The sequence below is a fragment of the Harpia harpyja genome, chromosome 1 (genome assembly GCF_026419915.1).
Source record: "Harpia harpyja isolate bHarHar1 chromosome 1, bHarHar1 primary haplotype, whole genome shotgun sequence".
Lineage (NCBI taxonomy): Eukaryota > Metazoa > Chordata > Aves > Accipitriformes > Accipitridae > Harpia > Harpia harpyja.
Window position 1 is genome coordinate 40,729,719 of NC_068940.1, and position 56,970 is coordinate 40,786,688.

The 56,970-nt window shown below is 57.3% G+C and overlaps 3 protein-coding genes across 11 annotated transcripts; 2 read left to right on the plus strand and 1 right to left on the minus strand.

The window, feature by feature from the left end:
* The first annotated feature begins 211 nt into the window (after positions 1-211).
* PIGT (phosphatidylinositol glycan anchor biosynthesis class T) lies at positions 212-5,653 on the plus strand. The gene is made up of 12 exons (XM_052789191.1): positions 212-400; positions 744-921; positions 1,776-1,903; positions 2,400-2,500; positions 2,658-2,744; positions 3,006-3,093; positions 3,182-3,279; positions 3,579-3,744; positions 3,849-4,049; positions 4,584-4,749; positions 4,886-4,969; positions 5,105-5,653. The coding sequence occupies exons 1-12, from the start codon at positions 232-234 to the stop codon at positions 5,355-5,357; spliced, it is 1,719 nt and encodes a 572-aa protein (XP_052645151.1). The 5' UTR covers positions 212-231; the 3' UTR covers positions 5,358-5,653.
* Positions 5,654-8,716: 3,063 nt separating this feature from the next.
* BLCAP (BLCAP apoptosis inducing factor) lies at positions 8,717-17,393 on the plus strand. 5 transcript variants are annotated; one of them, XM_052789240.1, is made up of 3 exons: positions 8,717-8,925; positions 11,168-11,260; positions 15,698-17,393. In XM_052789240.1, the coding sequence occupies exon 3, from the start codon at positions 15,786-15,788 to the stop codon at positions 16,047-16,049; it is 264 nt and encodes an 87-aa protein (XP_052645200.1). In that variant the 5' UTR covers positions 8,717-8,925; positions 11,168-11,260; positions 15,698-15,785; the 3' UTR covers positions 16,050-17,393. The 5 variants fall into 5 exon arrangements, with proteins under 5 accessions (XP_052645200.1, XP_052645190.1, XP_052645180.1 ...); XM_052789230.1 differs by lacking the exon at positions 11,168-11,260 and adding an exon at positions 13,184-13,311; XM_052789220.1 differs by lacking the exon at positions 11,168-11,260 and having other exon boundaries at positions 8,722-8,925.
* Positions 17,394-22,586: 5,193 nt separating this feature from the next.
* SRC (SRC proto-oncogene, non-receptor tyrosine kinase) lies at positions 22,587-53,836 on the minus strand. 5 transcript variants are annotated; one of them, XM_052789293.1, is made up of 14 exons: positions 53,707-53,836; positions 39,242-39,317; positions 35,257-35,506; positions 34,907-35,006; positions 34,421-34,438; positions 30,757-30,855; positions 29,904-30,007; positions 28,177-28,326; positions 27,743-27,898; positions 27,402-27,581; positions 27,245-27,321; positions 26,708-26,861; positions 26,360-26,491; positions 22,587-25,897 (listed from the first exon to the last, which is right to left on the minus strand). In XM_052789293.1, the coding sequence occupies exons 3-14, from the start codon at positions 35,495-35,497 to the stop codon at positions 25,689-25,691; spliced, it is 1,620 nt and encodes a 539-aa protein (XP_052645253.1). In that variant the 5' UTR covers positions 35,498-35,506; positions 39,242-39,317; positions 53,707-53,836; the 3' UTR covers positions 22,587-25,688. The 5 variants fall into 5 exon arrangements, with proteins under 5 accessions (XP_052645253.1, XP_052645235.1, XP_052645243.1 ...); XM_052789275.1 differs by lacking the exons at positions 39,242-39,317; positions 53,707-53,836 and adding an exon at positions 35,984-36,648; XM_052789283.1 differs by lacking the exons at positions 34,421-34,438; positions 39,242-39,317; positions 53,707-53,836 and adding an exon at positions 35,984-36,063.
* Between the last annotated feature and the right edge of the window lie 3,134 nt (positions 53,837-56,970).

Here is a 56,970-nt window from a genome sequence, read left to right on the forward strand (position 1 = left end):
CTGCTCCTCGCAGCCGCTCCTCAGCTCGCAGACCCCGCCAGAGGAAGACCCTCCGGCCGCGGGCCGGGCCGGGGCTGCGGCGCCGCGTCTCCATGGCGACCCCGGAAGCGGAAGCCGGCGGAGGGGCGGAAGCCGGCGGAGGGGCGGAAGCCGGCGGAGGGGCGGAAGCCGGCGGAGGGGCGGAAGCCGGCGGAGGGGCGGAAGCCGGCGGAGGGGCGGGCGGGCGCCGGGATGGCGGCGGCGGTGCTGCCGCTGCTGCTGCTGGCGGCGGCGGGGCCCGGGCGGGCGCGGCGGGACGCGCTGCGGGAGGAGCTGCTGCTGAGCCCGCTGCCCGCCGGCGACGTGGCCGCCACCTTCCAGTTCCGCACGCGATGGGACGCCGACCTGCCGCGGGGCGCGGGTAGGGCGGGGCGGGGCCGGGGGCAGGGCGGGCCGCTATTGGCTGGGGCGCGGCGCAGGGGGCGGAGCCGTTTCGCGGGGCGACGTGATGGCACGCGCTGGGGTGACGTCAGAGGCGGGGCGGGTCCGCCGCGTTGGGGGGCGCTGAGGTGAGGAGGAACCGGGTAGAGCGAGGCGACGGGGGGGGTGGGGGCAGGCTGGGGGTTGCGGTGACGTCAGCATGAGGGGGCTCGGCGCAGCGACGCGAGCAGGGGTAGCGCCGGGGGATGACGTCATGTTTGGCCGGGCCCTGGTGTGAGGTCAGGAGAAGGGGCCGGGAGGGCGGGGGCTAACGCCGCCTGCAGTCTCTCACTACAGGCTCTTCCCGAAGGCGCTGGGGCGGCTGGTGGCGGCGCTGGGCGTGCGGGAGCTCCACCTGGCCCTCACGCAGGGCTTCTGGCGTACCCGGGCCTGGGGGCAGCCGCCCCTCCAGGCACCCGCCGGCGCCGAGCTCTGGGTCTGGTTCCAGCCCACCGTCACCGAGTAGGTACCCCGGCCGTGGGTCCGTCCCGGGGCGTCCCCTCCGCGGCCACCGCTCCCGGGAGCCGTCACCCTTCTTGCGCGAGGCAGCCGTGGCGTGCGTGGGGGCCTCCTGGGTTGGAAAACGTCTGCTGGAATAACGGGCCCGCGACCCCAGGAGCAGCTCTAAGGAAAAGCAGAACGTAGCCCCGCTCAGTGAGCAGGGCAGGATGCGGTGCTGAGGGCAAACCCTTGTTCGCTAAAGGAGCAAGTAGTTCCCTTACGGGCTCTGTGATGACAAACCCCTCACTGCACTAATACTATGGGGCTGTACCTTGACCTCTCATCCCTGACTCGCTTCCCTTGACTCCTGTCTGATACCTGTCACCATCTCCCTTAGCACACAGCCGCCGGCTGAGCCACAGCAGCTCTGCATGGACTCGCAGAGCTCTCTCCTCCCTACAAATGGCTTGTTCCATGTCTGCCGGTTGGGTCAGCCTTCAGAGCTGCACCAAGGTGTTGCTTTAGGTCTCGCAGCCTCTTCCCCATGAACTACATGTCACCTCCCACATGCTCCCTGCTCTGCCAGCCCCTCTCCTTGCGTACCAGCTGCACCTATCACCAGATCCCCAGCTGTGTGAAGCGTTGCCACCCCGGGGGCTGCCCCTGCAGTGAATGTCCCCCAGATCTCACGCGTTAGAATAAAATACCAGGAGAGCTGAACAGTGCATGACCAGCAGCCTCTGCCTACACGCTCCTTGCAGCTTCTGAAAGCCAGCGTGGTCACCCCAGTGTATTTATTGAATGTTACTGACTTAATGCTTGTTGTTCTGAGGATTTGAGCTGCTGAGTAATCCCTGGTATCTGTTCTCACACAGTGTTGACAAAGCCTGGAAAGAACTGAGTAACATCCTCTCAGGAATTTTCTGTGCTTCTCTCAACTTCATTGACTCGACCAACACAGTCACTCCAACAGCATCCTTCAAACCCCTGGGCTTAGCCAACGGTGAGCCCTGCCTGCACTTGGCTGCCCAGCTCTGCCCTCTCACTCTTGCCTCTAGCTTTAGTTCTGCCCCATGCCACTACAGGGAGTCAGGGCGCAGGTCCTGGGTCTGGGTGTGTACAACAGGGTCTGTTAACCTCCTCCTGGAAGCACTTCCTCTCCCTACAAATGAGGCTTAGATTTGAACAGAGGAAACCCACAAGGAGTACATGGCACATGCTCCCAGGGCCTCGTCTGTCTCTCTGAAGAGTATTTTATGAAGCAGTGACGGCTAGAGCATTTAAGGCACTCATGAAAACAATCTGCTAGAATATACCCTTACTTACTCTTTCCAAATCACTCTGAACAGAGTGGGATCTATTCCTGATTGAGCTCGTGGCATTTCAGGCATATTGAGAGGGTGGTGGGCTGTGGGGTACACTGGGGGGTGGAACAGGTCTGCTTCTGTTCTCATGCCTGTAGCAGTACCAGCCTGTTGACCCTCTACCTCCCTGCCCAGGGACAGATCACCATCTCCTGCGATATGCTGTCCTGCCCCGGGAGGTTGTCTGCACAGAGAACCTCACTCCTTGGAAGAAGCTGCTGCCATGTGGCTCAAAGGTAATGGCAAGTCCTGTTGCCTTGTCGGTCCACTCCCGATAGAGCTGGGCTCCCAACAGCAATCCGGGAGCGTGCACTGGGAAGTCTTAGCAGGGCCTTTCTCTCAGTGGGAGCAGAGAACAGACCTGGGGCTGAGTTTCTCCTTTTCACCCTGCAGGCTGGGCTTGCTGTGCTGCTGAAGGCTGAGCGCTTGTTCCACAGCAGCTACCACTCGCAGGCAGTGCACATCCGCCCCATCTGCAGGGTAAGTGCGAGGCTCAGAGCTCCCTCCTTTAACACCCCCAAGAGAAAATCCAAAGCCTTCTTGTGACACTGCAAGGTGACACACTGGTTTGCCCAGCTCCCCTGCGGTGGGTTCACTGTGTCTAACAGCTGTCGTCCTGCTTCTCTGGTCTCACCTGCATCCCGATGGGATTCTTGCAGTCCCAGTGGAATTCCAGCTCCATCCTTGTGTCCTTCCCCTCCACAAGGTGTGATCAGAGCCACCTGTCTCTCTCTTGTCCAGGATGCCTCCTGCCTGGCTGTGTCCTGGGAGCTCAGACAGACCCTCACTGTGGTGTTTGACACCTTTTCCAGCGGCCAAGGAAAGAAAGGTAAGCTCGACAGCAGTGCACTGTGGTCCTCGAGTGCCCCCAGCCTGCAGCACTTCATTCCACCTGCCACTGACTTTGCTTCCCACAGACTGGTCTCTCTTTAAGATGTTCTCTCGCACACTTACTGATGCATGTCCTCTGGCATCACAGAGCAAAGTCTACGTTGACATCTCCCCTAAGAACAAGGTAATGCTCATGGACCAGAGAACACCCTGCTCCCTCAGTTCAGCCACTTCCTGTGACTCTGAAACATCCTCGCCTCCACCCTGTGCATGGCTGGGCCCCCCAGGAACCCTCCGCGGCTAACAAAGGGAGGTGGTTTCCTTCCCCTGAGCAGGACTGCAGGGATAAGTGTGGTGGTGTTAGTAAAAGTGCTGAGCTGGCTGTTGGGTGGGAAAGCTGCGGGCCAGCAAGAGGGGCTTTGCCCAGCACTGCCAGTTGCTTCAAGGCGCACTTTTCCTTTCACGGTTTATTTGCTTTCTCAGGAAAAGGAGTTACTGGAAGTGACTCCCCCTCCGGCATCTGTACACGAAGCTATTGTCCAGGGAGACAAGAGAACCTATGCTGTCTATGACCTGCTGAGCCCCTCGCTCTTCAATACATCTCGCAGCCTCAATGTGCAGCTGAAGTGGAAGCGGCCCCAAGACAGCTGTGAGTGACCAGAACTTCACTCCACCTGCACCACTGGTCAGTGCTCCAGGCCTAAAAATCACCTGGCATGACCCTCCATTCCTATGTCCTTTTCTCTTTCGCAGCGGAGCTGCCGACACCCATACTCCATGCTCAGCGCTATGTGAGTGGCTATGGTCTGCAGACTGGAGAGATCAGCACTCTCATCTACAACACTCACCCGTACCGGGCATTCCCCGTGATCCTGCTGGAGACTGTGCCGTGGTATCTGCGACTCTATGTGCACACTCTGACTATCATCACGAAGGGGAAGGAAAACAAGCCAAGTAAGTAAACTCTCCTGGGAGCACATGCCACACGATTCCCTTGGCTCAAGCAGCTCGTTCCAGAGATGGCTTGGTCCCTCCCTTGGGCCTCAGTGATCAGTGGGAAATTGGACTGGAAATAAAATGTCTTGGGATGTTTTCCTAGCCTTCAGTTCAGTGCTCACAGCAGATGAGACTTTATTAAGTCTCTTTTGTAATAGGCACATGGATGGTGTTTCATAATCCAACAAGGGTCTAAACCAAAGTGAATTGATTTTTGTAGTAAAGGAGGCTCAGTGTAAAACTGATGACTGGGTCTTATTTTGGATTTGTACCTTTCCTTATGAACACCCGAGTTTCACGGGTCATCAGCTCTAAAGACCAACCAGATTTAGCTTTAACACATGATCTTTGTTACCTGTGCATCTTCACTTGCCCAGAAAACCTCTCCCAGGACAGTGGAAGCAGGAGCACCCACCCCACGGGAGATGTCCAGGCAGCATGAGATTAGACATGGGTCGCCTCAGTGTCACTGACACATCTCTTTGGGGTTAGGTTATATCCACTACCAGCCAGCCCAGGACCGGAGACGGCCTCACCTCTTAGAAATGCTGATCCAGCTGCCAGCCAACTCTGTCACCAAGATCACAATCCAGTTTGAGAGGGCCTTATTGAAGTGGACAGAGTACACGCCTGACCCCAATCATGGCTTTTACGTCAGGTAACGACATACCTCAGCTCCTCATCCCTTCCTGGGCCTTGTGCAGGACTTGCTGCCCAGGTCTCTGGGGACAGGAAAAACTCTTGCCATCTCTTTGCTGGCAGGACTGACACTAGCGTGTCCTTTGTCTCCTTAGTTCATCTGTGCTTAGTGCCCTGGTGCCCAGCATCATTGCAATGAAGGACGTGGATGTGGAGCAGAGTCCTCTCTTCACCTCACTGTGAGTGTGCCTGTGCTGGGGAGCGGGGCTATACCGCAGTGCCAGCGGGCTGCCGGCCGCTGCTATCCTGTCTGGTGAGCACGAAGCGGTGGTCCTGTGCGGGCTGACACACTCTTCCCTGCTTCCACTCTCCAGGTTTCCTTCCTCTGATGGCTCCAGCTATTTTGTGCGCCTGTACACGGAGCCGCTGCTGGTGAACTTGCCGACGCCAGATTTCAGCATGCCTTATAATGTCATCTGCCTGACCTGCACCGTGGTGGCAGTGTGCTACGGCTCCTTCTACAACCTGCTGACCAGAACGTTTCACGTGGAAGAGCCGAGCCGGGGAGGGCTGGCCAAGCGGCTGGCCAACATCATCCGCAAATTCAGGGGGGTGCCTCCCCTCTGAGAGAAACCAGGGCAGCCAGTGCTGGCCGCAGGGCTCTGTGGGGAGACCCAGGGAGCAGAGCACTGCTGCCTCTTGTCTTTGCTGGAAGCAGCCTGCTCCGTTTTGCTGCCTACATCTCTCTTTGGGATCCAACAGGCTGAGGGGTTGCTTCCATCATTAAGATGGGAATCGGCTCTAAGCCCAATGACTACTGAACTCAGTGCTACGGGATTGGGAAAGGTGTAAGACTTCTGTTTGGGAGAGGGGTAACTTATGTGCTGGGAATGATGCTAGCAGTAAACTTGAGCTGTTTTGTACATTTGTGCTGCTCCTGGTTGGTTTTACTTTCTCAACCTCAGAGGCAGAGTTGACCCTGTAAGACTCTGTGAGCTGCTAAGTCTCTAGCACACTACCCGAGTCAGCTGGGAGGAGATGCAGGCATGGTAAGGGGAAGGGGTGTGATGTGCTGCGAAGAGATGGGTTCATCTGCTCTACCATCTTACCTTCCACAGCTCCCTCCTGCCACACTTCACCACATTTGAGCCAGTTTGCAAATTAATTGTTGGCCATAGTGTATGTTGGTCCCCTCAGCCATGGCAAGGGTTTATTTTCTTTCTCAGTAAAAAGCTTCTCTTGCTTCCAGCTTCTATTTGCAGCATTTTGAAACCCCTCCACCTGCTTACCCCTCTGCTGCAGGACAAGATTCTCCTCTGCCTCCTCAGTATCATTTCTGCACATCTGCCCGATGGCTCCCCTGCACCCACGGTGTCCCCAAAGCTTCAGGGAGCCTCTGGGCTCAGCAGACCGCAAGTGCTGAGCTGTGGCCACACGGGCTCTGCTGGTGGGCACCAGTCTTAGTTTTCCCTGGAGTGGGAATGCAGGAACACTGGCACCACTGCGCTCTTCAGTTATTTTCATAAAATACAAGGTACTGCCTCTGCTGTGATTCACAGAGAGCAGCGAGAGGACCCTGGTGGTGCTGCTCGGCCTCCGATGGTGCTGTTTTCAGGGGTACGTCCTTTGCATCTCAGATGTGGCTTTTGTGACAGGAATGGCGAACCGGCTACAGGCAGCTAAACAAAGCCCAAGGAAATCATTAGAAGAAGTCTTCCCCACAATCAAAGCAAAGCCCAGCCCGAGGTCCTTTAAAAGCTTCCACCTGAACAGGAAGACCATAAAAACCCCATTGCCTCCTGTCCTGCATAGAACAGTCTGTTCCCACTGGCCTCGGATTACCTTTCCTATGCCCTTCTCTCTGCAGTTCCTTATGGATCCACTCCACTGGATGGCTCCATGCAGCCTGCAGAACTGCTGAAATACATGAGTTTGGGACGATCCCTCTCTATCCCTGCTTGCTGAGAAGGATGCTTGCTGGGAGCTCATGCTGCTTCCAGCCACAGGACTGCTGCTGCAGCTCTGCTAGCCAGGCTTCAAGCGCAAAACAGAATTTCTTTATAGAAAGCTAGAACTACAACCAAACAAAATGCAAGCGAGCGCACAGCTCCCACAGCAGTGCAGGGGCAGGGGGACGTGGCCAGGAGTCAGGCACGAGGGTCCACATTGCAGTTTGCAAAAGGATCTGGAGACCTCAAGTTGTTTCAGGCTGGGTCCAGGATAAATTCTGCAGACTGCAACCATCAGCACGTGCCAGAGCAGCTCAGAGTGGCCAAGGTCCCCCCCAGCCTGGCTCCCCAGGCGAAGCCTGTGTGCCACGGGGGTTATGTGGGATCCAGCAAAGCCCCCCCGAGCGCCAAGGCCAGTGCCCACGGACACAGCTGGCACCGCAAGCCAAACCAGCCAAAAATAGTGCAAGAAACACGGCACTGCTGCAAACCCAGCCGTCACTTTTGCAGGAAAAAAGGTCCCCATGCTGAGGATGACGAGGGCAGCCTGTGCCAGGGCCAGCTGGGAGCTGCCACGGGCAAAGGGTGCCGGAGCTGGCATCAGCCAAAGGCTTTGGGGCCATTCCCATGCAGTGCCATAAACCGGGAATTTAAACAGCCCGTAAAGAGGTCAGCCCAGAATAATGGCAGAGCAGGAGGGAAACTGTGCCTGGCCGGATTCATGCCTGCTGGGCCATTGAGGTAGTCAAGTCTTATCACATCCACCAAAAGCATGGGTCAGCCAAGTGGAAAATCCTGTGGGGAAAAGCGGGCACCCCCTGCAACCACAGCTGGGTGGGTTTTAAATTGCTGGGAAAACCGCAAATCTTAAGTGTTTAGGGTTTTTTTTCCTAGACTATTTCCCTCTCTTCCCTGCATGGCCTCCTTGGGAAGCCAGCTGGAGCTGAGCATGGCTGAACTGTGCTTGGTAACCCGCTGCTGGGTGTCTGCAGAGAGAAGGGCTGGAGCTGGGCTGCTTGCAGCAGCCCAGGCTTTGCTGCCAGCCCAGTGATGCTTGGCCAGAGGGCTGCCAGCAAGTGACATCAAAAATAAAAGTGTTTAAGGGGAGAGGCCATGGAGCTGTCTCTGCTCTACGTTCGAGAGGTAGCACCAGGCAGGGACTGGGCAGTGGGTGGTGCACAGGGCTGCAGGTGCCCACCTACTGCAGCAAACTGGGGCCCCTTGGGGCTCGACAGGCCTAAGTCAGCAACAAAAGTGCACTGCCACGTATGAAAAGGAAGCAGCATGCAAGCAAGCCTAAAAATAGTATGCAATGGAACGCAAGAAAGCATGGACTCGGCGTGCCACACAGCGCAAACTCTGTGAGCACGTGAACGCGCGCAATGGCGTACAAGGACAAATGCCAACTGCACGAAAAGAAAACCCTGCAAACAGCACGCAACATGTAAGAAAGCATGCAAAAAGCCGGCCACCGTGCAGAGAATCGTGCAAGCTGCATGCAAAACTGCAGTGCCCTGCAACACGCTAGAAAGCAGGCAAACAGGACGCCACAAAGTGCGAAGCAGCACGCAAAAATCTGTGTGAAGAGCGTGCCACGGAACAAGGCAAGCCAGAAGGACGCTGCACCGCGCAGGCAGCCTGCAACGGCACGCACACACAGTGCAAAGCGTGCCAGCTGCACGCCCACGCAAGACAAACCTGCAAGAATCATGCCACGCGGTGCAAAGAAGCGTGCAAGCGGTACTTTACGTTAAAAAAAAAATACATATAGTTTTTAAAAGAGCAAGAAAGCGCTCAAGAAACACCACGGGAGGCGCGCGCCGGCGCCCTGCGCCGCCTGACCTCACCCCGCCCCGCGCAGGCGCACTACCCGCCGCCCCCCGCCGCGCAGGCGCACTGCCCGCCCTCCGGGGCTGCCCGCGCAGCCGCCTGACGGAGCGGCGCTCCCCCACTCGCCTCGCCCGCCCCCCCCCCCCCCCCCCCCCCCAGCGGCGGCGCGCGGGCCCGCGGCGGAGCTGCTCCGCGGAGGGGCCGGTCCGGTGCGGTCCGGTGCAGGCCCCGCGGACAGGCGGGCGGCAGGCAGCCACGGCGGGGCCCTGGTGGGACGGCGGCGCCGTGTCGGGGCGCGCAGGCGGGGGGCGTCCCCCGGGCGGCGCGGCCGGCTCCGCGGGCGGCCTCTCCCTTCCCTCCTCAGGGCGCGACGCGGGCGGGCCCGCGATGGCGGCGTGAGGCGGCGGCACCGCGCCGTGAGTACGGGCCGCGGGGGGGGGGGGGGGGCGGGAGGAGGGGAGCGGGCGGGCGGGCGGGCGGGGGGCCGCCGCCGGGGCCCAGCCTGCCTGCGGGCCGGCGGCGGGCGGGGAGAGGACACCCCCCCCCCCCCCCGAAGCCATCCGCGTCCCGCCCGGCCTCGGCGCGGCGTTCGCCCTGTCAGCGGGCAAGCGGGGGGTGACAATTGGCTAACTTCGGGGACCGGGAGGAAGGGCTCGGGGGTTTCCCAGTGCCGTGGCGGCGGGAGAGCCGCGCTCCCGTAGCCAAGCGTGCGCGGGTTATAAAAGAGCCGGTTTCAGCCGCCCGCGAGCATGCTCAGAGTATTGCCGACCTAACATGAAAACAACACCACCGTATGCTTCCCCCCCATCGCCAAGGCTCTCTTTCCACCCCGCTGTGCCTCTGTTCTCAGTCAGCAACGTCTCGCAGCTCGCTCTAGCACCTTCCAAAAGCAAACTCGGGCCCGTTTCTCCCCAGAGCATGGCAACTCCCTGACATCGTTTTGTCCAGCAGAGAACACAGCACTCCGCAGTGCTGCTGTGCCCGGCCAGGCACTCTCTCTGCGACCCCGTGGACCCTTTGAGCCAGTTGCAAAGCGAGTTTACAAGCCGTTCTGCTGTACAAACATTGGTCATTACATACCAAACGTGCAAGTGCAAGAGAAGATGAAAAACTAAGCTCTTAGATGCAGTCCACAACACACTGAACCCTTCTATACTTCATTACCCCTGTACTGAAATGTTACAATTGATGTTGCAAATGCTGTCATAGCAGAGTAACCTTTGCCTTCCCAACCTATATGTCATAACTCCCCAGAACCCCTTGCCAATACTGCATTTTTGCCTCTTTTTACCCGAGACACAGAAAACTGGCCTTTATCAAGCTGTATTCAGAATTCTGAAGCCTGTCGAAGGCACAAAAGGTAGAGAAGAGACCCAAATTAAAACTCAAAATAATTATGTTTTTCAGGGAACTTGGAATGGGCCTGGAATTCATGACCTTTGGCAATTAAACAAAGGCAGAGGGTGAGAATAAGGACCACTGAGAATTAATAAATTAGTACAAATGAAAGCATTGATACTTCAGATGCCAACTGTTGATGTTGACATCTCTTCCCACCACAGAACTGGCTGACTTAAGGTTCTGCTCCTGTGATTTACTGTTCAGAGAAACAAGGATCATACTGCTGCCTTCGTGCTCACAGGTGGAGGTTTATTCACCCTGGTGCTGTGAGTGCACTGCAGTCCAAATGGAGCGGGCACTGCTGTACCTCTGGACACAGGCTAATCAATCCCCCAATCGGTAACAAAGCTTGGAGAGCAGCTATGGAAGTGATGAAAAGAGTGCCTCAACAGAAAGCCTCCGCTTTTCATGAAATCAGTTGCTTTGGTTTGTCTCTAGCTTGAGAAATCAGAACACTTTGTAACCCGAGGCTTGGTTAGTCAAGGATTTGCTGCTCTTTTGGAAACTGTTTGCAATTATATTGCACCATTTCTGAGTCTACATCAAGTGTTCAAGGGATCAACTTATCAAAGACTGGGGTAAGGCCTTTGCAAAAATTGAAGGCTCACTTTTTCCAGCTGAGTCATACCAGCAGATAAAGCTTTAAAAAAATAGAAAAGACAGCAGCAAGGCCAAAAAAACCCCTGAAGAAGTTAAATCACTGATACTGCAAATAGGTCTTAAAAGTTTGAACAGCTAATGGTTCTAATGGTTCTTGGTTTGTTTTTTTTTTTTTTTTTTAAGAGGGAGGGTTGGCATCTAGAAAGCTGGTCTACTGTTGCTTTTCTTAGCTGAACTCCTCAAACTCATCACTTGGTAGCTCTTTTGCCTCTTTTTTTTTTCCCCAATGCTTTGGATACTGTGTATTTTTTAGCAGCCCTTTTGGGTGCTACCTGGTATTTGGGAGCTGGTTTTGAACACATGCTGGCAACGTGAAGCACTGCCCACACACATCAGTTCAAGTTACATGGCTGTGACAGGGTTTTTGATTTAAACAATTTTAAGCAAACTGTACTACAGGTGAGCCTTATCGGTGAGAAACTCAGTGCAAGTCCCTGAGGCTTACTCGTGAGTTTATGTGCACTGTGTAACTTGAGAGATTTTTATCTAGACAATGTGGCTTTTCATTCCCAAGCAGAAACTTTGGCTTCTGGAAAAGGGGGAGATTGGCACCACCACCACCACCCAATAAAAAGGGTACTTGGTCTTTTATTGCAGACTGTTCGGCTGCCAGCCTGGGTGACTGTTTCTGGAGCACCTGCTGGGGAAGTTCCTTGTGGACAGTACTGGCTTAATAGCTGCCTTAATAAGGTCTGAACAAGCTTACCTTTTAAGTGCTTAGTGAAAGCAGGCTGATTATTCTCCCCTGTTAGGGTAAATGGACTGTTAAGGAATTAAGACATTCTTGAGAAAGGTACAGGCTTGGTGTTGGCATACTTATGTATAGAACCTCTGGTGTAGGAACACGTCTTAGCTGCTCAGTTGCTGAATTAGCTTCTAGAATATCAAGGAAGAGCTTGCTGGCTCCTCAGATGGATTTATTCTAAAATATGACTGATCCATTGCAAAGCACTACAGACTTGCACTGTGCTACTCACTTTTGACTTGTCATAATTAAAGTTTTGTTTCTGGCTGGGAAAGGTGTGCCGCTGCCCTCACACTGAAATTTGAAAATCCTCCCTACAAACATATGCCAGTAGGACCTGCTGGTTTTGAATGGTCTTGGGAGGGAAGATGACAGAAGGAAGGGCTGTGAACACGATGGAAGCCAATTAATAAGCATGTGGAAAAGTATTGGTGTTTGCTTACTAATGAGGTGTGCGGGGAACCTCCCCAGGCTGCTCCTCTGCCTGCAGGAACTGGCAAGGAGGAGGCTCTAGTAGCACGTGGAGATCAGATGGAGCTGCCAAGAGCTGACTGCAGGGAGAGCAGCGGGAGCATGGCCTGCGCTATGCTAAGGAGGTGTCTGAAGCAAGTTCAAGTGGCTAAGAGCTGCAGAGGAGCGAGAGGAGGCAGTGGTGGTGCGATGAAAAGGAGCTGTCTGGTAAACATGAGTGGCTGCCAAGTCAGATGACTGGGGCAGGAGCATGAAAGCAGTCTTGAGGATAGCAAGACACCAGGCTGGCTAAGGAAAGAGATGAGTCAGGCAGGGGAGAACAAGAGCAACTGGTTGAGGAAAAGCAGGATGCAGTTGTGAAACAGGGAGCTGGTAGAAATACTGTTGGGTGACAGGTTCTTATTTGCTCTGGGACGTGGTAATCTTTAGCTTGGATCATGAGGAGGGGACAAAGACAACAAGGTAGGAATTTTTCATTTGCAAGTTTCACCTTGCTTGAGAATCTAGGCAAAATGGAATATTGCTATGGCTTCAAGAAGGGACTGCCTATCCTGGGCACCAAGGTGAGTGATAGTTCCCTGCTCGTTAGAGTTGATAGCAGGAGATGCTGTTTCTCTTTGATTGATAGCGTGGAAAGAGAGCTCGGTCTCATTGCCAGCTGTATAAAGGAATCTCCAGTGAAGAGCTAGGAAGAGTATGTATCTTACTAGTGGAAAGTCCCTTGAGGAAGATAGAGCTGCAGAAGTCTCAAGTAGTAGGGACTTCATCTAGGATCAGCTGTGGGATACAGCAGACAAAGGGTCTTTAAGCTTTAACTGGTGGATAGCAAATGGGCACGTGAAAATACAAGCAAACTGACTACAGATACAAGACTAACTGTTTGAACGTCTGCATTTGTTAGAAGTCCAAGAGGTTTGCAGATTGAAGAGCATTGACACTGAAACTTCATAGTAAAAATAACCACTATTAAATGGTTCTTTATTCTGCAGAGTGGTTGCATTGATTGCTACAAGCAAGTGGCTTTTGCAGGAAATACCAATATTTAAAAGTGGGTAACTTGTTCTGAGATGGATTTGTGTTTGTAGGAAGCATTTAGGTAATGCTTACACGCTTAGAATCAACTTACTGTTTAGAGCATTATCACTTACGTCTTTGCTGTGGTGAGGAGGCCAGACCATGGAGTGAAATGCAGCTACATCACAAATTATAATTATACTCTTAAACTGCAGTCAGTTGTAAAGTTTGGAGGCTAAAGGCTCAATAGTGACACGTGGCCTTATTAAAGCTGAGAGATTGATGACATTAGTCCTGGAAGATTCTAGAGCTTTGTTCCAGCCTTGTGCTCTTCTGACAGACACATCATCTGAGGTTGGTTTTTATTCATTTCTTTACTCTAGAGACAGAAAGCCCAAAGCTATTGTCTGTAGGCACTTCAAACTAAAGCTTCAAGAACAGGTGACCCAAAGACTGCCGCACACGTCCAGGTACAGAAGTCAAGCTGATGTGACTGCTGGATCTAGCAAAAGTATGACGTAATGCTTATGCAGTGATTTGTACTACTCAATGTTTGGAGCACTTGGGGAAGACTGTAGGAAAATTCAAGGAAGGAACATTTCAGGAGGATTAAGGTGGCTGCAGATCATTGATTTGGTACAACTTTGTTGTATTCAATGCAATCTGAACTAAATAGTTGGGTGGTGGGGTTGAATTACCTTTCTGTTCAAATATTTGTTGCTAAATCTTTTCTCTCCATTCTTCCCCTTGGAAAAAAGTTATCTAATACTTCTGCAGTACTTTTACTCCAGAAACATCTAAGCAATTCACAAAGGCTAGCAGACAGCATGTTTTGTTATGAAATAAGTAATCCTTATTTCCAGTTTATAGATGAGGGAAACAGGCTTGGGACTAGACTTGCCCTTACAGATACGAGTGAGTGACCTGCATAAAACAGGACTAACACTGGGAGTTTTATTCCTTTAACTTTACTTTATCCATATTGCAATGTAAAATAACTTCTTCCTTATTCTTTGCCTGCCTAACTGCAGCTTGTTTTACTAATTGAACCCCAGCTGCCCTCTCTGTGCTGGAGAACACTGTCTTGCAGGAGCACCAGCACAACATACTTTCCCCAAATATTCTTAATCTGTTTGCCCTGGTGGAGATTTTGGCCTGCATTCTCTCTCACTAACATTAAAATAGATCCTGCTGCTAAGAACACAGTGGATGGCAGCATGCTTCCTGCTTTTGACAACAGAGCTGGTTGGTACCTACGAGCTTGCAGAGCTGTAAGACAAGTCTGACCTCAGTGTTTTTTTGGAAGAGAACCATGTGTGGTTTTCTCTTGGCTTTTCTGTGCAATCCCTCATTCTCCCTCCCTTCGCCAGGAGATCCCTTCTCCTGCCAACAGGAGCCAGCGGAATGCGCTGTTTGTTTACCTTCTCACTCCTTCATCCTACTAACCTTCCAACCCCCCCAGTTGTAATCCTAACAGGCTCGGCTCAGCCCTTCATCCTTCTGACAGAGCACTACTCTGTTGAGTATTTTCAGATAAAAGGATTGCTGCAAGAAGCTGTTCTGATCAGGCTCTGCTTAGTGGGGGTGAGGCTGTGGCATTCTGCAAGGCTGGGGCTGTCCTCTCGCCTGTCTTTCTGTACCCTGGCTGGCAGCTGCTTTGTTCAGTGTTGCTGCATGTCATCATGATGTGCTGCAGGATAGCAGGGAAGAGCGTGCTTCCCAAGCTCTTCCCTTTTCCAGCATTCCCCTGCATGGTTTTGCCTTTTTGGGGTAATAAGCTAGGAGTACCTTCTTCTCATGGTTTCTTTACTGCATGAGCTGAAGGAAAACTTCCACTTATTCCCTCCCAACAGTACTAGTATCTTCTAGCCTGACCTGCTATTGCTATCCTAGGCTGCTAAACTCCACTATTCTGCCCCCGTTCAACAGTTCTGGCTCTGTAAAAACACCTGTGAGGAATTTATTATTTTTAAAGCCATGTGAAATTCTTGGATGAAGATGTTTGTACTGCTTAGAAAGGAAAAAAACCCTACACAGTACAGTTGATGTGGTTGCTAAAGGTAGAAGCATCTTTTCTGGACTTGTAGTGTGCTGCCATCCCTGGTTGGAGAAGCCCTTAAAGCTCACTGTTTCCACAGGGTTTTATAATAATCCAAGTGAGGAAATCCTGTGTTTACAGCACTTATGAAAATTGCCATTTTGAGACTGTCCCGTCTTTGATCTATTCACATACTTTGTCTTATCTGACTTTAGCTGATTGGCAAGGATTATAAATCCTTTAAGCAGGGACTGTCCTCACCTTTGTTTTGCAGCCTGGACACTGTTGGGGCTTTCTTGAGTAGCTACATGTATAGCTTGAATTTTATGTTGTCCTGCTGGAAGACTTTATAATGGGTCTGTGCCTGGGGAGGAAGCAGTTTGTGCGCTTAACACGTCCTAGACACTTCTTACACTAATGCTTCCTTAACACTTCTTTGTAGCACCTAATAGTTTACCTCTCAGTTGCATTTCTTTGTACCATCACTCAAGTCTTTGGACAGTCTTGGATAAATACATGTGTAGGGAAGGCTGTGGCAGCTTGTATTCCTTTCTGTTTCCCCCTGTCCCTTTCTGTTCCCGCACTATGCTAAAGAAAAGGGTCTCACAACTGTTAGCCTGGGTAAAAGCCTGAGAAACAGCACACAAGGGATACACTTCTACATCAGCAATAGATAATCATGTCCCCAGCTGAGTGGTTCAGAAGGCAGCAAACTTCCCACCAGCTCTGAGACACACCAGAATTTAGTACTGGGAAATCAAGCATCAGCATACGATGCTTGGGAGCAAATGAAGCTGTATGAGAAGAATGTTGATTTTTTGCTGTTTCTGACAGTCTGACATTTTACCCCTCCCCACAGAACAGCTTTCCTGCCAGAGGAGTTGCTGGAGACTGTTCCGGAGTACATCTGATTGCTGCTGCCACAAGGCCCCAGCCAGCCAGCCACAATGTACTGCCTTCAGTGGTTGCTACCTGTCCTGCTCATACCCAAGCCCCTCAACCCAGCGTTGTGGTTCAGTCACTCAATGTTCATGGGCTTCTACCTGCTCAGTTTCCTCCTGGAACGGAAACCTTGCACAATCTGTGCCTTGGTCTTCCTGGCAGCTCTATTCCTCATCTGCTACAGCTGCTGGGGGAACTGCTTCTTGTATCACTGCACAGGATCCCAGTTACCAGAATCAGCTCACAATCCCAGCATAGTGGGCACCTAGAAAACAATAATCTTCCAGTCTGCTGAGGGCTCTTGTTTTGCTTTTAAAAAGGGGGTGGGCTAGGGAGGAGGGAGGGTGTGTTAGGCATGTGACTGGAGTAAAAACAGCCTGTTTCCTGTAACTGTGTGTGGACTAGAGTGGTAAATTTCTCCCACTCTGCCTGTGAAATTTGACTTGTTTACTGTGTGAACTCCGGCAGCACCACCTGCTTTTTTAGAAGCAGAAATCTCTTTTCCTTCCCGTATCACTGGGAATGGACACCAGCCCTCCTAACTGAGAACTGGTGGAGGACTGAGCTGCTGGCCTCTGCCCAGCTGTTGCACAGTGGTGGAGTTGTATGTCACTCACTTGTCTGCATTAGGCCACGGTGGTCTAACTCAGGGCTCTTGGCCCACTGATTCTGCTCAAGTAGCTACAAGATTCTCTCCGTCTTTCTCTTTGTGGGGAGCCAGCCTTCCCACCTTGCTGATCAGGGGCAAGCTCAACAGCTCACAGATGCACTTGGCCAAAAGCTGCTGGAGCCAGAGGCAGTTGAGTCACCTCCACCTGCTCAGCCTGCCAAAGAGATGCGTGCACTGCCGAAGTGCTTTCTGAACTACTTGTGCTCCGAGATCATAGCCTGAAAGCCTCAGTTATGCTGCTGCTTTTATAAAGCCTCACAGGTAGTGGAGACTGTCTTTTCCCCTCCTCCTAGATTTCCAGGGCTTATGAAGGTATTGACTGTTGGGATAAAGAACCAGTATGCTGCAAGATGTGGGGTTTTGAAAGCCACTGTGAACCTCACCCTATAAAACTCATGCTAGCCCAAAAAGCCAGGTGTGGGCAGCGCAGGAGAGGATCCTGAGGTAGAGGCATGTCTTGAAGCAGTAAATGCTTCAGCCATTTTCAGTGATAGTGTTTTTGGGCCAGGGGTGACAGAAGGTGCTGGTGCTACTGACTGGAGAAGGGAGGAGGCTAGAGGAGTGCCTGGTGTCTCCACCTCCCCTGGCAGAAGGATGTCAAGAAGCCTAGGTGGTGGTGGGTCAGTCCTACAGCCACAGCTGTGCAGAGCTCCATGCTGCATACATTACTCTGTGCAGCCATGGCTCTTGAGGCCCCCAACCTGGGGCAGAGGTTGGTTTGTGAGAAGCCTTAGAGGTTAACGCAAAATACTGTCTCTAAACTTTAAAGGTTTCCCTTCCCTTTGCCATCAGATTGTCTTTACTTCAGTCTCATAGTGGAGAGCAGCAGAAGTGGCTGTTGCTGTCCCAAGGAAGTTCAAGCTATGAGGTTGTGAAACTTCCAGAGTATTGTTTGTTCATTGCACAGCTGTTCAAAATGTTTAATAAAGCTTTATAAACTTTGGTCTATGGCCTCCTGCCCAGCATGATGCATTGGCTGCTCATTGCAGATGCCTTAGCCCAGCAATCATGTGTCTCTGTATTGTTCTGTTCTCAGCACAGTAACCCGAGAGAGTCTCCAGCAAGAGGCAGAGCCTGTTTGCCCTGTACTCACTCTTCTCATTAACTGTTTAACTTGACCATGAGCAGACTGAGAACCATACTGGTGATTCCTAAACAGGCTCGTTTTACACACAACACAGGAAGTCACTTCTGGTCATATCTCTGCACTCACATGACAGATTCCCCCTTTCCTTACCACTTATGAAATTAAACCACAGAGCGGTGTCCTGAAAGCTGCTAATCCCCAATGCTGGCAGTAAAAGTGTTATCTGCTGGGCACCTACGCCACGCAAGCCCGTCCCACGACACCACATCTGCCTAACCTGTCCTCTGTACCCCTGCTGCAGGCAGAGACCAGGCTGCAACTCGGCTGCCACGAGCCATCCAGGCAGAGGTTTTGGTTGTGTTAGCCCTTATGCAGCTTTGGCCATGATGCTGTGTAGTACTTGGGGAAAAGGGACACACGCTGCAGCCAGACATAGGACTATTGACTCCGACAGCACCCAGGAACACCTCAGAGAGTTAAAGGGTGCAGGAGCTGCGCTGCTGGAGCTGAAACCAGCTTCCTCTACCCTTGCTCCAAGCCCTGAAGACCAAGTCCAAGTTGGAAAGGGTTCAGGGCATATCAGTGTTACATGTTTAAAAAAAAAAAAAAAAAGCGTGTGCTGCATCACCAAGAATAGATATGACAGCTCTGTCACCTGTCAAGCCGAGGGAAATCCCAGTAGCTGTCATATCAGCCACAGCATAAATAACAAACAGAAAGGAGAGGGGAGGGCATCTCATTTGCAAGCTGTGGCAAGACTGTTGTCTGCACTCTGAGCACCTTTTAAGTTTAAATTTATTTAAGCTAATGCAGTCAGTTCTTTTAAGAGTACATTTTTGTTGCTAACTAGCCAAGTTGGACTCTACAGCAATTTAAATGAATCCTAGCCACAAAGCCAGACAGTCCTTTGGACAAGAGCAAGCCCTAGCTTTGTACATGGGGTTCAAGACAAGGTGCAGCTGCAGGCTTTCAATTCTGTGAGACCCAACTTGGAGCAAAAAAGCACTTCAAAAGAGGGAGGCTGCCAGTGTAGCAACAGGAGAGATCTCAGCAGACTGATGGGGATGAAACCTACTTTTTGCAGCCCTCCCACCCCAAATGTAGATAAAGAGCACTCTTTGATATGTATGCAGCCCTCCTCAGCACACTGTCTTACACTCTTTAGGGCACTGAGATACTATCTTCATTTGAAAGATAGAAAATTAAAGCAACTTCATCATGGTCAGACACAAAGCCTCAGGCAGAGTGGGGAACCCAACTAGGTCTCACATCCCATGCTAATGCCCTGCTCATCCTTCTCTATAAAGAGACCATGAAAAACAAGCCTGCGACTGCAGAACAGGTTGAACCCGATGGCTTTTGAAAAGCATCATCACAGCTTCCCTGTTTGTGCACCGCAAATTGGACTGAGCCCGTACAGACGAAGCACCTGTGCTCTTGGGCAAGCATTTGCTGCCTACATGGAAGAAAGCTCATAGGAGGTGTTTTGCCCTGGTCTCAAGGAGCTTCTCTGCCAGAAAAGCAGTGGGGTGGCTCTGTCTCCTGGTATCCTGGAGGTACCGAGGGGGTCTCTGCATGGGGACCACAGCAGTGCAGGCACTGCAGGGGGTAGCTGCACTAGTGACTCTGAAAGCAGTAGGGTTTAAAACACAACCACTGTCTTGTGCCGGGTCTCGTTGAGCCTGGACACTGCCCGCAAGGGCTTTGGCACAGAGTGAGTCTCATCACCTTGCTGTATTATAAAGTGTCCATCTGCCTGGTGCTCCCTAAATACAGGGAGCAGGAGCCTTAAGCTGTTCCTTTGTCTTTCCATTTGAAGAAGAGATCATTTTGTTTTCTAGGTCACATAACAGATCAGTGACACAGCAGGGTCAGGAAAGAAAAAGACCCACAACCCCAAACCCAGGCTCAGATCCCTAGAAACAGAGATGCAGCTTAGCTCAGGCAGTCCTCAGGCTCCTCACTGCAGCCTTGGGGTCCGGGGCCTTCTCACTCCCCTCCTCACCACCCATCGGGGAGAGGCAGCATTCCCAGGATGAGCAACTGGGACACCACAAGACTTCCCATGGAGAAGGTTTGGCCATGACTACCAGGCTGGTATGGCTTTTTGAACCCTAGATCTGCCAGGCATCTATGTTGGTGCATCTCATCTCAGGGGCTGATGTTTGGCAGTTGAGCTTCCTGGCACCACTTGCAGTGCAGGTAGGGAACCAGCTCTCTGGGGCCACCATGGCTACCAGCCCTCTCTCCCAGCATCTGCCTGTCCATCCCTAGATCTTGCCCAGCAATTAGTGCGTCCTGCCTGGATGCTCTCCCTGCTTACCCTGAGGCAAGCCTGTAACATGGCCTTAGTAACTTAGCAGCAGGCAGAGGAGAGAGGTTGATCCCACTGAGGAGCCGTTTGGGCTGAAAGCACCCACTGGCCAGCTCAGAGAGGCAGCTAAGTCCAGAAGTGTAGCCCCACTGCTGATAGCACTGGGCTCCCACAGCTTCCAACCTTGTCCCCTCGTGGTGTTACCCTGGGGCTGGTCCAGCCAAACCCCCTGAGCCAGGGAAGCCACAAACATCACTCAGGACCAGAGAGCCCTGCCCTGCTAGCGCTCTTTGGTCTCGCCTGTCTCTTGCTCCTTGCACCAGAGCAGTTTCCTAGCCCTCAGCCACTGAGGGAGGTAAGCTACTCCTCAGGTAAGGACTTTAGCCCTTCCCTCGGGAGCCTGGAGATTAACCTGTGGCAAGAGGGTTTTACTACTCCTCCAAGCAAAGGCAAATCTGCTGATAGCAGGGCAAGGGAGGACAGATGGCTCAGGTGCCACCCAGACCTGCTGCTGGGAGGGATGAGAGCTGAGTGGCAGAGTCCACAGGGGACAGAGACAGGCTTTGACATCTGACTTGACATGTGCCAGCAGCTTCCCGTTCACGCCTTGCTACCAGTGAGCAGCAGGCACAGTGGGGGCTGGAATGGCACAGCCAGCGAGACCCACACGCCTGGCACTGGGGCACAGCCCTGCCGTGAGCCAGCCCTTTAACATACACCCTGCTCCTGCCCCAAGAGCCCTCCTGCTGCATCTGGGCTATGGGAGAGACCCCAGACCCGCAGCACAGCCCAGGATTTGCTCCGGGGGATCCTCAGCACCCGGAGCAGTTCAGGGCTGCCCCCCACATGCTCGCAAGTGTTTTCCCCCTTTATCCTCTGGGAGCCTGCATCAAGAGCCAGGACTTGATGTGCTTTGGGGTTGCTACCACTGAGCTTTGGGGACAGTGAAGGGGATGTTCAGGCCAAACAACTCATCCTTGCTGTTTTAGAAACCCATTACCAACACAAACTGCCCAGCACAGGACTCCCACCTCCTCACCAGAGCTGCTGTGGGGGCAGCCACAGCCCCCACCCTAACACCCAAATCCTCTCTTGGGCTTACAGGACAAAACATGAGTGTGAAGCAAACAGCAAGATTAAGTCCAGTAAAGGAGGCATGTGGTGTAATCCCCAGGCACATCTGCCTGGCTCAGGCTGGGGACGCCTGGCTGGCAGGGGCTCCCGCTGGTCTGAGTGGACTGAGGGGAGTGACTCCGCGGCAAAACAGGCACCGAGCACAGCCAGGGAGGGCTGCGGGTACTGCCAAGTCCCCCAACCATCTTTTTAAGATGCCTCAGCTGCCTCCAAAGCTGACGACCATACACAGAGTGAAGGGGACAGGCAGAGGAGGAAGCAAGCAGTGCCATAGGCAGGGCTTGGAAGTACTGAATCCAGCCCCCTCATCCCCTGGGCACAACCCACTGCAGACACCCTCGCTGCCCCAGGGCTCAGGCTGGAGCACAGCACCTCTTTCTCTGTATGCCATCCCCTTGGCCACCCTGCTCCGGAGTAGCGATGCCAAAGGGGCAAAGCTGAGGGCTGGAAGAGCCCTGGCCCCAGATCCCCCCACCCAGGGACGACCCCACTGACCTACCCCCAACCCACACATTGCACACAGACCAAGGGACTTGCCGAGAGATAATCCCTCAATCACTTAATTGCTTTAAAGAGAAGCAAAACATAAAGCATTAAACATTTAAGGTGGTAAGACTGAGTCACTTGCCACCCTGAGGAGGAAGGAGCAGCCAGACCTGGGGGGCTCGGGAGCACTAAAGCCACCCCAGACCATGGCGGTGGTAAAGGACCAGCAGCAGCAGCCACCCTACTTTTGGAGGGCCTACTCCCCCCAGTGCTGTGCTATATATCAATTACTTAATCACCGAGCGAGGGAACCCAATCAGCACCCACTAATTATCCCAACAAAGCAGGCCTGCTTCTTGTCAGCTTGCTGATGAAGCAGATTCTGCTGAAGGGAGGGCTGCCCCCATCCTGTCCCCCCCAGCCCAGCCCATGGGGGTTGGCAGTCAGGTCTCCTGCCTGCTGGGCTCGGGGCAGCTCTGCTGGCCCTGGCTTTGGCAAGATCGACGTGCACGAGGGTCACTGTGTCGCTTGCAGCCCCGTGGGGGCTAGCGCTCCCTGTGTGTGGGCAGAGACCCTGGTGTCCTCACATGCAGAGGCTGGGAAGCAGTGACGGATGCAGCGGAGGAGCCCGTGGGGTCCCTCGTGGCTAACACCGCGTGCTGGTGGCATGTGTCACAGCCCTCTGCTCGGCATCAGCGGCGGCAGCTGGGATCCCACCAGCAATGCAGGCTGCATCCCAGCTCAGCTCAGAGCACGCTGGCCTGATTCTGCACCCACCATGGCAGTGCTTCCCCACCAGAGCGGTCTGGGCATGGGGAGCTTGCCTGCCACCGCCCGCCGGCTGTCCCTGGCCCTCGGAGCAGGAGGGACATGATGGATGAGGCTCCTCTTGCAGGAGCAGGCGCTGGGGCTGTGCTGGACCACGAGCCCACATGGGGACACAGGAATAGCTTCAGCAGCACAGAAGTGGCACAAGATCCCAGAAGCATCGGCCAGAAAAAAGCGTCTGAAGCACCTGGAGCCACGCATGGGCATTGCACATGCTCCAGGAACCACCAACTCCTGTAACAGGGATGCAAAGGAGTCCTCCCATACATGAGCTACGCTTTTTTTTTTTGTGAGGTCTGTTTGTATTTAATTATCAAATTGCAAAGTATTTACATCAACATTAGAGTTTCAAAGCATCTCCACCCCCCACCACCCACAAAGCTGGACCTTTTCAGGTTTTTTTTCCAAAGTTTTATTATTATCCAAAAAAAAAAAAAAAAAAGCTAAATATTTTACTTCAACACTGAAAAAGGCAGGTGGGGGGAGAGGGGAGCTGGAGAGAGAGACACACAGATCCACATGTTCTCTGCATAGTTGGTTGGAGATCTTACAAAACACTGTTTAAAAAAATGATAACAGCAGAGGAGCATAACTTGTAGGGCATTATTGACCTTGGGAAGCCAAAGAGCATCCTTAGGTGGGGCTTCCCTTCTAGAGTTTATTGGCTTAAAAAATAAAGTGGCAGACAACAGTGGTGATGGACGAGAGGCTCTCGATCTGCAGGGCCTCTGGGTCGTGCCGGCTGCAATGGCGAGTCTGGAGATGCTGAGTCCAACCAAAACTGCTGCACAGGAACATGGATGGACACACGGACATGCAGACACACAGCCCCAGCCCCATGCAGGAGGGCTCCTCCGGGATTGCTCTACTGTCTTCTGCCCTGAAATGTCCCCAGCACATCTCCTTCGTCAGAGCTTGCCAAAAGCCATGGGGAATTAAGCCAGCCCGGGGCATTCCTTGCGCCAAGGCTGCGTTCCCGCTCTGCCGCTTGCCAGAAAGAGCCAGAAAATGAAAGCGCTGGGTTAAGCCCGTTCCCATCCCGCTGCGCTCGCTCAAGACCCTCTACGTGCTGCAGACAACCGAAGGCCAAACCTTAACATGTGCGCTTGCCTTCTCTCTCCCCAGCTTTCAGATCAAATCTGGCTTCCGCACATTACAGTTTTAAGAGGTTTCTCCTGGGGATGGGGATTTTGTATAATTTAGGCAGAGCTATGGCACAGGCCACCCCTCAGACCGGCTGCTGCAGGATGGGGCTTCTCTGGCAGCGCCAACAGGGATGCAGCAGCCACCCGTCCCAGGGATGCAAACATAGAAAGACCTAGAACATTTTGCTTTGGAGGGTCCCTGCCCAAACACAGAAATGCAGGCACAGCAAATCTGCTAGGAAGGGGGATCAAAGGCTCCAAGTCCCAAAAAGATTTTAAAAAAATCCATTAAACCAGTCACTGTTCTCCAAGCCAGCAGGATCTCTCCGTACTGAAGAGCCGATTTTGAAGGTTTTCACGCTGATTTTGAAGGTTTTACTCATTAAAAAGGAGCCACCAACCAACCAAGCGAGCACTTGGTTCATAAATAAGCAGCCAGGGAGCTGCGAGAGGAAGCAGAAGGCAGCGGCATGCCCAGGCCCTGCTCCGGCAGAGGTTTGGGTAGGGGGTTTTGGCCACCCCCCCGCCCATGCTCAGCTCCCACCTGGCTTTCATGGGACACTGGCACCACAGCAGGGGCTGGCGAGAGGTGGTTTGGGTCTGCTGGCTGCACAGAGGCTGTGCTGGAGGGAAACCACATCCCACAAGCGCGGGGAAGCAAAGAAAGCCCACCGCCTGAGGACCAAGAGGTGGGCAAAGCTGCTGGCTCCCCTCTCCAGGTCCTTCCCACTGGTGCATGCCAGCACCCCTGCCCCACAGCACCCCCTCGAGCCCCCATCCCACCCCTCCTCCAGGAAAGCATCCAAAGAGCCTCCAGGTCTTTCTGAGTAAGGGTGCCCGGGACCCAAGAGGTGAGGGAGCAAAACCTCGCGAGCCACCACGGCGAAGGGTTTCCAGCTGGGTACAGCTGCAGGAGGCGGGGAAAACCAACACATGCAACTAAGTCAATGTTCGGGAGGGCGCGGGGACCACTCGAGGGCTATGTACAAGCAGATGCTGGGTGGGAGAGTGCAGGGGCTGGGTGCCACCCCACCGTTCAGCCCCATGGGATGTGTGCAGGGGCAAAACTGGGCATGGATAGCCACCCACTGCCAAAACAAGGCTGAGGCATTTGGGAGCAAGCAGGGGGGGAGATGAGGATGCAAATGTCTCCTCTGCAGCACAGCGCTTCCCAGGACTCTTCTCCAGGGTGGTGGCCCATGGCTGGGGATGCTCCCACTGCATGGAGACTGCAGCCCAGCAGTTGAGATGCGAGTGGTGTGGGGAAGGCAGCTAAAAACATACTGGGTGGACAAAAGCATCTGTGAAAGATTAGTATTTCCCCCAAAATACTCCCACACCCTGAACAGCCGCATGTGCCATGCACTCAAGCCCTGCGGTGGCACCGGGTTTGGTGGCAGGGGCAGCCCGGGGGAATCTGCCGGTGGGAGAGCTGGCAGCAGAGCCAGGGAAGGCTGCTGCGGGGGCTGTAGTGCACTTCCCAGGGGGCCGGCTGGAAGACCAGGAGTGCTCAGTGGGAGAAAGCACAGCCAGGGTGGCAGGGCTGGCCGCAGGCAGGGCGAGGGCTCTGCCGGCAATCCCCGGGTGCTGCTCCCAGGAGAGACAAGATGGGTCCCTTGTGTGGGGACGGATGCAGCTGGAAGACTCAAACGTGTGCCTCGGTGCTCCCATGGGATGGTGTCAGTCACTGGAGCCACAAGCAGCCACATTTCACACTCCCAGCACCTGCTAGCCTGTCTGAACCAGCCGGGGATTGTGCCTTCCCCATGGTGAAACGTCTCTGCCAGCGCACTCAGGAGAACCGGAGCCAAGGGGGGGAGGGCGAAGGGTCAGGGAAATTTGTGCTGATTTAGAAAGGGGGTGCAGGAGACTGGGGCCGTGTGTCCGACGTGAGGTGATGCTGTCCCCCAATTCCTCCGGGCTCACCCCAGAGCTGCTGGGGGGGAAAGGTCTCCTGAAAGCCAAGTCTCCCAGTGGGAGATGCTCTGCTCACCCTCCCGAGACAGCTCCGCCAGCGCCCGCAGGCTCCCCTTGCCAGCGGGACGGCGCCGCTTCGTTAAACATGGGCCAGAAGTCTTAATGAGTGATGAGGGGACCCAGCACCTCCCCTGGCCGCATCCGGAGACGACGCCCCGTCCCACTCCGGGGCTGCTCCACAAAAAACGGCCCCTTGGTGGGGAGGCCAGCCCTCGGCGCCCCGCGGCGAGGACGGCAGTGTCCCTGGTGCCAGGAGGAGCTCCGGGTCTATAGGTTCTCGCCAGGCTGGTACTGGGGCTCTGTCGAGGTGAAGTAGTCCTCCAGGAAAGCCTGCAGGTACTCGAAGGTGGGTCGCTCCTCTGGGTCCTTCCGCCAGCACTGGCACATGAGGTCGTGCAGGGACTCGGGGCACTCGGGCGGGCAGGGCATGCGGTACCCCCGCTCCACCTGGTCCAGCACCTCCCGGTTCACCATCCCTGCGTGCAGCCAGAGGAGACATGGCGTTGATTAGAGCTGGGCCAGATCCTGCACCATGCCTTTTCCGGAGTGGACACCAAGGGCATTATGCTGGGACGAGCCTTATGGGCAACCCCCATGACCCAGGGAAAGAGGGACCCCCCAGCCCAACAGCACTTGTCCCTGCCAGCCCATCACCTTGCTTGGGGACTAGAGCAGGACAGGGTGGCTGTGACCCTGCATCCCGGCTGGGCTCTGCTCACCCTACCCCAGCAGGGCAGGATCCGACCTGGGCAGGGGTAGCTTATCCCCAAGCCCACCCTCCCTGCCCAAATTGCAGGAGAAACTTTGCGTCAATTTGCTCCTCTGCAAAGATGGCTCTGGGGGCCATGGAGTGCCAGGGGCAAGCGCTGGGCACAGGCAGCCAGCGTTGTCGCACTGCAATGGGGACGGGGCTTCTGCTGGCGGGTGCCATCCCTCACCTGGGTACGGCACTCTGCCCTTGGTGGTCAGCTCGGTCAAGAGGATGCCAAAGGACCAGACGTCTGACTTGATGGTAAACCTGCCGTACAGAGCAGCTTCAGGGGCCGTCCACTTGATGGGGAACTTTGCACCTGGATGGAAAGGCAGGATGAGAGGCTGATCCCGGCCTTGTGCTACCCAGGGGGTGCATGGGGCTGTGAGTGCCTCCGGGGACCCCATGCAACCAGGGCCACGGGCCGGCTCCAGATGCAATGCACGCCCCTGGGGACCAGGGACCAGTGGCCAGTGCTCCAGTGCCGCCTGCCTGGGCACGGTGCCGGCAGCCCTGGGAAGTGCCGGGCACGCACCTTGCCGAGCGGTGTACTCGTTGTCCTCGATGAGGCGCGCCAAGCCAAAGTCGGCCACTTTGCACACCAGGTTCTCTCCCACGAGGATGTTGGCTGCCCGGAGGTCTCGGTGGACGTAGTTCATCCTCTCCACGTAGGCCATGCCGGATGCGATCTGTGGGGACCAGCACATGGGGCACCGAGGCTGGCGGGGTGACACCAGGGTCCCCGGGGAGTGCCTGGCACTGCCGAGGGGAACAGGTCTGCAGCAGGATCCTACCCAGAGTGCGGGAACAGCTGGTTGCTCAAGAAAACCCACAGAGATGCAGGTTTGCTGGCCAGAGAGAGCCAGCAGCAATGGGAACGGGCAAAATGACGGTCCCTGACTGCAACCCAGCTCTGGAAAGCGCACCCAGAGGGGATGGTGGCACCCACTCGAGTGAGGCTGCAGAGCACCCCAGCACCCGACAGGCGACAGCCACAACAGCCCAGCAAGATGCTCAGACAGCCAGTGCCCTCGGAAGGGGACGTGGGAGGCCCCGGGATACACAAACCCACCTGAGCCGCCATATCCACGAGCTGGGGCAGCCGCAGGTACTTGCCCATCTCACCCTTCAGGAAGTCCAGGAGGCTCCCTGCGAGGAAGACCGTGGTCACAGCAATCCGGAGGAGCAGAGCCCCTTGGCCAGCCCCCCGGCATTCCTCTCACGCTTACCCTTGCTCATGTACTCAGTGACAATGTAAATGGGCTCCTCCGAAACCACCGCATAGAGCTGAACCAGCTTCTCGTGCCGGAGCTTCTTCATGACCTGGGCTTCCTGCAGGAAGGCCTCCGGGGACATGGTGCCAGGCTTCAGCGTCTTGATCGCCACCCGGGTGGTGCCGTTCCAGGTCCCTGTGGCACAGGACACGCTGCTCAGGACACATTTACGGGGCAGGGGCCTGAGTCCCTCACCTGCTCCCCCACCCCAATGCAGGCTCTGGGCACCTGCAGACAGCTGGGGAGAGGAGGCAGGTGGTGACACGGGGGGACAGCGGGGTGGGAATGGTCCTTACCCATCCACACCTCTCCGAAGCAGCCCTGTCCCAGCTTGACCTCCAGCCGCAGCGATTCCCGGGGGATTTCCCAGGCATCTTTGGCGAGGCCTTGGGTCTGGGGCTTGGACGTGGGGCAGACATTGGTGAGACGGTGGCACAAGCCGTCAGCGTGTTCTAGCACAGGAGGGGACAACACCAGGGTGACACTTGGCCTTTTAGGCATGTGATGTCTTTACCCTGCATCTTCCCTGCAAAACACCTCGGGGACCCATACCCAGACCCTCACCCTCTTCCCCAAAACCCAAGCAGCTTTTCACCAGGGTTCCCCCCCAACTGGTTTGGGGTCCCCCAGCCCGGCACTGGCTTCCCAGCAGCCCCTGTCCTGCAGCGAGGGCAGACACAGCACCCAGGGTGTCACCCAGACCCCAAGGGGACCCCAAGTAGCTACTCACTGGAGTAATAGGCCACCAGCTGCTGCAGGCTGTTGAACTGGGTGCGGGAGGTGATGTAGAAGCCGCCACTGTCCAGCTTGCGGATCTTGTAGTGCTTCACGTTGAGCCCCTTGGCGTTGTCAAAGTCAGAGACAGAGAGGCAGTAGGCACCTGCGGGCAGGACCGAGGGGCTGGGGGGGAGATGCGCCGCAGACGGGTGCTCCCCATGGGGTTCCGCCGAGGGGTGGGTGTGGGGGAGCAGGATTGGGCATGGAGGCTGCTGCTTTCACCCAAAAGCAGAGGAGGCGAAAGGAGGCGGCTGTCAGGTCTGTCATCTGGGCATGGGTGATCCCTGCTGCTCCTCCAGCCCTGGCAGCCGAGAGCCGGCTCAGCATCCCCACGGGATGTGCTAACAAGGGGCACCACCCCCTCCAGCCCCCCCCAGCCCCGCCAGGTCCTTCTCTCCAGCAACACGCAGCATGCAGCACTGCTGCCGCTTCCTCTGCAACAAATGCCGCTTTTGGCCAGGGGACACAGCAGCCACCATGGCTCAGAGGAGCTGACACCATGGGGATGGACCGTGCCCCCCAGGCTGGCACCGAGGAAAAGACCCCATTGGGTTTGGGAGGGCCCAGTGGGCAGGAGGGCAAGTAGCCCCCCGGGGTGCAGGGATGAACCTGGCTCTGGCAGCAAAGGGGGGATGCTGAAGCAGGGGAGAGGACTGGACAGGAGGCAGGCTGGGGAGAGCTGCTGACCCACAACCCCAACACCTCGGCATCTCAGAGGGGAGCCAAGGGGCTGGTGGGCCCAATTCCCTCCTCCACAAATCCCACTGTGGGCATCGCTTTGGGCGCCTGTCTCTGCTCCGCCCACGCGAGAGCAACACTGTGCTGCTGGAGCCACAAATAACAGAAAGGAAGATTTATGCTGCTGCTTGAATGAGCTGTTTCCACCAGAATAAAATAAATAGTGGCAAGTTCAAGGCATCAAAACAGAAAGCAACATCAAGGAGCTTTTCCCAAAGGTGCATTTGGTGCCAAACTAAACAACGTTTCCAGGTAAGAAACAGCATCCTCAGGCAGCTGAACTTCGAAGATCACAACTTGTGCTTTCAGGAGGCACAAAACAAGTATAAAGAGTTGTTAGACTTGAAAGAAGGACCTAAAAATTCATCACTGCCTCTGCCTGGTTGCCCAGGAAGCACATATTCAAGATTTTGCCGCTATATAGGGACCAGGAAAAACCAAAAATCATCTAATTGGGCAGTAAAAAAACCCCAGAAAAATAGAGCATCCTGCCTGGTGGTCCTGCCGGAGCTGGTGAGGCAACCAGCTCCTACCCTGCCATGAGCTGAATCATCTCTTCGAAGGGCAACCGCTGGGCAGGCAGCAGTGGGAGAGAAGTGTCCATGTCCCTCCAGCCCTGCAGGCTCGATGGTGTAACAGCACATTCAGCATAGAAATGTCACCAGTGATTTAACGGGTGCGTCAGCACCTGCTCCCTGGGGACCCGCACCAGCAGGGGAGACCCCAGGATGCTGCCCGTGCTGAGGGGCATCGCTCAGCGACCCCGAACATTGGCTCCTGTCTACAAGGTACAACTCTTTTCTCCTTCTCCCTCCCCGTGAGCCTCAGCTGGGGGAACCGGGACCACAGAGAGTGACTGAGGGGACTGGGGTCCTCCCGTGGATGCCTCCCTGCCCCCCAGAGAGGCGCTCCCCCAGGCTGCCCCCCCCCAGCCCCACTCACCTTTCGTGGTCTCACTCTCCCGGACCAGGAAGGTCCCTCGGGGGTTTTCGGGGTTGAGCAGCAGCCGCTCGGACTCCCGGCGAGTGATCTTCCCAAAATACCACCTGCAAGAGCAAGGCAGTGGCTCAGTACCCAGCATTCGCCCGCCCCCTCCATCGCCTGTCCAAGCAGCAGGCTCAGTCCTGGCCCCCCCCGCTGTGGACTTCAGAGACCACGGGCTGCGTCTCTGGGCTGGGGCACCTCGGGGTGCACCGTGCCCGTGTGCAGCCCAGGCTGGGCATCACCTGAGGAGCAACCTGCACCACGGACCATGAAACGCCTTCACTCCAAAAGCCTCCCCAAATGAGTGGCCCCGGGGACCCCCAAAGCCCCCTAAGCTCTTACTGGGGAGGATGCCGTGCCACTGGCTGGGGACGGGCTGCAGGGACGTAGCTGGCACCTCCTGCTCTTGGACTTATGGCCAGCTTTGCCCCTGCCTGTTCTCCCCGTGTGATGGTCACCTCTGCACTCAGCCTGATCGGCACAGGCAGAGCCGGCAGCATCCTCACGCACGGATGCGTGTCCGTGCAGAAAAGTAAAAACCAGACCAAAAGCATCAGGTCCACCACTGTCCCTGCTATGCCACCGCTCATCCCTCCACCGTGCAAGCACACCGCACCTCTGCACTTGATGGGCCTTAAAGAAAGGCTGGAAAACATTTAAGGGGTTTGCAAATTCAAAGGGGAAAAATAACAAAAAGGAAAAACCCGGAGGCCTTGCAGGCTTTGCCCAGGAGAGGGGCAGGGGGAGGAAGGAGCGCTCAGGGTGCATTTGCTATCGCTCGTCTTTAAACTGTCTCAAAGATGGCAATTACTCTTCAGCCTGGATGGAGTCTGAGGGCGCGACATAGTTACTGGGGATGTAGCCCGTCTGTCCTGTAGTGAGGGAATGAGCCAGCCACCAGTCACCTTCCCTGCAAGAGAACCAAAACACACTCAGTGTGAAGCCAGGAGCCCCCCGGCCGGCCCCTCTCCTGCCCACAGGTGCCGGGGCCGGGGGGGGGCAAGGAAGTGCAGAGCCCTGCCGGGAAGGAGTGCAGCCCCCGCAGCCCCCAGCCCTGCAGCCAGACCCCAGCCAGGAGGGCTCCTGCTGCCAGCCCCTGCCCGTGGCTCCTTTTGGGCAAACTCTTGGTATTGGGGCCACCCATCCGCATACAGGATGCTTTAAACTTAAATCGGGCAGGGCAGCCAGCGAGCCAAAATACCATTGGAGCCACCTGAATGCGAATGGGGTCTGGCTGGAGGTTGAGAGGCATTGGGGATCCAAGGCAGCAGGGCAGTGGGAAGCGACAGGCGAGGGGGAGGGAGGGGAAATGGGAAAAAGCGACAGATTTATGGCAGTGATTAAAAAAAGCACCAGGAAAACCCAAGAGAGTTTGTTAAACACAGGCTGCAGAAAAGCAACGGAACAGAGTGGAGGTTTGGGCGGGGGGGGTGAGTCCTGCCCCGCAGTGATGCCCAGCCTGGATGCAGTGGTCTCCATCCAGCTCGGGTGCCCCGCTTGCAGCCACAGGACTGGCACCCTGTACAGCTGCAGCCCCTGACCACAAGCTTCCCCGCAGCCCCAGCAAGAGCTGTGCCTGCACAACCACGAATGCAGCTCGCACAGAGCCACACACCCCCACGGTGCTGGCCCCATCGCCCCGAGCACGGCTCTGCCCTGCGGGAGCCCCCACGCTGTCCCCAAAAACCCAGGGCTGACCCGCTGCTCCTCCTGCCCCGGGCACAGTGGCCCTCAGCAGGTCCCCAGGAGCTGGCAGGGCGCAGGAGCGTTCTCACTGCTCTGCCCTCCTCCCCGCAGGCTCCTGCACGGGATGGGGCAGGAAAGGACAATAAATAGAGACGAACAACAGGACGGCGGGAGGCAGCTTCCCCTTCCCCACAGACAGCAGGGCTTCCTCCCACCACCTGCATCTTCTCACCCATCAAAGACGGAGTCACCTAATTTATCCTGACCACGAGGGAGACGAGGCTACGGGAAAACTGCAGATTCGTGGGAACAGCGCCGCAAGGATGCAAGAACTTGGCAGGATGACCTCCACAAACACTTTACAGAAAAACCTTTATAACCTCAATCACCACTAAAAGACCCATCAGACCATATCCAGACCCATCCCTGACCCCTGCAGACATATAAACCTCCATCCTTGCTCCAGACACACCAGCAGCTTGTGACTTTTGCTTGTCCCAGCTAAACCAGCGATGCTTTGAAATGGCCAGGAGAAGCCAGACGTGGCCCCTGGCTCCCCACACTGGTGCCAGCAGGGCCAGGGAAAGTGGGGACCCTTGAGGCATCTCCTCCCAACCACACAGCCAGGCTCTGCTGCCCACCTAGAGCCCACCTCCAGCCTCACAGCAGCCCTGGCCGGTATTTTAACTTCTCCTGGTCCCAGCACGTCTCATGGCAGGTAGCTTGGGCTCCCCAGCCAGAGCTGCTGCCCCAGTCACCTTTACTGAGGTGGCTCCGAAGGGGACAGGAGGCTGGCTGGGCTCCTTTCCCACGGGACCAGAGAAAACATCTGCTTGAGAAATGCCCAGCTTTTGACTTGTGGCTTTATTCCAGCTTGGGCTGCAAAGCTGCAAGCCGGGAATTCGGCAAAAACAAACTATTCCAAAAATGTCTCAGTGGGGAAAAAAATAATAATAATAATCATCATCATCAAAACAAAGCATTTCAACAATTCCCTGCACAATCTTACCCAAAATACCCCACCACATCCCCGCTGGCTGCCAGCTGGCTGGGACGAGACCTCCTCCCACTGGAAATGGTACCATGAGAGCCTTTTGGCACTGGGGTGGATGGATTTGGCCCGTCTGGGAGGCTGAGGGTCACCGCAGACAGCCTGGGCTTTGCCAGGACACAGGAGCAGGAAGGCGAAGGACATGGAGGCTTCTCCTCTCGCCCTGCGCAACCCCAGCCCTGTTAGAGCAGCCGAAACCTGCAGCCACCCTGCAAAGCCGCTGGTGGCCAGTCGTCCCCATGGCCGTGGGCTCCTGCTGTGCCTAGGACCTGCCAGCCCTTCCTGGGCTGACCCCAAGCACCCTCTTGGTGCCCCAGGGCACCGACTGTGCCCTCCCAGGGAGCCCAGAGGAAGGGGACATTGCATACCTGCCTTTTGCTGTCCCCAAAGCGTGGCAGCCTGAGCTGCTCCTGGACCGTCTGAGCATCTCTGGGCGCTCAGCGAGAAGAGAGATTTACCTGCCGAGCACTGCACAAACTGCACAGCTTTCTCCACCGCCTTTCTCCCTGTGGACATCCCACCCATGCAGCCGCAGCAGACACTGGGAAGGTCAGCAGCTAGATCCTGCACTGTCCAGCCTGATGGGCTGCATCACGGAAAAAAAGCCCTTTTGCTCCCCTGGGTGCTGCAGAGCCCATCACATCCTGACCCTTCCCTCTGACCAAGCCTTTGATAAACAGCAGCAGAGGAAAAAAAGTATGGAAACCCCAGAAGTGAAAGAAGGCATAAAGAAAAAACTCTCACATATGGGCCCAGTCTGGACCCCCAATGGGCAGAGCTCACTTTTTAACAGCCCAAACCAGAATCCAAGCCTGGGGCTAGTACGCTGCTGAGGCTGTGAAAACAAGAAGCATCAAAACCCCCAAGTTCAGGCTTTTCCTGCAGCATTGAAGCCCTGCACATCCTGGACTTCATGGATTAAATGAATCACCATTAATAAACGGTGTTGGAACAAGGAGAACAAGGATCAATTTGAAAATGCATTTGTGCAACACCGCCTGACCACTGCAGGAGAAATATCAGCCCCGTGACATTCCCTTGACTTTCCACCCTTTGACTTTGCAAAGCTGTTTTGGGTGCCCAGGTTGGAAGGCAGCAGCAGAGGGGTCAGCAGGAGCTGCAGACCCTAGGGACCCCATGGCAGCCCCATGGCTGGGGACATTGGCTCCACCAGCCAAGCTCCAGACCGTGTATGCCATGCGTCAGGACAGACCACACGTGGGTTTAATACAGGATCATGTTTAGAAGCATCTTCCAGCTGGTCATACTGCCCAGCTCTACGCAGCAAGCGATGGGTATGCTGCTATGACCAGGATGGAGGGCAAACAAGCGGGAGCCAGACCCCTAAGGAAGTGTTTGAGTCCCCTGAGCCACTCACAAAAAACAAAAATAAAATTTAAAAATGCAAAAATAAATGCAAAAAAGGCCAGGAGGGAGCAGAGAGCCAACTGAAATGGGACTGCAGAGGGGTGCCAGGCACAGACAAGGAAAGTGGGCCAGGTTCAGAGCTCCTGGGTGCAAACACAGCTCCGGATGGAGCAGTTCCCCAGCATGGAAAGGGTCTCCCTGCTCTGCCCCAGTCACTCAGGGCGGACAAATCCAACCGACCACAGAACCCTCGGGCAACCATCTTCTCCCAGCCCCATTCCACCCAACCTCACCCTAACGTGGGCAGCAGACGGGCTTTTGTCATTTAAGATTGTTAACAATAATAATAGTAATAATCTGCAATACACACCTGACGTCCACTTTTCTCCTAAATGACAGCGTGGCACAGAGGAGAGAAAAATAGAGTCAGGAGAGAAGCTGAGATCAGAGACACCGTGCAAGCACAGGGGAAAGCACCCATGGAGTTGAGAAGACGTGTCCAGGCAAACAAGAGGGAGCTGAGCACTGATGGGGACAGGGGACTGGAGGGGATGCAGCCCCGCGTTGGAGGGCACAGACTGGCCAGCAAGCAGAGGAGGTGGCTTGGTGACAAGGCTGCAAGGCAACAGTGCCCAGCCATGGAACCGGGAGGACGCGGGAGCGGGCAAATGATCACCTCCAGCGCTGGTGTCTTTGGACAAGTCCCTGCGTCCGTGTGAGTTTTGGCACATCCCTCTTGGAGCACCCATCCCTGGGGAGAGCTGGCCCTGCCGGGGCTGGGCTCAGGGGCTCTGCAGGAGACCTGAAGGTGGCAGCTCACCCATGTGGGCTTGGCTGCAGGGACAGGGACACTCACGTGTTGTTGACGATTTGCAGGCGCTCTCCTTTCTTGAAGGACAAGTCTGTTTCGGTCCGGGACTCATAGTCGTAGAGGGCCACGAAGGTGGTGACTCCACCTGCGACAGAGAGCACTCAGGTCAGGCACTGCCACCGGCGCTGCCACGGCACGGCGCTGGGTGCCCCTCGCTGGGGACCCTTCTCTCCCACCACCCTCCCACCAGCCGATAAGACACAGATCTGCTCCCCCTCCAGGTCAGAGTCCCTCAAAAGCAGGAGACCCCATCATCACAAGAAGAAGCTGGAACCAAACCCACAAAGAACCAACCGAGACCCTCCCCGCCCCACCGAGCCCCAGCCCACACCGACCAGCCAGTGCCCCAGCACGCTGCGGCGAGGTGACCGTGTCGGAGGTGTTGAAGCCTCCAAAGAGCTTGGACTCAGCGGCCATGGTCCCGAAGGAGCGGCTGGGAGTGCGATGGGTGTCGGGAGCTGCCGCCTTGCTGGGCGTCTGCGAGGCCGGGTAGCCCCCGTGGTGGGCGTTGTCGGCGGGCTCCAGGCTGCGCCGGCGCTGGCTGGGGTCTTTGGGCTTGCTCTTGCTGCTCCCCATGGTCCCGGGCTGGAGGAGACAGAGAGACATGCAGAGGGCTTCTATTATTATTATTATTCCCAGGGCTTGCATGACAGACGCCTGCCCGCTAGGAAATGTGACAACCTCTGGAGTCTGTTCAAGCATCAGCTGCCGGAAAGTCTGGCCACCCTGCCCTTGCCCTGGGATAGCATCGCCCCTCATTAACAGTGAGCCACCTCCCGCATGGCTGCAGCAGCCAGCGGAACACTGGGAATGGAGCTGCCAGGGCACGCTTCAGGAGCAGAGGGAAGCACGCTTAGCCGCAGGATTGCGGGGTGAGGATGCTGAGCGCGGAGCCTGGACTGGTGCTTAGGAGCGTGGCTGTGGATGCCCCAGGGCCAGGCACCCGCCGTGGGCTGTAGCTCAGCACCCCATACAGCCACGTTTCCTTCTACATGAGGGTTTCTACCAGGGCATGGACAGGAGAAGACAAGACCCAGACAAATATTCACGAGTTTGGATTACTCTGACAGCAGAAATTTGGAGAACCCATAGCTGCATCACTCTGCTTGCTCAGGATGGGGATTTAAATGCTGAGGATGTTCCTGTGAAGTCCAAAACATGCAGCGAACAGGAGAAAAGTTTCAGTCAAGAGCTGTTTCAGGCAGTTAGAAGCTAAGGACCAAGGGATCTCCGCTTTGTATATAGGCATGCCTTCCTTTCCACTCAAGATCGTGCTCTATAAATACCTTCAAGGTAATGATATAAATGAAGGAAGGGAATTATTTGCAGTCTCCAAAGATGGCAGGATACCCAGCAGTGTCCTGAAGCTATGGAAGGAAATATTTAGGCTAGATCACGCATGGCAGGAGGGAAAAGGGAGGTGGAGACAACCAGGGAGAATATCTCTGATAAGAAAAAACAGGCAGGGAAGGAGCAGAGGAGGCAGCCGCTGCTTGCGGGGTGTGGACCTGGATGCAGCCACCCATGAGGCTTTGCTGAGGGCTCAGCCTCACCCAACAGGTGGTTTTTCTAACCCAGCTTTCGAGAGAAGCTCAGGCCAGGCCTCCACGAGCAGGGCCAGAGCCACAGGGCAGCTCCAGCAGCCTGCACAGCCCCGGTGTCGGTGGGGCAGAGCCCCCCGGCTCCTGCTGCGGGGACGTTTAGGGGTGCCAGGCACAAGCTCTGCTCCCCTCCCCACGGCAAGGGCTTTGCCTGATGATCAGAGCTTATTTTCCAAAAGACTCAACCTCCACCTACTGTCTTCCAGCTCCCAAATTGCACAGAGGACCAGCAGCATCCCCTGTCCCACTTCCATGCGTGTTTGCTTCAGCTGCAACCGTGCTGGTGGGATCAGACCCTGCCAGGGTTTGGGAATCGGAATAAACTGATTTTTCAGGCTGGGTATGGCTACAGCAGCCGCTCGGGTGGGGAGTGGAGCTGTCCTTCCTCCTACACATGCAGGCAATGAGGAGGGACCAATGCCTCTGTCTGCCATGGGACTCAGCCCACACATGTCTGTGCCAGGCTTAGGGGACCTTGGCGCAAAGGAAGGTCAAATATAATCTTTGCACATGCAAATCATCACCAGCGATCCAGAGGCAGATCCCGCAGCGAAGGGGAGGGGGTCTGTCCCGTAAAGAAATGCACTTCTAAAAGCCTGGTGCAGAAGATGCTAAAGCAGAACTGCGGGGGAAAGCAGGACCTTAGAAATGACGAGAAAAAGCCCCCACCGCTAAGGAAAGTGAACCTCCCCGTCCCCCAGCCAGCCCTTTGCTCACCTCTGCCCAGGGCTCCGGCACCCGCTGGCGCTCCCAGGGTGGCAGCGGCAGCACGGGGAGGAAAGCGGGGGCACGGCGGGGCTGTGACCGTGCGGCTTGTGACTGCCCACGCGACCGTGAGCAAGGGGCGCAGCCGCTCAGAGTTTCCCCTGGAAGCAGCACTTCCCCAGGCAGGAAAACACCCCAGCCGGGGCGGTGGATTTAGCAGCACTTTGGGGAGACGAGCGTCCCCTGAGCACGCCCTGTGGGGCTGCCAGCCTGGGTCGGCAACTGATATATCAGCGTGCTGAGAAAAATCAGAGTGTAAAATAGTCAATATGCCTAGAGATTAGCCGGGAGCAGAGCACAGAAAGGGGAGGTTGGAACCCCCAGGCACTTCCCCAATGTCCCCAAAACAGGAGGGGTCCTTGCCTTCACACCCGTTAGCCCACGGGCACAGGACGTGTGTCTTCCAGGCATGTTCCAGCCAGGGACACCGTGGACCATGAGTTCACCGCTCCTTGCGCGGTGCTTTTGGGGAGGGAGAGCTCTCCAAACACACATCATGAGCTCCCAGTTTGCACCTGGGTGCTAACCCTCTTTGACAAGGGCTTTGCTGGGTCTGCGCTGCTCTGATGGGGCCCAATCCAGCCATCGGGGCTTTGGCTGCAGGAGCTGAAGATGGGAGAGGAGGAGGCACAAGCCCATGGTCCTCTGAGGAAGGGGCTGCAGAGCAGTGAGGCCCACTCCAAGCTCTCCTGTTGCAAACAGCTTTGCACCTAAACACCTGCACATGCTTGCTTCGATTTGGCTAGTGCAAAATGTAGGCTGGCAACCCCAAAACATGCCCAGAGGCGCTGGCAGCCTCGCACTATCCCCACTCCAAGCCCCAGGTAACTCAGCCAACATGACCATGTGGCTTTAGCTCTGTGGCCACCCTGGGGGGGACGTTCCTCACCTGCCCCCAGGGAGGAAAAGGGAGCCTGAGAAATCCCCTGCCACCCCACATCACTGCCTCGGCAGCCGGTGAGGAAAGGGTGCAGATTCCCCCGGGAGGATGCAGGGGGTTGTGCAAGAGCCAGGCAGAGGAGTTATTAATGATGGCAGGAATGTGCTGTGCACTCGGGTCTCCAGGAGAAGAGGGGCCACGCACCAGCCCTGCCAACACGGAGAGACCCCCCTGCCTCCGGCAGAGCCGGTGACAAAACCCCCCCGGAGCCAAGGGGCAGAGAAGGAAGCAGGTGAACCCACTGCCTGGCCATGACAGCGCCCAGCACACCCCAGCAGCATTGCTGGGAGCTGTGGGACAGCATCACAGTGGCCAGATTACAAAAAATACCCACTGCCAGCAGCTATGCTGTATTTATCTCTAACGGACGGTATTTCTGCTCAGAGCCGCCAGCGTCCAGCCAGGGCAGCCCAGCTGATGCCCGGTGGGATATTTCCCCGCTCCTGTGCTTTTCCCAGCCGACAGCACTGGGATGGGGGGGGCTCAGCACCACTCCCCGTCCCGGCCGGTGCCTCAGCTTTTGGCAGGGCTTCCCCCCCCAAGGCTTTTGCGGCAGTGGCAGGCTGGAGTGCGGCCAGCATTCCCGGTGCTCGCCTCCGACTAATGCGAGGCGGCGTACGGAGGCAGCTTTCCTGCGGCGGGGATTAGCACCCCGGGCACGTCGCAGCCTGCAGGAACTCCCCTGCTTTCCGCTCTGGGGGGTCAGCGCCAGCGGCAAATCGCAAACCACCGCGGTTCCGAGTTGCGAGGCCTCAGCTCTGCCCCCGTGGGCCGGCCACGCCGTGGGGAGCACCAGGGAGTGGGAAGGACGAAGGGAATGTTCTGCCTTTTGCTCTTGCACCCAGCACCCTACCCACCCATGGATGCTCAAGGGCCAAATCCAGCTGTTGCAGAGCACCCGGTACCCCAGATCTGAGCCCCCCCAGGGGGTTGGGAGGTTTTCCCTTCTCCCAGGCAGGTTCAATCAGCAAAACAGCCTGGTCCCCCCTTTCAGGGTTGTCGGAGATGCCTTACCAGCGCTTTCCGGCTACGGCCTCGCTGCGGGGTGGGGAGGGGCCGCCGGCGAAGTCAGCTCAGCTCCCGCCGCAGCCTGCGAGACAGAAGGGACGTCAGCACCCGCGGCAGCCGCCGCCGTCGTCCCCGCACCCCGCCGCCCTCTCCCCCCCGTGCCACGGTCCGGTGCCCAGGGCTGCCGCTGCCTTCCTCCTCCTCCTCACCATCCCTCCAGCGCAGGGCCGGCAGCTCACACTCGCTCGCTCTGATCTCTCATGTGTGAAGAGGGGACGATTCTCTGCTCCACTTCATCAGACCCACCCGGGGATGGGAGAGGAGGTGGCTGGAGCCACCCCGAGTGATGTCCCGGGGTGAGAGGGGAGTGCAAGGCACCCCCAGCCCGCCGAGGGATTTTTCGAGGGGGAAGCGAAGCTGCTTCCTCTGGATACACCAGCGTTTCCAGCCCTGCCGCTCCATCTCTGGACAGCTGGGATTGGTGGCAGGGAGGGTTGACCACCAACTGGGGACCTTGTCCCCAGGGATGAGAGTCACCTTCTCCATCCCCAACAGCACAGATGTGCTACAGCATGAACCACGCACAAGGTCCGGGAGCACCTTGTGTTGCTCAAGCCCTGACTCAGCCAGAAAAGCACAGTTTGGCCAAATTTTTCAAAAGGGACAGTTTCCTGTCACAAGTGTGTGTGATGGGGGGACATTTGTCAGCAGCAGTGGCTCAAGGCAGAGTTCAGGTCAAAAGCAGAGCAGGGCAGGGCCCCGCAGAGCTGGGGCAGTCACTCACCTGGCTCTGCCACCCCCTTCCAGCCCCCAGATCCTGCAGGAATTGCCCCTTCACCCCCCCTCCCATACTGAAAAAGAAATCTCTCTCCAGCCAGCCCTGCCCACCCGGTGCCAGGTAGAGGCTTCAGCCACCCCCGAGGGGCTTCGGCTTGCCTAGCGCAGAGGGGATTGAGCCCCCGCAGCACCCCCAGCTTCATGGCCCTGAGCAGCATCCCAACGGGCTCCTGTCTTGCTCCAAGGCTGGAGCCCAGGTTTCACATCTCATCCAGGGGGAACATCCCAGACTGATGGGGACAGCGCGGGCAGGTTTTTGCTGCCCTGCCATCTAACTGCTGGGAGTAAGGCTGGAAGAGAGACCAGCCGCAGCCTCCTGCCTTTAAGCAAGGACCATCAGCCACAAAGGCGTAGCGAGGACAGGGCCCATACAGAGACGGCAGCAAAGAAGAAATCACTGCTGCTCCCCCAGCACTGCCAGCTGCCATCACAGCCTCTGCTGCCGCAGCTGCCCTGATCCACTCAGCCTGTGCATTACCTGGATTATGGCATGTGGCCCCACGGTATGCACACCAGGCTTGTTACGTTGCAAATGCCATGGCGTGATAGTGGAAACCACTGAGCAAACCTCCGTGGGGTCAGCGTAATGCCAGGCAGCCACCCCGTGCCCCTCTCGCTGGGTGGGCGCCTGGGGCAGTGGCTGCCAGGTAGAGGATGTGCCACACCACAGCTTTATTTTGATGGTCTCCCCCTTCCCCCTGCTAATAAGTTTTGTCACTATTTTTAGTGCATTTGATTAGGATAATAAGCAGCAGCTGATTGACAGGTCTTTAAGACTTTGAATGGTTTGTAATTTGTACTTGACTAATATTCACTAGCAATAATTGCACAGCGGGATGGAAGGTGGGGGAAGCTGCAGTCTCAACTCCAGGCTGCAGCACATACAAATAAGGCTGCGCCGCGTACACACGCGGTGCCCATGTCCCCGCCGCCCGTGCACGCTGTGCTGCTTGGGCTCCCGGGCACACGCTGTGGACGCCATGGCTGTATTTAGACAAAATAGGACCAAAAAAGCCACCAGGGAAACCCAAATACGCCTCAGCCTGGGGTCAGCCACGTGCTGGGGTGGTGAGGTGCAAGGTCCTCCGAAGGGGAAGGGACAGGTCCCTGCACAGCTGCCAGGCGGATGGATGCACTTGCATCCCTCACGCTCCCAGGTTTGGGTATTTGGTGGCTGAAAGTGGCTGCTGTGGCAGCAGCCCTGCACAGCCCGGCACAGCCCTGCTACCCGTTCGGCAGTGGGGCTGCGTTCCTAACCAGTGTATCTCTGGCCCGACCATGGCCAGGCTCAGGCAACCTGCCAGCACTGCCATCCCCACACGTCTCTCTGTGCTGCCGGGTTCTGCATTCAGGGTCTTCCCGGCCCCCCATTCCACCCCCCAGGCCATGGCTGGGCTGAGCCGCAGCCGGAGGAGAGAGTGCCAGGGCTGAGCCCAGCCACGCACCCTGCCCGGGGCAGAGGCCGCGGCAAGGAGAGAGCCCCAGCAAGAGGCCACCCCCACCCTCCCCTCTCCAAAAGCAATTATAAATGAAGCACACTCAGCTGCACAACTCAGCTCGGATCAGATCACGGCACACGAGACAGTGGCGTCCCCGTCCTCCCCCGCCGGCACTGGAAATGCCGCCTGACCTGCCCAGCATCCCCGCTCCTCTGACACCCGCATCCCCAGGGCTTCTCTCCCCCACACTCCCAAATTGACTCCAAGTTGGGATGCAGGAAAAGGCTCGATCCTCTGCCCTACCTCCCCACGGCAGAGATGCCCTTGGAAGGAGAACAGCAAGGGGAACCACGGCTCTCCGGCAGGTCCCGCTCTGGCTGTTTTCCGTTGTGTCCAGATCGCTCAAGGATACAATGGCCGTGGTAACGCCAGGCTGATAGCGGGTTGGCGGCGGAGGGGGAAGCGATCTTATCTTCTTTTCAAAGACACTAACAAAAGACACTGATTGGGAGCAGACAAAACACAGCAGTACGGCTTCTGCGAGGCAGAAGCAGAAACCTTGGGAAATGCCGCGACAGGCTGGGGCCCAACGCCAGACACCGAGCCTTGGGAGGGAGACATCTCCGGCAAAACAGGCTCCGTCCTTGGGGCTGCTAAGGAGCCGGGTGGGTGCTGAGCAGCACCGCCGGCAGACGGGATGGGGCGGGTGCTGGGGGAGAGGTGGGCGAGGGGCCAGGGACACCAGTGCCCACCCGCTGCCTGAGCGAGCCGAGCCGTGTCCCCGGCTCGCAAAGCCCCAGCGAGATTAATAATGGCAACTGTCTCACGCCAGACTGAAAAATGAAGCACGCGGGACGGCGGGCGAGACAAAGCAGCCTCGCGGCACCCAGCCCACGGCAGCAGGCAGCGGGGATGGGAAGGAGCAGAGAACGGCGATCCCAAACCCACCCCGACCCGCTCCATCCCCCTTTGCACACAACCGACCCTCTCCCAGCAGGACCGGGGTCCAGCCGGGCCAGATCCACGCAGGCCAAAACAGAAGCCGCCTACGAGGTGTGCCATTAAAAACAGAGACCCCAGGCTGGAGGCAGGGAGGCAGCCAAGAGCCAAAGGGCACTTCGCCATCCCCCTGCGCAGGCAGCACGAAGAGGCGGCAGGGCTGCCCGCCCCGATCGCGGCACCCAGACAGGGGGTCAGTGCCGCAGCACCGCGCCGCGGGGAGACGGTGGCCGCTGCGCCAGGGACGATGAATCGCTGCTTGGCCGGCGCTGCCGTAACCACTGCGAGGGTGGTACCCGAACAGCCAGCGCCCCGGCACCCCATTCCCCTCCCTGCATCACCCCCTGCTCCCTCCCCGCATTTTGGTTAGAAACACAGCCCTGGACACGCTCTCACAGCATTTTCGCCTTTGGTCCCAGGGGATGCTACTGAAGTCTTGCCTTCTCCCATGGCAAGCATCAAGGCTGGGGGCCAGCGAACAGCAGCACAGCCCCCGGTGCTTTGGGGAAAGCCTTGCTGCCCCAGCTCAGCCCACCATCCCCTCCTGCCACCTGAATGCAGCAGGTCACCATGTCCCCCACAGAAAAAGCAATTCCTGTCCCCTGTCCCATGCCATTGGGCTTCGCTCGGTACAAAGGGGCAACACAGGGGCACACCTTTGCCCGGCTGGGACCAGCCCTGCCGCAATGAGTCTGAAGGGCTGGTAAAAAGGGGGAGCTGCTCCTCCAGCCCTGCAAACCAGGGTTTGATGCTGCAGATCCTCTCCCCACCTGGCTGACGCAGCGAGGGCACGCCTGGATTGTGCCTCCAGCCCTTCTCCTCCACAAGGACACTTGTTTCTTGCCTGCACTGATTCCTAAAGCAGAAGGAGAGATGCAGAGATGCTCACTTCATCTCTCGGCTCCAATTCGGGGACCAGGGAAGCCGTGGGCAGGTGCCCCCGATGCCCCCCCAGGACCCCCACTTTGCCCAGCAACTTTATGTCAAAGGCAGCTGAGTTAAGGCACCCCAGCCCTCCCCTGCTTCCTCTGGCTGATGGAAAACTCGCCCAGATGAAAGGAATCGCTGGTGGAGGAGAGGGGAGGGCAGCACGGCTGCTGTGCGGGGGCCCGGCTACACACTCCCCACATATGTAAGTGCCAGCCCCTCCCATCTGACCCTGTCAACTCCCGTTAAATTTAAAACCATCTTAATTAAAGCTCCACAGCCCAAGCTAGCAGGGGCCAGTGGGTCACAAAAGGGGAAAGGATAATTAAATCAACCATCCAAATTCACCCCCCCTCAAGCATGGGTGAGAGTCACAGTCAGGAGCAATGCAAAATGCCTCCAAAAAGACATGTCAAAACAAGGAGTTTAAAAGACCAAAACAAACCCCTGAGAAGCACAAAAGCAGGTTCTAGATGTTTACCTGGCCAAGAAACTGGGAAACACCAAATACACACACGGAGCCGTGCAGGGAGCTCGAGCTCTCCCCGCTGTCACAGGGCCAGCCCCTCGACACGCAGATTTTGGCTTGCCAGGGCGATGGGCAGAGGATCTGCCAACACCAGCGGCTGCACACAGCTGCAGGCAGTGCCTCCTCGCCACCCCTGCAGCACCCCTAAACCAGGCGAGGGCAGGGGCAGCCCAACAGCGGGCAGAGCAAGCAGCATCTTGCATAAGGCTGGCAAGAAAAAGTCACAAGCCTTACCTCCCCAAAATAATGCAACCGGCTGCCTGGAGTGAGCAGGACGTGTGGCAAGTTATGCTTGCTGGTGCTGAGCTGCCAGGTGCTCGGTTTTAAGCCTTTTTCTCCCCCAATGGGTGGGAGAAAGGAAGGTGGCCATTGCCATGCTGTGTCACATCCCCATCACTGCACTGCAGCAGACCTGGGTACCGACGGGGCCACGTCTTCAGATCCCCCAGCGTGCGGATGCGGGCAGCCTGGGCTGACCCACCGCGATGCTCACCCACGGCCCCACGCACCAGGTCCTTGGGAGCTGGCAAAGCTGTGCACACTCAAAGCTTCCTCCAAGGCAGCGGGTTTTTAATGTCCATCACTGAGTGGCGCGGAGGGCTCCAGAGGGAGCTGGCAGCTGCCTTTCCTGACTGGCACGCCACCGAGCAAAGCTTGTGGGAGCTCCTGGCACACCACTCCTCAGCATCACACACAGAGCCGTGCTGTGCGGTGGGTGCTGGGAGCTGCAGCCCCTTGCAAAGGGCTGCACGGCGAGCCACTGCTATGACAAGGGAGTGTGAGCAGCCAGCGGTGCCCCACCACCCCTGTGCAGCAACAAAGCCATCCCAAAAATCAGGGCTCCCACAGCTCTGCCAGCCCCATGCCCTGGTCCAAAGGAGAACCCCTTGGTTCAGGGCGCTGCTAGGAAGTGTTTGGGGTCAGGGAGGAAATGAAAGTCGATTCAAGGCTCCTGGAGCCCCCGCTGTCTCCTGCTATCCATGCATGAGTGCTCTGGGAGAGCTCTGGGACAGGCAGAGAACAAACACATAGGTCCTGCAAACCCAGCCCGAGTCTGCTGCTTGCACACACAGAGGAAAGGGGAGCCACGGGGGAGTGAGGAGCACCTCGCTTCCCGGCCAGCACGCATACCCCGTCCCTTTCTGCACTGCAAGGGCATCCTGGCAATGAGAGATGGGAAAAAAAGCTGTCACACCACAAGGGTGGTCCAGCACAGGAACAGGGGCTGGAGAGGTGGTGGGATCTCCAGCAGGAGATGCTCAAATCTGGCTGGGTGCTGTGCAGCCTGACCTCACTGGCACTGATCCGGGCCGGAGCAGGGATGCCTACCGGTGCCTCCCAGCCCGACTCAGCCTGTGCTTCCAGCATTCCCACCAGGACACCAGCCAAAGCCAGGAATTGCCCAACCAGCCCCAGTAAATGCTTTCCAAAGGCACACAAAGCCTTTGGCCTGCATTAACCTGAAGCTGGCTTCTCCCAGGCAGGTGATGAGGGCACCACTCTCCTGCCAAGACCAGGAGAAGAAAACAGAAAGGAAATGCTTCCAAGGGCGGGAGTGCCTGCGGGGCCGGGGAGCACCGATGTCAAGCCAGGCCAGCACTAGGAGCCGGAGCTCCCATCCACTGGGACTTTCTGCAGCCATGGGGTTATGCTTCCCCAAAACAGCCCTCTAGCTCAGCCCTGGGGGTTCAATGCCCCCCAAAATGTACATTTTTAATACTAGCCCTCAGGCATGCTGGCATCCATGTACTCCCACCACCTGCCACCTAATTCCCCAGTTTCCCATGCCCCCATCACATCAACGCCATTCCCATCCTCCTCCAGGTGAAGCACCAGGACAAGGGACCGGGCGGCCCCACTGCAGGGGGTGACGGAGATGCGGTGACACAAGCTAGCCTCTTGAGGAGGAGGGAAGATTTCTGTTCCCCATTTCTGCAGCGCCTCTCCCAGCGTGGCCAGCCTCAGGCTTCGGGAAACAAGTGTTTGCTTCTGCTTTCTGGAAGGGGACATCTGCCCCGGGTGCTCTCCGGGGACGGCCGTGCCGCAGCACCCAGCCCACCCTGTGCCCAGCTCCTGGGGAAGGGGCAGGTGGCAGCGAGAGGCTGATGTGACTCACGGGTGGCTCAGATCCGGCCAAAACGGTGCTGCCACCTGCACGCGCCTCGGCTCGAGGGCTGCCGCACCCGACAGCGCGGCAGCCATTTCACCCCCGGGCAAGGATGGCAGAGCAGGCAGGCGGCAAATCCCCAGGGCAGGGGGAGGGAAGGGGGCAAGGAACACGCAGGAGGCAGAAAAGCTCCGGATCTGAGCAAGTTACAACCACCCCTGGCCACGCTGGCGTCACTGCTAAAACATTTCCACTTTCAGAGAAACCAGCCCATCCAGTCCAGCGAGGAGAGGAGCTCCCTGGGGCTCCACCGGCCCTCCGGGGCTGGAGCTGCAGCCCCACCGGCCCTGCAAAGGGGTCCTGTGGGACCCCCATGGCAGGAAACCTTCTAGCAACCCTCCTGACATGGAATAGGAACTGAAACACTTGCTGGTAAAAAAGGGAAAATGCAGGGAGGGTATTTGCACCCTCAACACAAACCCTGTGGGGCCAGACATCGCCCCGCTCCCGGCTGGGAGCCACCGGGGCTTGGCAGGACACATGCAGGGTTCACTGCAACAGGAGGGTGTGAAGGAGAAGCCAAGCAGAGACCAAGGGTCCTCCATCACCGATTTCCAACACTTCCCACTTTGCAGACCCCTGAGCAGTTCCAAACAAATAAGCAGGATCCCACACAGCAAATTTATGCTGATTATTGGCTTATTTTCCCGGGTTACTTTGGGACTCTGGGGCATTCACCTGACACAAGCTATGTGCTCTGGGGAACCACGGGGCCACCAGCCCTAATGCACACATGCTACAGGCGCAGTGGGCGGCTGCGGGTCAAGGCTGGGTGATCAGGATCAGCCTCCAGCAATGCACGCTCAACTCCTGCTTTCACCTCCGCGGGCATGGATGGGACCAGGAGCAGCTCCCACAGCAAAGGGCACAGCCCAGGACCGTGGCTCTGGTCTTGGCACCGTCAGACCCCGCGCCAAAGCGTGCCCGGAGAGCCTGGACGTTGCTGGTGGCAGAGCCCCGAGAGATGCTGGTCCCCACAGCCCCTCCCATCTGCACCACCAAAACAAAGCAACTTGCTCAGGATGCGTCAGAGGAAGCAACGAGGGAGGGTCTCGAGGAGCAAACGGAGAAGATCAGCCAGCGCCGGACAGCATTTCCATAGCCAAAAAGCCGCGTCAGATTCCCCAGCCGCTCCTGGGGTGAGCGCGATGCTCAGCAGCTCCACTGGAGCCGCCGGGAGAGGAGCCGGCTGGGAGGTGCAGCTATGGTGCTCACTATAAACAGCCCGAGCAGATGAAAAACAAAGAAAAACGCTGAGCTGGTGTCTTTTATCCCTGCCTCTCCTGGAGGGGAGAGCCGGGCTCCGCACACCTCCCGGCCCTGCACCGCTCACTGCAGTGGTGGTGGGGATCTGAGACAGGCTACAGGCGAGGTGGATGGGACCAGACCTGAGCTGCCGACACCAGACAGTGGTGTGGGACGAGCTGCTCATGGACCTTGCACCCTCCCATGGCATCTCTCCAGCCCTCGCTCGCGCTGCTCTTCCTACCCAAAATAACCACCCCGAGCTGGAGCTGCCCCCGTCCCTGCCCTCGGGCAGAGCCTGCGGGGACGGGATGAAGGGACGAAGTGCATCTCCTCTGCTTTCCATAACCTGTGGCTCATGGTGGCTTCAGCACAGCCCACCCAGACCACGGCACGAGAGCTATCCCCGTCCTCAAAGTACCAAGAAGGGCTCAGATTAGTGCATGTACACACGCATGCACATCCACACACGGCTGTGCACATGAGCAGGCAGCCGGGGTGGGCAGGCAGCTCCCTGCAGCTGCCCCCACATGCTGCTCTTCTTGCCCGGCCCCAGCCGCACACACCGGTCCCAGCACCATGAGCCTTTCCACCCCACCCACTTCCAAACTCAACTGCCCATGATGTTGGAGCATGAAACTCATTGTGGTCACGGTGACTTTTGCAGCTACATACGCACCCTTCCTCATCCCACGACACCCTCCTTGCCCAGCGCAGCAGAGTGCTCTCCAGCAGCTCCCCCTCAGCCGTGCCAAGGCTTCCCGATCCTTTCCCTGGCACAGCAGGGCCCCGCCAACACTTGCCTGATGGGGAGGGAAGGAAAAGGCCCAGCCAAGCAGGGAGCGACTCTGACAGCCTTTTCGTGTTGGTTTTTATTTTTTGCAGAAGTCGCCAAGCGCACGCTTCCGCCCCCGGAGCATCCAGAGCCCAGGATGGCACTGCCCAATCCCGCTGCCACCAGCACCGGCTGCAGCCTGGCAGCACCCCAAAACCACCAAGCTGTGAGGGCTGGTTTCGGCTGGGGAAGTCGGTGCCCAGCTGGGCCACGGTCTGGGGAGGAAGTCCTCGAAAACACTATCTGAGAGGCTGTAACCGAGCGGGTGAGGAAGGTGATGGTGCTTCGTGGAGATCAGATTATATTTGCCCTGCCTAAGGAAGAGATTTGCCCACGGTGCAGGCATGGTGCAGGGCAGTGCAGCTGAGGCGAGGGAGGGGCGGGAGAGGGGGAGTCTGAGGCACGCACCCGGTGTAAAGCCTCACCAACCTCTGACGGCAGCTTCCCAGGTGCTCCTGGGGGAAACTGAGGCATGCAATGCTCCTTACCAGGTGCAGAAGCAAGGTGGAGCAGTGAAACCCAGACACAGTGCTGCAACCCCAAACTCCTGCTAAAGCGTGCCCCAAGGTGAGACATTTTTAGGATCAATTTAGCACTGACCCAACCCCATCATGCTGCCCCCAAACTGGGGCACGGCCTGGGAAGGGGGACGCTGCGCGGGAAAGGGGGCACATGTCTCCGGGCAGGCTGGACTTGTTAACCTCAAGGTGGAGGGGGCAATGGCAGCAGTGGGCTTTTACCCTCATTGCCCAGGTTTTTGCTGGCCGAGATTGCCAAACACGGTCGGGAAGGATGGGAGCAGCCACGCCGGGTGGAAGCTATTTTTGCAGCACGCAGTCAGGTTTTCCTCCATCCATCCAGCCCTAACGCAGCGGGCTCAGGGCCAGCCGAAACCTCATGGTCACGGGAGCGAGACCAAAACAGGTCAAGCATGGGACGGGGCTGGGAAACTCAGGGCCAGCCTCTGAGACTTGCAGCGTGGGGAAGGAAGCGCAGCACAGCCCAAGTCACAAGTGTCCCCGCGTCACACGTGGGCAGAGGCACTGACCCAGCAAGGCTGCTCGCCCTCTGCTGCAGACCTCAAAGCCATCCCGGTGCCCTCGTGGCATGGGGGCCCACGCGTGCCAGGCTGCACGCCTTGCCCAAACCTCCACCAGTTCCCTGGCTGCGAGGCAAGGGCAGGCTTACTACACACGTGCCCCATTTCTTATATTTTTGCCTTAAACGACCAGGGGCTTCTGTTCCCCAAATTCCTCCAGACGAGCCCATGGATCCCACACACCAGCCTACAGATATTTCGGATGCTGCATCTCCACCGAGACCACCTGGAGCCAAGGGGCTTGGGCAAATTTCTTTAAGGTCTGAATTAAAATCAACGACCGGCCCACCCTTTGCCCAGCGGCCAATACCCCGTGGCAGCCCTGCCAGCCCCCAGCCCTCAACGAACACCTCCCTGCTCCGCAGCGAGGGCAGCCAGGAGATCCGTAGCCTGCAGGGAAGTCAGTGCAAGACGCAGATTTGCAGGTCCTGGTTCCTGGCCCAGGTTCAAACCACATTTGTTCCTGAAATCTGTTTCAGGGCTTTATTTTCAAAGCATGCGTGTGCAGAGGCATGTGCAAAGCAACACTGGTTCCCGCTGCAGCCGGCGCCGAGGTCGCCTGTGCCAACACGGGGCCAAGTTGGGGGCCTGGGTGCACCCGAGCACTGACTGCAGCCCACACTGACGTAGCCATGCTCAGCCAATTAATTATTCCCCCCCCCCTCCTAAGCACACAATATACAGGACTATCTCAAAGCTTGCTGCCCATTTAAAAGATGAAGGACCAAAGGCATTATTATTTTTCCGAGGCCCGCTTTAAAATAGCCCCACGACACACTGCACTTTTTTTGCTGATGGGCGGAAACTTCAGCAAGACGCGAGCCCAGGGGAGTTAGTCCGCACCACCCGCAGCTACAGGCAGTCAAAAAGAGGAGTTTGGACTGGAAACAGCTACAATCCCCGCTCCTGTCCCAGTAACAGCCATGCAGGGATGGTTATTTCCATCCAGAGGTTCAAGCTGCTCTCTGGGCATCGGATTAAAGGGATCTCTCCTGCACGGAGCAGCACGGGCCACGGGGACATGCCGCTGTCTGCCGAGGCCGTGTCCCATGGCTGATGGGATGCACGCTGGACGTGTCTCCAGGCGGACTCCGGGGTGAGATGTGGAGCACTGCGGAAGCGAGCTCAGATGGGAAATTGTGCCGAGAGATAAAGAAACAAGTTGGAAACCGAGCTGTAAAATAGACAGTACAGGAAACAATAGTGCTTCAGATAGGCTTTCAAATTTCCCCCAGCGATGCCAGGAGTACAGCGCTTTGTCCCAGTGATGCTCAGGGTTTTTCTCCCCCCTTAGACACGGTGGGAGGAGGCGCAGACTGTTTGTTCACTCCTACCTTTTCTCTTTCAAAGATGTTACAGGCATTTGCTGGTCCTTAAAATGAGAGGTTACAGACCAAGTCCTTCAGGTCACATTAGATAAGAGTTTTAGCTCTGTGATGACTTCAAAGGCCAGGCGTGATCCTGGCACCAGTAGCAGGGAGAGGCAGACAGGGTTCTGGAGGCACAGCAGCCCCATGGTTCACCCCCTCCTCACCTCGGTGAGCCCAGCAAAACAGCTCTGCTTCCCGGGAGCTGCCCACACTGCTAAAGGCCATCCCTGCCTCGGGACTGCTGATGTCCCCTCCGTGCCACCAAGGCAGCAAAGGAGCCTGTTGTCTCCACAGCAGAGCCTCTGCGTAGGTCAGTCACCATGAACTGCAGCCCTCTCTTCGTCTCACCCCCAGCTCCCTGGCCAGGGGCTGGGACGGCCCTTTCTGCCTCCCCACGGTACCTCTATGATTTTCCATCACTCAGGCACAAAGTCATTAAAGGGCAGAGCTATCGTTAGGGCATCTCCATCACACAGGGAGCACTGCAAGGCCACTAACGATCGAGACAGGGAACATTGGACTTCCCTTAGCTGCTGCTGCGCCAGCCCATAAATAACCCCGTCTCCAAAAAAAAAAAAACAAAAACCAAAATCACTGGGTTGCGTTTTGGCAAAGCCACTGAGGCAAGGTGTTTGGAAGAGCCTCTGCCCTGCTGCTCCCAGGTCAAAGCTTGGAACCGGGAACCAACCCTCGATCTTTCAAGCAAAGGTGCCCTTCTCTGACAAACGAGCATTAACTGGCTAATGATTACAGAGATGCGGCTCCCGAGGGAGCCAGCACACGAGCCTCCTCTCAGAGACACCGAATGGCCAAGGTTTTGCTATGGGCCAGATCCTGAGCCAGCACGAAGTGGCGCAGAACAGCTGGCTTAGCGCAAGGCAGCCCAGGATCAGCCTCTCTGGCTGTAAAGGTGCTGCGAGCAGCCCCACAGTGGAAATAACAAAAAGGATATTGCTTTAAAGTGCAACATTTCTGATGTCCCCCTGCATGTCCCCATCCTCACGCCTCCCCAGAGAGCCCTGCCAGCCCCTCACCCTTGTTTGACCAACACATGATGCACGGGGGGGCCCGGGCGCATGTTGAGCCACCGGGTGCTGAGGGGGGTCTCCAAGCCCAGCAGGGACAGACAGCTTCCGTCATTAACGGCTGGACCTTGGGAAGGTTTGTCATGACTCGGTTCTCCTACCCATGCACCGGTCACTGCTGGCAGCAGGCATCTCCTCAACTGAGAGGAGAGGGACAAAGCCCTCCAGCTCCCTCCTGCCGTACACCTCCTCCTCTAGGGAGCACCAGCTGGGCAGGTGGAAGAAAAAAATAATCAAGTCTTTTGTTGCCACCTTCCCACAGCTCAGTTTGCATACAGCACTGCTGGGTATGTGCTGTCCTGTCCCTGTCCCCGCTGCACAGGCAGTGCCGGCCCCAGGCAGGAGCTCACCCCAGGAACCCCCCGGGCTCTGCACCCTCCACTGCCCCCAGCTCCTAATGCCACAGGCAGTGGGACCTGTCCTGGGGGGCCCCCCGACTGCACTGAGCAGCCACATCATGTCCCTTCCTTTGCATTGCTCCTGGGGACCCAAGAGGATGAGTGAGCCAGTGGCACACACAGGATAGCACAAGCCGGTCACCTATGACCTTTATTGCTGCTCACCAGCACTGCGACCAGGACCAGGACCAGGACTGGGACTGGAACCGGAACCAGGACCACGGTCACCTCCTGGCCCCAAGTCCAGGGGGCTGAGCCCTGGCACACCACAGCAGCCGCCTGGGCAAGGAAGGGCCGGGGGAAGAGTGCGCTGTGCAGGGCCAGCAAAACGCGGGGAGATGCGGCAGATCCCCACTTATTTCCAGCGAGTCTCGCAGGAGGCTGCGCAGCTCCCAGAGGTGATGCTCGGTACCAGCCTGGACTGCGCCAGGGTCAGCGCCACGAGATGCTAGCCCCGCTCCAGCCCCTGTCCCAGCACACACAGTCCTGTGCAGTGGGCCCCATCCCCGCAGGCTGCCCCCCGTGCCCATCCCAAATGGCACCAGGATGCAGCACAGCCTGCCCAAGCTCCCACACAGCCCCCCGGACAGCGAGCAGGGATAAAAGACCATCCCCACCCCAGTGTGGCTCAGGGCGAAACCCACGATGCTCTTCCGTGGCACTGGGGGCCGTGACAGGGACGGTGGGGACAGGCCAGTGCCACCGCTCGCAGCCATACATGGGGGTTGGATCGCCCAGGCTGTGATGGGGGAACGAACTTCCCGGCTGGATAAAGCCTTTCATCAGGCAACCCGGGGCTCTGCAGCCCCCCGGCAGGCTGGAGCCAGCCAGCCCCGGCGAGGGGCGCAGTGAGGAGCCCGGCCGGCCACAGCTCTCCAGGCCCACCGGGGCTGGACACAAGCCCCAGAATTACCGGTGAGCAAACACGACAAGGGAAGCGGATCAGGAGACATCAAAGCAGGGGGGCGATGAATATTTCATGTCCTGGCCTACATACAGCCCGGCTCTCCCCGCCCTGTGCTCCCGGGGGTCCCCCACAGCCCCTGATCACAACAAAGGGGAGTTGCAGGCAGGCGGTGCCTCCCCGCCGGACCCCACGGCCGCCCCGCCGGACCCTCAGCATCCCCAGCTGGGGCCATATCTGCCCCACTAGACAGTGGCATCCCCAGCCAGACCCACAGCTGACCCACCAGAGCATGTGCATCCGCCGCTGGACCCACAGCCGCCTCACCGAAACCCATAGCCAGACCGCGACCATCCCCCGCCGGGACCCATAGCCAGCTCACTGGACTGCGGGCATCCCCCGCTGCCGGACCCACAGCTGCCCCACCGGAGCCTGGGCATCCTCGGCTGGACCCAAACTGCCGGCATCCCCGATCGGACCCACAACCAGCTCTACCCGACCGCGGGCATCCCCCCGCCGCCCCGCCGGACCCCCCCACAGCCGGACCCCGGCCATCCCCTCGCCGGACCCCCACAGCCGGACCCCGGCCATCCCCCCCGCCGGACCCCCACAGCCGCCGCCGCCGCCGCCCGCTCACCTCCCGCCTGTGCGCGCAGCGGGGCCGGCCCCGCCGCTCGCCTCCAGCGCTCGGCCCCGGCTTTGTCTCCGCGCCGGGGGCGCGGCCGCCGCCCCCCGCCGCCCCCGCCGCCGCCGCCGCCGCGCTGGGTGCCCGCACCGGGCCGAGCCGCGCCGGGCGCTCAGGGCTGCGCCGCCGGCAGCAGCAGCAGCAGCAGCAGCAGCAGCAGCAGCATCGCGCAGCGCCGCGGATCCGGCGCGCTGCTGCCTCGCCCGCCCCCGCTCACCCCTTCTCCGGGGCGGGGGGGAGGGGGGCAACCCAGGGGAGGGGAAAAGGAAAAAAAAAAAAGAAGAATATGGCAGCAAACCGGAAACGGCGGATGGGGGAAAAAAGCAGCAGCAGCCCCTCCCCTCCGTGGGGTTTGTTGGTTTTTTTTTTTTAAGGGAGAAGGCTCCGGCCAGCCGGGCTCCGCGGGGCGCGCAGCGGGCGAGGGGCCGCCCCCGCCGCGGGCTCTGCCGGCGCACCCCGGCCCGCGGCGGAGGGAACCGCCTGGTCGCGCCGGGGACACGCGTGGGAGCGGCGGCCTGGGTCCTCTGTGCGCGTCGCCCTGCGCGGCCCCGCGAGTGAGGGGCTGGGGGGCGGGGGGGGGCTCTGGGCTCCCCGCGGCGCTGGGGTTCTCCCACCCGAGCCCGGCGCTCCTCGCCCCGGCGGGCTGCGTTGTTGTGTTTACCTGGAAGCCAGAGCTGGGAACAGACGCGAGAAGTGATTTGCAGAGGGTTAAAACCCGGCTGGGTTGGGGTTTGCTTTATTGAACAGTTCTAACACACGGCGGACGGCGGGGAGAAACGTTCTTTTGTCAGATTCTGCACTTGAATCTGTGCATCTCCATCCCCAGGAGGGACACCTTGCCGTTCCAGGGGGCTGCAATCCACGTTGCCCCATCTCTGAAGTCAGAAGGAGGCAAAACTTGAGCGGTGAGAAAAGCAGAGAAAGATAAACCACGTCCTGGACCTCCCTGGGGAACCCGGGGTAGCTGTGAGGCCCTTTGGAGGCAGCGTTGGCACGCAAAGGTGGCTGTGCCCCCCTGGGGCATCTGCCCCGGCTTTGGGTTAATACACCCCCAGGTCGCCCCTGCAGCCGGTGCCAGGCTCCGAAACGAGACAGCACGGAGCTGTGGGTGTTCCTGGGGTGCCCAGTCCCCGGCTGGCAGCATCACCCTGTGCAGGGCCAGGTGAGGTGCGGGTCCCCCCGAGTCCCGCTTGGGCAGGTGGACACACGGGGACCGTTCCAGCCGTCCCTCCCCTCGCTTCTCAGCACCTTCCCCTTCCAGGGCCGGGAGGAGGTGGAAAATGCCCAGCTTTCCCCCGGCGCAGAGCAGTGCCTGGGCTCAGGGCTCAGCTGGGCACACCGACGCCTGCCCTGAGCCTGTCGGGGCTGCCCGACCAGCTCAGCGGCGCTGGCAGCCCTCCCACCTCCCCTGTTAGCGATCCACTACGGTGTTCCCTGTCACTTTGTCCTCCAGGAAGAACTGGAGTGAAGCAGCCCGCTCCTTTAAACCCCCATTTAGCTGGTTTATGAGGCACGCTCGGCTGCTGGCCGGCTCCGGTGACCCCTGGGCTGTATTTCCACAGCCAGCACTGCGTCCATCATTCCCTGCCCACCCCTCTCACCAACCCTTGCAGCCACTCCGCAGGAATTTCTGAAAACTCCATTACTCTAAGAAAGACCTGACACTTCAGCAACAATTTGGGAAGTTAAGAAGTTTCAGAGAACTATGTGGCGGAGTTTTTCTTTCTGTTTCCCACCCCCCCCGCCTTGTTCTTTTGAGTTATTAAAAAAATATTTCCCATGACACTGGCAAAGGCCAGCGAATCCATGAGTCACCAGGAACAAGGAGTCACGCACACACCGATCCATCACCCCTGGCCAGCACATCGTGGAGGGGCCCTTCCCTGGGAGGAGCCGCCCGCTGATAAGGTCCCTGCAGCTGGGCTGAGCCCGGCAGGGCCGTGGCTTTCCCTCCTGCCTCTCGGCTCCCTCCCGGGGCTGGGAGAGGGTGGCCGGGCTCCCCGCACACCCGTGGGGTGGCTGGTGCTGGAGAGCAGCTGGGTTGGGGGTAGGAGCCCTGCTTGCTCCTTGCCGGAGCATCAAACCGCAGCCCGGTTTGTACTGAGGCTTTTTTGGGGTGTTAATTCATAGCCACCACCCCTATCCGCTATCCGGCTGGCATGGGGATGTGTAGGGAGGGATTCCTCGACCTAACCTCGATGTCGGATTAAGGAATTAACTACGTGGGGCAGCCCCGGGGTACCGCTCCGCTCGCTTATACGTTAATACTTAGGTCATACTGTAGGGCAAAGAGTGGGGCACGTCGATGCCTGGGGTCCCCCACGCCTTCGCCCCACTGTGCCTGCACACGGACACGGGGACGCTCCCCTCTCCTTCCTGATCCCAGGAGCACACGCTCCTGCAGTCCGGGAGCAGGCGTGAGCAGCTGCTGGAGGGGAGAATGCCCTGGGGGAGCAGGGACCCGGCCCCAGCCCCGGGTGAGCTGGTTAGGATGACTCAGCCTCTACTGGATCCAGACCCAAATCTAAGATGCAATTATGACTTATAAATATTTGAATTTTGTTTTCCTCTTTTGCAATCAACTCCATTTCTACAGGCTGTCCTACAATCGTAGTTTTCATCTGTGGCGGTGCTGGCCCTTTGCTGGAAGGCAAACAGCAAAGGAACTGTGCCTTTTTACACGCCAGACCAACTCCACGACATAATCTCTTCTTCGAAGAAGATGCCAATGTGCAAATTTAAAATGGCAAATAGATACTCTCTAAAACCAGCCTCTTATCTTTTGGGCTCGGATTCAGGAATGTGCCCTCACAGGACTCTGACATTAAACATGCAGTGCTGGCAATAATGCGATTTAAGACCATTTAAGTTTAAGCAACCCAGCACACCTCAGTGCGTCCCTGGCTCAGCCGTGAGCTCCTGAGCCTGACAGACACCCCCCAGCCGCCCGCTTCCCCTTCCCTCCTGCCCCACTCCAAGTATCTATCTTTAAACAGTCTAATCCACATACTTTTTTTTACCCAACTAGGGATTTCAGTCTCTTCCCTGAAACTTATTTTCTTGAGATGATTCTTTCTCTTCACTTTTAAATAGCACTGATAAAACCCACCCTGGGAAGAGGAAGAGGGTTACAGAAACTGAAAAACAGGTACTTTCAAATTAAAAAAAGTAGCACTGAATATTTATGGTAGCTCAGTTATTACCGCACATCTCGAA

Coding starts and splice junctions, on each gene's coding strand:
- PIGT (XM_052789191.1), top strand. CDS start 232: ATGGCGGCGGCGGTGCTGCCGCTGCTGCTGCTGGCGGCGGCGGGGCCC. Junction 3,280..3,578: donor ACATCTCCCCTAAGAACAAG/GTAATGCTCATG, acceptor TTGCTTTCTCAG/GAAAAGGAGTTACTGGAAGT. Junction 4,750..4,885: donor AATCATGGCTTTTACGTCAG/GTAACGACATAC, acceptor TTGTCTCCTTAG/TTCATCTGTGCTTAGTGCCC.
- BLCAP (XM_052789240.1), top strand. CDS start 15,786: ATGTACTGCCTTCAGTGGTTGCTACCTGTCCTGCTCATACCCAAGCCC.
- SRC (XM_052789275.1), bottom strand. CDS start 36,019: ATGCAGCTATGGGTTCTCCAAATTTCTGCTGTCAGA. Junction 35,507..35,983: donor TCCAAATTTCTGCTGTCAGA/GTAATCCAAACT, acceptor TGTCTCCTCCAG/CCCGGGACCATGGGGAGCAG. Junction 25,898..26,359: donor GGGCAGAGTGCCGTACCCAG/GTGAGGGATGGC, acceptor GGCTGCACGCAG/GGATGGTGAACCGGGAGGTG.